Raw genomic sequence first — 72,089 nt, 5'->3', positions numbered from 1 at the left:
AAACCACTAGCAAAAATAAGGTATAGGCTTTAGGGCTTATGCCGTGTCGAAAAAACTATAGGAAATTCTTTACGTTTCGCAGAGAACTTTGCTTCTCGTCTTCAGAAAAATATCTTCGACATTCATGGGGAAGACTTTTCTAGTAATAAGGGTTTGAATTTAAGAATGCTTTACCGTTGGTCATAGTAAGTGGTACGCTCATTCGTCACCAGATGGCTCGCCTTATGCTGACACAGCGCCAGCATTCCAAGCGGGAGGTGACGACACGATTTAAGGTCCAATTAAGACGATCGCCTGATTACCTTCCTGTTACTTTGCACGCACATATGATGGAACGCGGAAAGTTTTTTTGCAAAACGTAAAAAGTTTCACCTTGTTTTCTTGGCACGGCATACGCCCAAAAACCTGTATCATGTCTATAAGTACGGACCTTGAAGGAATCAATGTTACCAGCAGAATACTTCCTTGTCTCAGTCCTGTCTCTATGCTAAACCAACCTGTTGTCCGGCTCCATGGCTAACTGGTTAGCGTGCTGGCCTTTGGTCACAGGGGCCCCGGGTTCGATTCCCGGCAGGGTCGGGAATTTTAATCATAATTGGTTAATTTCGCTGGCACGGGGGCTGGGTGTATGTGACGTCTTCATCATCATTTCATCCTCATCACGACGCGCATGTCGCCTACGGGAGTCAAATCAAAAGATCTGCATTTGGCGAGCCGAACTTGTCCTCGGACACTCCCGGCACTAAAAGCCATACGCCATTTCATTTACCAACCTGTTTTCCCATTATTCGTTTTCATACAACCGCACCATTAATTTGCTCAGTAACATCCTTGAAGTCTGGCCCCGCGGTGTATGGGGCAACACGTCCACCTGTCACCCGGCGGCTCCGGGTTCGATTCCCGGCTGGGTCATGAGTTTTTAATTGTAAATGATTAATATCTCCGGCCGGGGAACTGGGTGTTTGTGTCGTCCTTAACACTCATTTCCTCACAATCAGCACTCTGCACTTCAGCAATTATAATTACACTCAGGTTCATATCATATGGCGCAAGTAGGGGCGAAAGGTCTCTATAGGTCGACGCCCCCAACAAATAGCATTTAAAAGAAAACATCCTTGAAACTTTGACTTGAATAAGGAGGCATCCTGGCCAGTTTAGATGAGATATTATATTTTAAATATAAGTGCAGAACTATATCAATAAGAATAAATTCATATTAAATTTATAACTTTGCCTGCAGTTCCTTTCATCCCTGCCATTACAACAAATCATTTTCTATTCAGCTTAATTTTTAACTTTATAAAATTGGAACATCTACCATAAGTAGGAAGTTAATTTGTTCGTTAAACATAAATTATTTTATATCACGGCGGAATTTTATTTCTTTCATACTTAATTAAAATTCTCACTTATTTCCAACTTAGAGGAAGAAGATGAAAACGACTGGCGGCTTCTTAGCGAAATTAATTCTCCTTAACGTGCCTGAATTATTCAAGCAAATTATCGCGTTTAAAAACAAGAAAAAAGAATCTACTAAAATGTCCGGAACAATACTTTAAGCGCTAAACGAGAGTAAGCCTTCGCTGTATTGAATGTATGCACCCTCATGTTTACTAAGTGTTTCGTCGATCCATCGTCACGGCTCCGGGTGAGAGGCTTATTACAACCTGCGTTCTAACCAAATTAAACTCATTCGGGGATGAAATTCCTCCCTGGCTCTTTCCCACAGTTTCTACTACCCTCTCATTACAACACTGATTCTCATCCCACAAGCCAACACTTAGGTAGGAAGAACTTCACGCACTGTGCTTTGTAAACAATCCAGGAACTGATTAATGTTACTCCTATCATTAAAAATACTCCCATGTGTTTGTATAATACTATATTAAATACGCAGTAGATTTACGTTTAAAAGTAAACATTCCCGTTTTGAAATTACTGAATAGGAGATTTTATTTGCCAAGCTTTTAATGGGTTGGCGTCTCAAGCTTTTAAATGGTTCACGTCAGGCACAGGCTTTCCACTCGAGGAATCACTTCTTATTAGAGATTTTAATTTCTAAAGTGGTTTATTTCAAAAATACCAGGGAATGGTTCTAAATTTCATACCGTAACGAGTGGTTATTGTGATAAAATATTACGGAGAGTGGGAATAATAGTAATATTGATTATACGTCCCAGTAACTTCTTTTTACGATTTTAAGAGACGCCAAGGTGCCGGAATTTTGCCGTGCTGAGGTTCTTTTACGTTTCGGTAAGTCTATAGACGTGAGGCCGCTGTATTTGAGCATTTTCATATAGAGCCTACCATCTTATTCGAACCTGCCAACTTAGGCTCAGAAAGTCAGCGCCCTGCCTGCCTGAACCACTCAGCTCGGCTGGGGAGTTGGAATGCTGTATCTTACGTAGGACATCCAGAAATTATTTACTTAGGAAACCAAAATAGTGAGATGCCGAATTACAGAGTTCCACAGTGTAAATATATTTACAATAGAGTAGCACAATGCGAACTTGAAAAATAAATGAAAGAGTAACGAAGAAAAATCAACTAATGTCAAAAGTAGCGGCAGAAAATTAAAAATTAACAAGGTTACTTTAAGGAAACAACTATTAACAATAAAAATAATGACAAATGAACGAGGAAAATTAAAGATTGAAAGTTAAACCAAAAGAAGAACTCATATCTAGGAAGAGTAAGTTTCCCTATTTCCTTTCTTGCAAACTAAACGTATTAGGACTGGAAATATGAGCATGCGCGACAGATCTATGACGTAGCAATCATATACCTGGCGGACAAGTCCCGTCTGGTGTCAGTAGCGCAGCAGCAGTGGCTCGTTTCTTTCTCCCGCCGCCTGCGAAGTTAGGTCTGTTATAACGTTTCTACGGAAGTTGCGATGGGCCTTTCAAAACAAGATGCGTGGAATGCACAGTGAAGGTGTTGTGCCGATCCATAGCAATGCTCTCCCACATACAGCTCGGCGCTCAGCGACTGTTCTTCAGGAGTTCGCCTGGGAGGTGCTTGACCATCCACCGAAGAGTTCTGATCTTGCTTCGAGTGATTTTCATCTTTCCTTGTGTGTCAAGAAATTCCTGTCTTCTTCTAGGCAGTAGAGTTCTAAGACACCAGCATACAACAGTTGATAGCACGATATGACAAGTGCCTCAATTCTGGTGGTGATTATGTCGAAAAATGGCTCCAAATTTGCTGTACCGGGTGTCAATAAAAAATTTTCATAGTATGTTGTCCTTTTTTTTAATATAGAGCAAGGGAAATTAATTTCTGAATGTCCCTCATACTAAATGAAAATCGCCAAACGTATGTCCATGTATATTTAATAAGTTCACTAAGAAGTTCTGATGGGTGTCTGATATAGGTCGCTTTAGTTCCCACCCATGGGTGATCTGCAAGTCTATGAGGATGGGACCCTACCGAAGATGAGGTTTAATATTGAAGAATATACACAAACACCCGGTCCCCGAACAAGGGGAAAAATCTAATGAAGATTAAAATCCCCGGCCCGGCTCCAGTCGAACCTGAGACCTCTTGGAACCAAAGGTAGCACGCTAACTCTTTACCCACGGAGTCGGATGGTGAGACCACGGATGCAGAATGTTCTAATTTTAGACATTTGAATAATACTATTTAAGTTTAATTAAATCAATTTTTGACAGGAAAAATATCTAAAAGTGTATAGTTATCTTGCGGGCTCTGATTTCAGCGGAAGTTCCTTCCATACGAGAGTACACTGGCTGCTGCCGTTTAGACAGTAAAAGGCCAGACGGAATGACACTTGTGCCATGGAAAAAGGGTAAATCTCTCGTGAGGGTTTCTACCTGTGCCGTCAGGTTCGCCCAGTCCAATCTTCCCCTTTCGTCACTGAGCACTGGAGGTGCAGCCGCGAACAGGGAAGAAAATACAGAGATTTTTTTGGACAAGTTCTTCTTCATGCCAGTAGCCATTAAATCGAGTGGTAGCTGGGGGTAATAAATGCCTCTATTTTATCAAAGTGTTTGGCCAACGGATTGCCCGGATTTCCGGCGATAAGCGATCAACTTCTTATCTTATTAAGAGCAACAGCATAGCTCTAATGCGTGGTAATGTCAAATCCATTCTCGGGACGCTACCACTTTGTAAAAAGCTGGATGTATTTTCTCATCTTTAATGCATGATTTTGTACATTATGGATATTGAGGATATATTAGATATTTAGTTTAATATTTCTTTGCACATTGTGCGCAGTAAATAAACTAACATTTTTTAATTGATGCTTTCACGGCCCGTAATTATAGACGTGATACTGTATAGGCTTTTGGGCTTATGCCGTGTCAAGAAAATAAGGTGAAATTCTTTACGTTTCGCAGAGAACTGTGCTCTACGTCATGAGAAGAAAATCTCGACTGTCGACGAGAATGGCTTCTTAAACAATGACTTTTTGAAATTAGTCGTTATAATAGAAGTGGAAATTGTACGTTCATTCGTCACCAGATGGCTCCCCAGACGTGGTACAGCGCTAGCGCTCGAAGCGGAAGCTGATCGAACCACCTCAATTAGTCTAAGCGGGTCCCATAACATGTGTGCGTAACATATGTACGTAGCACAGCATAAACGTAACATGTTTAGGCAGTGAGAAAATATTTGAGAAGATTTTAATTCAGTAGCCTCTTCTGGTTTATTTAAGGAAAGGATTTTAGGCACGAATTGGTTACAATGCAAACGTATTTGAACCAGATGCAAGTGTCTTCCAGCCGCCCTACAGTTATGTAGGTGGGTTGCATAAGTGTTAGGGGTTCTAAGAGCTAGATCGCTGATGTTTGTGCAAATCTAACTACAGAACCGTCATGTGGGTAGAAGACTCTTGCGCCTTGATTACATCGTTTGCATTCTCGCCTATTCGTGCCGAAAATTCCTTTCAATAGTTATATTGAAGACTTGATGAAAATATCTATGAACTCCATTCTGTAGTTTGAGAGATGTCCGTGCATCAACTGCAACCGTAAAAGAAATATCCATCGCAGGAGATGACTTTCTTTCAAAATCCTCTTGTTTGAGACAGGATGAATTGTGCAGGTGGTAGGATTCCAATAATCGCCCTCCAGCCATCGGCTATCCTCATGTTACCAATATCCTCGCGTTTCCAGAATGTATACATTTAAATATTTCTTTGACGGCCAGTTTTAATGTGGTTGAGTGTACATGTTGTATTAAATGTAGCATCAAAGTAATGAATAGTGTATTCTCATAGGGTACAATGTGAAAATAAATTACAAACCACGCACACACTATAGGCATGATTGCTACCGACGTAAACAATGAAGCTGCTTCTACAAGTTTGGTACTTGGCTTTGAAAATAAAGAAGTTTCAGGATGATTATCTGAAATGTAGTCTAATTTTAACCATAACATAATAAATATCAAATGTTCTTTTCTGGATGTCACTTCGTAATAAAAGATACACTGATCAGCCAGAATATTATGACCACCTACCTAATAGCCGGTATTTCCACCTTTGGCACGGATAACAGCGGCGACGCGTCTTGGCATGGAAGCAGCGAGGCCTTGGTAGGTCACTGGAGGGAGTTGGCACTACGTCTGCACACACAAGTCCCCTAATTCCCGTAAATTTCGGTGAGGGAGGCGATGAGCTCTGAAGCACGTTCAATCCCATTCCAGATGTTGTGTTCGATCGGGTTAGTATCTGGCGAGTTGGGGGCCAGCACATCAATTGCAACTCGTCACTCTGTTCCTCGAACCACACCATTACACTGCTGGCCTTGTGACACGGTGCATTAACTTGTTGAAAAATCCCACTGCCGTTAGGAAACATGATCGTCATGAAAGGATGTACGTGGTCTGCAACCAGTGTACGGTACTTCTCGGCCGTCATGGTGCCTTGCACGAGCTCCACTGGACCCATGGTTGCCCACGTGAATGTTCTCCACAGCATAATTGAGCCACTGCCAGCTTGTCTCCGTCCCGCAGTACAGGTGTCAAGGAGCTGTTTCCCTGGAAGACGACGACGGATTCGCACCCTCCCATCGGCACAATGAAGAAGGTATCGGGATTCATCAGAGCATGCAACACTCTGCCACTGCACCAACGTCCAGTGACGATGGTCACGTGCTCATTTCAGTCGTAGTTGCCGATGTCGTGGTGTTAACATTGGCACAAGAATGGGTCGTCTGCTGCGGAGGTTCATCCTTAGGAGTGTTCGGTGCACTGTGTGTTCAGACACACTTGTACTCTGCCCAGAATTAATGTCTGACGTTAGTTCCGCCACAGTTCGCCGCCTGTCCTGTTTTACCAGTCTGCCCAGCCTACGACGTCCGACATCTGTAATGAGAGGTGGCCGCCCAATCCCTCGACGTTTGGACGTGGTTTCACTTCGGTTTCGCCACTTGATGAAGACACTCACCACAGCATTCGTCGAACACCTGACATGTCGTGGAGTTACCGAAATGCTTATACCGAGCCTCCGGGCCATCACAATCTGCCCTGACTCAGTCTCAGATAGATCGCGCACCTTCCCCATTCTACACACAGATAGCACGCTCACTGATACTATATGCGCCGTGCGTGTGTCTGACAAGCAGTCATTCTCCGTCAGGTGAAGCTGCTGTCGCCTGGACGGGTTTATTTCGATAGTATGGCTGATCAGTGTACACCAATTTAAATGTATTTACCGAATCGACCTCTTGACAAATTTCTTTCCCATCTCTGAGTGTCGTGTCCCCAAATGTCTTGCTGGTAACATCTCTGGTGTAGCTTCGCCTTCCTGAACAATCTTCAGTTCCCTTCAGTGAACATTGGTAAGAAAAACCCGGCGATAGTCTTCATTTGTCCTGTCCATCTGGTCGTAGACCTTCCTCGTGATCTACAACTATCCCTTCTATGATTAACGTCTCTAGATTTTCGCCAGGCTGTCTCTCAATGAGTCCAAGAAACTGAAGTATTATTTTCATTGATACGAGAAGAAAGGCGTTTTAAAATCCTGAAGGATGGACAGATTAGTTCTTCTTGCAGTCCAAGCCACACGTAGCATTCTACGCCACCACCACATTTCAAAGATATCGATGCGTTTTTTTCCCAAAGGCTTTACGTTCCGGGTCTCACAACCATATGAGAAAACAGATAATAAAAGGATTCCAACGAGATGGATTTACGCAATAAGAAAGCAGAGCTCGATAGCTGCAGTCACTTAAGTGCCGCGAATATCCAGTAATCCGGAGATAGTGGGTTCTAACTCTACAGTCAGCAGCCCTGACGATGGTTTTCCGTGGTTTCCCATTTTCACACCAGGCAAATGCTGGGCGTCAGCCTTCATTAAGGACACGGCCGCTTCCTTCCCACTCCTAGACCTTTCCTATCCCATCGTCGCCATAGGACCTGTCTGCGTCGGTGCAACGTAAAGCAACCTTAAAAAAGAGGAATAACAAATCTTAAAATGTGAAATGTTTCGATTTTTAGAGTAAAGTAAAATTTTCTTAGCTGTGCATTCATTTTAATCATGAATTCAAAATTTGAAGCCCTGACATTTCTCATTGCATGTGGTGCTGTTCCTATCAAAGGGTATTGTTTTTCAGTGGGGATTTGTTTTAGGCATTCTTTGTAATCATGCATGCCTTCCCCGCGTATAGGGGTAGCGTGCATGCCTCTTACCCGGAGGCTCCTGTTTCGATTTCCGGCCAGGTCAGAGAGTTTTACCTGTTTCTGAGGGCTGGATCGAGGTCCACTTAGCCTACGAGATTACAATTGAGAAGCTCTCTGATGTTTAAATGGCAGCTTTGATCTAGGAAGTCAAGAATAATGGCCGAAAGATTCGTCGGGCTGACCAGACGACACCTCGCCATCTGGAGGACTTCGGGCTGAGCAGCGTTCGCTTGGTAGGCCAAGGCCCTTCGGGGCTCTTGCACCATCCGGTTTGGTTTGAATGGTAACTGTGAGTACCACTCACTTGCTGTGCATAAACGAAGTAACTTCAAACAATTGTGTTGTGGTTTGAGTCATCAGTCCGTAGACTGGTTTGATGCAGCTCTCCATGCCAGCCGATCCTGCTCTAACCTATTCATTTGTACTTAACTACTGCATCCTACATCTGTTCTAATCTTCTTGTCATATTCATACTTTGGTGTGGTCCTACCGTTCTTACTGTCTACACTACACTTCTCAAATTAATCTTTGAAAATAACTATTTATTTTTTAACCTGTTCCCCGTTGTGGACAACAAATCGACATCAAGTACAAAATGCCCGCCACATATTATGGACGTAGATTTATCGGAAATTATTCTGATCAAATTTGCCCTGTATTTTACTGAATGTTTTGAAAAAAATACTCGTCTTGAAATACTAATAAAATGTATTTGTATCTTACCTATACTTGTTCAGTTCCGTGCGAAGCCTCGAAACAGGGGTTGAAGCACAAAGCCACATTTCCGTAGGCAGCGCACTTGGTTCTTTTACCTTGCCTACCAGGTATTTTCACACACGACACACATCACTAGTTAGCACATTTTTTCTTGTCTGTGGACGGAATCTTGGAGATGAATGTCCCTCTTTTCACTTAAAGAGCAAACGCTTGGTTTTTTTTTTTCCTTTTACACCCTGTGTGAGCCTGGCACATGGTGTCAGACCGCGCGCTACCACGAGACAGAAATCGAGTAGTGTCAACTATATCTGTTGTTCCTTTAGTCACCAGTCCATAGACTGTTTTAATGCAGCCGCCATGCCACCCTATTCTGTGCTAACCTTTTCATTTCTACGTAACTACTGCATTTAACAATTATATGCCACAAAATTCTAATGATTGTGATCAGAAATATTTCTATTATTTATCCTAATCATTTTAAGACCGTTACTATTCTTCTTCTTCTCCTTCTTCTTCTTATTCTACCGCTTTTTCCACAATTTGCAGTGTCGTGGGTGTGAACAGTGTCGCACATGTAGATTTGGCCCTGTTTTATGGCCGGATGCCCCTCCTGACGCCAACCCTATGTGGAGGGATGTAGCCTATCAACTATTGCGTGTTTCCGTGAATATGTAGAGGAGAGTGTTGGGACAAACTCAAACAACCATTCTTCAAGCCAGAAGAAATTGGAGGCGATTAAAATTCCTTACTCGACCGGTAGTCGAACCCGGGACCCTCTGAATCGAAGGCGTCAACGCTGACCATTCAGCCAAAGATCCGGACATTTTAAGACTGTTACTGTTCCTCCCAAAGTACTGCGAAGGAATCCAATACAGGGGTAAGCAGACAGGAAGTCTCCTTTAAAATCAAAAGCGCTTGCGACATTGATCCAGCCTCCCTTGTTTTCGAGAAGTAATGAAGCGACCAGATCATTCTCGATTCAGCTGTTTGAGAACTGTGATAGACAAAAAGAGGTCACATTTTCTCGCATCAGATATGAGCTCGTTGGAGTGTACACTCGCCTTCATTAAGAAGCTGGAGAATCCAGCGAAGTAAAAAAGTATCTAGGCTGATATTTCTCATGATTTCCTTGATTCTCCGGTTCAGTTTTATTGGATCATAGACCTTCAAGGCGGAATGAATTTCATTATGTTCGTTATGTTTATAACAGTGTTACAGGCAGGACGATCGATATAGAAATGTGATCATGCACCGTGGGGACTTGGAGAGAGCTCAAGCGGAGGAAATTTAAAGCGCTCATGAAAGGATGGAGTTCACTTGTGAATTTTGGGGTAATCTAATTTTGATACGATTATTAGATTAGTGATACTAGCAGTCATTATGACTGGGGTCTACTCCAGCACGGGTTCTAATGCACAAGATGGTGGCCGAGATGGTGCCGCAGTGCTGCCAACCTGACAACAAATATATCTCACAGCCAACCTGATGGGACGAAAATTCTTCCGCATGGGAATGAAATTTTCTTACCAAGATGGCGACGGTCCTGGTGCCATCTTGGCCGCCATCTTGTGCAGTAGAACCCGCGCTGGAGTAGTCCCCAGTCATAATGACAACTGACACTTACTTCGCAGGTTTGATTGTTTTATATTAAATCGTCCTGTGCTAATTTCCAGTCTACTTTATAATTGTAAGTCTTTCGTATTTTACAGATTAGTCTAGTTGATATTTAACCCTGACAGTAACACGTCTTTAGATATCGCTTTAGTTACACCGCACGTCTCGAAGATGTGCCACTCAAAGACTATTATTTAAAGTTATGTTTCGGTAGGCGTTATGCTCTAGAAATAGTTCGCACCAATTGAAAGTTTTATTGAATTCGATCATTTTAATTTACAGGGAAATGGAACGACTGAAAAATTAAAAGAATTGTTTCAGCTAGCGTATCTATATTACCATTTGATATTGAACAATTTAAAAACTTTCCTTATAAGAAGTGACTACAATAAAAAGTCTGAATTTGATGTAGGCAAACGAGATAAAAAGCGCTAGATGGCGTTCATTCGCAAGACACGTCAGAAAGTCGTATGGTGTAAATGTCAAGGTTAACTTAGATCCGTTTGTGTTGAGGTAAGAACTCTCTACAGTGCTTCGTGTTGTTTGATATGACGCCTGCATAGCCGAGGCGTTCAAAGCTTTCTCGGTTCACTGATTATAACTTTTTTTTGGTTTCCTGTCAGGAAGTAGAGACCTTTAGATACGAGTCGTCCCCTGACATGACGACACGTAGCCACGAAATTTTACATCGTCTACAAAATAAAAGAGTATTAGTTGTATTTGTATGGCTAAACTCTGAGCTTTTGTGAGGAGAGCAACTAAGCACTTCATATTTTGCCTTTTTGGTATTCGAGAGATAGTGGGTTCGAACCCTGCTGTCAGCAGCTGTGAAGATGGTTTCCTGTGGTTTCCCATTTTCTCACCAGAAAATGTTGGGGTGTACCTTAATTAAGGCCACGCCCGCTTCCTTCCCACACTTCCTCTTTCCTATCCCATCGTAGCCATAAGAACTAGTAATAATAATATTTTGGTTTACGTCCAACTAACTAGTTTTACGGTTTTTGGAGAAGCCGTGGTGTCGGAATTTAGCCCCGCAGGAGTTACTTTACGTACCGGTAAATCTACGTACACGAGGCTGACGTGTTTGAGCACCATCAAAGAACATCGGAATGAGCCAGGATCGAGCCTGCCAATTTGGGGTCAGAAAGCCAGCCCCTCAACCATCTGAGCCACTCAGCCTGGTATAAGACCTATCTATGTCGGGGCGACGTAAAAAACTTTTGGCGTTCCTCTCAGATAATACATTCGTAAATATCAATGTGAAATGAATCACATCAAACAAAACACTTGTGTGGATTTTTCATATTTGTCGCTCCTAAGCCGTATGGGTGAAGCGGAAAACAAGGTTGCTGACAGGGCAGCCTAACAGGCGGTCGCATTGCCCCCCTCCCTCCCCACTCACCGTGTCCGACAAATTTCAATCCGGTGATATTTGTTCTCAGCTAACATATTTTGTTGTTTCCTTTTGGGAAATTGAGAGGCAGGCTACTCCTCATTGAAATAACCTGAGAACGATTAAAGATACTGCGAACGAATGGAAGATTTCCCTTGGAGTTTCTCCCAGAGAATCAGTGGTGTTATGTCGTCTTCGGAACGGTCACGGTATAATTACGCACTCCTACTTACTGAAGTGAAAAGACCCCCCCGTGTGTACTTATAGCAGTCATCTTACCGAAGTGCACATCTTTACGGAGTGCGTGGACCTGGGCGATCTGCGCCGTAGTTTAAAGCTTCCCAGTAACATTTCACTCATTCTACGAGATGGCTAGCAGACAGCAGATTTTGTCAGCAGTCCTATTTTATCGTGCTTAAACGTGAAGTTTATCTTAATTTTTAATATTTTTGACCATGTTTTATGGTTTTAACACTGTTTTTATCTATCTTTGTGTATTTTTAATATGCTTCTTATACTTTCAAGGGGCTGCCTGGCCAAGACGGTAAAGGCGTGCTCGGTCCGCCTGGAAGGACGTGGGTTCGAATCCCCGTCAGGAAGTCGTAAAATTTAAAAAAAGAGATTCCCACTTCCGGAGGTGGATATGGCCCTGAGGTTCACTCAGCCTACACCAAAACTGAGTACCAGGTTAATTCCTGGAGGAAACGGCGGTCGGGCGTAGAGCTAACCACTCTACCCCATCACGTGCCGAGGTTAAGAATGGTGGAAGCCTTTACTTTCCACTCCTCCAAGGGCCTTCATGGCCTGTACGGAGGTGATTTTGCTTTGCATTGCCTTATATTTTCAATTTGAATGAAATGTATTTCGCCTTAAAGGCAATAACACAAACCTAACCTCATGCCACTATAGCCCTGAAAGTCCTTGGCCTACCAAACGACCGCTGCTCAGCCCGAAGGCCTGCAGATTAGGAGATGTCTTGTGTTCAGCACGACGAATCCTCGTGGCCGTTATTCGTGGCTCTTTCTAGACCGGGACGCTATCTTACCGTCAATAGCAACTCAATTATCATCACGTAGGCTGAGTAGACCTCGAATCAGTCCTCGTATCCAGGGAAAAAGAACCCTGACTTGGTCGAGATTAGAACCTGAGGCCCCCGGATAACAGACAGGCACGCTACCCCTACACAATGGGACCGGCTCTTTAAAGGCAATGCCTTATTTAATTTTATTACATTTAATGCAATTTGAAACCCTTCTATAAGAAAATAAGGCAGTGCAATTCAGGTCCACTGATTATTTTAAATACGTAGTCATTTTTCACAGTCAATCTTTAAAGATTTTAGTCAGTGGGTAACTTTAAATTTGAAATTACCGGGCGAGTTGACCGTGCGCGTAGAGGCGCTCGGATGTGAGCTTGCATCCGGGAGATAGTAGGTTCGAATCCCATTATCGGCAGCCCTGAAGATGGTTTTCCGTGGTTTCCCATTTTCACACCAGGCAAATGCTGGGGCTGTACCTTAATTAAGGCCACGGCCGCTACCTTCCAACTCCTAGGCCTTTCCTATCCCATCGTCGCCATAAGACCTATCTGTGTCGGTGCGACGTAAAGCCCCTAGCAAAAAAAAATTGAAATTATTATTCCATGTTGTCTGATCTCGTACAATCAGGAGCGAATTAACTAGATGTTAGGCTCCTTTAAACAACAATGATCCTCCTCCTCTTCGTCCTCCTCCTCGTCCCCATCATCATCATCATCATCATCATCGATTTTCTATCGTTCATTCTTCAGTTACTGCATAACAATCCTTCGTTATGTGATGCTCCTTTCTTAGTCATGTTGGTCCGTGTGGGGGCGTTCTCTAAGGACAGGAATTAAATTTTTACACTTTGACAGCAAAGCATTTTTAGGGGTTACTTTTAAGCTGTTTTGTCGGGTCCTCTAGAGTCGTAAAATACCTAGTTGTGGCTGAAAGAAAAAAGAGGTAATGAATTCCTTAGCCGTTGGCTTTCTCACTTAATTACATAGTAGGCCTACTGCTACACATCAGTGCCCCAAAGGGGTCTGAAGTTAGGAGGATGGAGCTATAAACACAGTACCACAATGCAAGCCGGTGTTGCCTTCAATTACATGCCCCAGGCTCCTTGTTATTTCTGTCTGGTCTCCCTTGATTAACCCCTGTTCTTTTCCAAACCTAACACTACTAGATTTATGAGGCGTAGAGAGCTTCTCAAATTCACGCATTTTCCCGATGACCTCAATATTTAGAGCATTCGTTCATGTGGCATTTTCGTTACATCACTTTTTTAAACAATTTTCTCTACGTCGCACCGACACAGATAGGCCTTATGGCGACGATGGGATAGGAAAGGGATAGTAGTGGGAAGGAAGCAACCGTGACCTTAATTTTTAGGGATATCGACAGTGGGTTTCGAACCCCCTATCTCCCAAACCGCACAGCCACTTGCTTAGTTAATCATATTCTATTTCTTATTAAGATACCATTATTACTTAAATATCCGTCTTCCAAATCCACTGAAACGAACGCATAACTAACAAAATAAGTATAAATCTTCGATCCAATGTTTTATTTACTTTTTATACAGAAAATGACTATATTAGGAATTATATTACCAGTGTCCTTGATAACTCTACCACATTTAAATTGTGAAGGCTATACATCAGGCCGAGAGAAATCGCTTAAAGTTACGGACTTGTGGTCCTATACTAGAATACTCTGGTCAAAATATTTAATGGGAATCACTTTCAGTACATAAGTGTTAATGTGATGAAAGATCTCCGTTGAGGTAATCATGTAAACGGGATTGTAAATGAGGTTTGCAGATCTCTCATATAGTTTTGAGAGGGTTTAGGGGTTTTAGTAAGGATGTAAAGACGGCCCCGTGGTGTAGGGGTAACGTGCCTAGCTCTTAACCCGACACTCCGTGTTCTATTCCCGACCAAGTCAGGAACATTTTACCTGGTTCTGAGGACTGGTTCGAGGTCTACTCAATTTACGTGATTACAGTTGGGGAGCTTTCTGACATTGAGATGGCGGCCCCGGTCTAGAAAAATCAAGAATATGGGCCGAGAGGATCCGTCGTGCTGATCGCGTGAAACCTCATAATCTGCAGGCCTTCGGACTGAGCAGCGGTCGCTTGGTAGGCCATGGCCCTTCGGGGCTGTTGCTCCACTTGGAAAAAGAAGTAAGGATATAAAATAGATGGCATATAAGCCACTGGTAACACCCGAGTTAGAGTACGATTTCAATGTAATTTATTTATTATTGACTTGTTTTATATGGCGTGGCTCAGGCTATGAAGCCTGCTGTTATGCCAAACCATCTCATATGTACTACATTGTACACACTACAGAGTATTAAGATTTCTAATTACATATAATTAATTATAAAATTAAAAATAATAGTTATAAACAAAAGGTAAATTTCTTAGAGCCACTTAAATAACATTAAATACTAATCCATTTATAACATATTTTTTAAAATACATTTCTACTATGTATGTCTCTAATTACAGCCGGAAGGCAATTCCAAGAGTGTATGCTTGCAGGTATGAATGAGTTGCCGTACCCGGTCGTGCGGTAAATTGGGAAGCTCAGCAGGGAAGAGGTTTCTGACCTTGTAGGTATACTGTTTGCAGATGTCAAGTATTTAAAATCCATTTTCAGATAACTTGGTGTGTCTGTACGGAGAATGTTGTGAACAAGCTAAAGAGAGTGAAGATTTCTTCTCTCCTCCAAATATAATCACGACAGCTGTTCAAGACAAGGTGATATATGACGATACCTGGGCATATTTAATACAAAACGGATGCATGTATTAGAAGCCCGCTGAAGTTTAGCGTTTAGGTTGTTGTATATTACGTCACCATAATCGAAGATGGGTAGAATTAAGCTTTGAACAAGTAACTTTCTCGTATTTAGAGGAAGGAGATCCCGTCCACGTATAAGAGAGTGCAAAGAAAAGAATACTCGTTGGCATATTTTCGTCGTGTGCTCCGTCCAGTTTAAGTACTTATCAAAAATGAGGCCAAGGTTTTTACAGTTTCGTTTATTTGTATTGGTGTTGTGTGGAGTAGGATTGGGGGAATTTGAACACTTTTCAGTCTGGTATGATTACTTTTGGATCCAATTATGATTGCTTGCGATTTGAATGGATTGACTTTAAGAGAGTTATTTTTAGTCCAGTCTTTTATATTTTCCAGGTCAGGGAACCTCACCAGCGTTACTTGATACGATAAGTAGGAAAGATCTAGAGGAACGAAACACAACTTGTTCTGGATAATTTCCGTCAGATGAGTAGTAAACGTTGGGCTGGGTAGACTTGGGAGTAAGGAGGCTAGCTGCCCGATTAAGCAATATGTTCCGAGCTGTCAGTGGCGAGATGGCGTAGAATGACATTAGTAGACGTACGGTATCAGCTTTAGTGGTGTTTCTAAAGTAGCAAAGATCAAATATTCATTTCTAGGGAGAGAAATTAAGGCATGGAATAATTTATAAAGGGAGAGTTTTGATAAATTAAGTTCTTTGACATTGTTTAAGAAATGAGTGAGAGACATAAAGTTGAAAATTACACGGCAGTAAATTTTACATGTTCTATCTGATTATTTTAGACATATTTGCAAAATTAATTACCGGATCGATAGAACGCAATTCGGGTTTAGGAAAGGTTATTCTACTGGAGCTCAACCTGTAGGATTCCAGCAAGAGATAGCGGATATCTCGGATTAAAGAGATCAAATGGACTGTATCGCGATTGACCTATCTAATGCATTTGATAGGATAGATGATGGGTCACTACTGGCAAAAATGAGGGCTATAGGACTAGACAAAGGAGTGAATGAATGAGTGACTATATTTCTACTAAACAGACCTCAGAGAATTAGTGTAGGCAAAGTTTAATCTGACCACGTAATCATTAATAAGGGCATTCCTCAAGGACAAGTTCGGCTCGCCAGGTGCAGGTCTCTTGATTTGACACCCGTAGGCAACCTGCGCGACGAGATGAGGATGAAATGATGATGGAGACAACACATACTCCCAGCCCCCATGCCAGAGAAATTAACCAATGATGGTTAATATTTCCGACCCTGCCGGGATTCGAACCCGGACCCCTGTGACAAAGACCAGCACGCTAACCATTTAGCCATGGAGCCGGACAACTCAAGGCAGTATAATTGGACCTTTATGTTTTCTGAAATATATATATAAATTAAATGACTAAAGAACTGGAATCAGAGATACGGCTTTTTGCGGATTATGTTATTCTGTATAGAGTAATAAGTTACATGATTGTGAGCATCTGAAGAAAAAGACCTTAACACTTTTGTGAGATGGACAAGTAGGATACAGTTTTATGACAAACGGGGTTAAAAGTCAGGTTGTGAGTTTCACTAACAGGAAAAGTCCTCTCAGTTTTAATTAATTACTACGTTGATGGGGTGAAATTTCCTTATAGGTATCACTGTTACTATCTCTGTGTTAATATAAGGAAAGATCGTCGTTCGGGTAATCACATAAATGGGATTGTAAAAGAAGGGTACAGATCACTCCACGTGATTGTATAGTATTTAGGGGTTGTAGTAAGGATGTAAAGGAGAAGACATAAAAGTCTCTGGTAATAACCAAACTAGAGTATGGTTCCAGTGTAGGGGATCCTCACCAGGTTTTTCTTGATTCGAAAACTGGAAGGAATCCAAAGAAAAGCAGCTAAATTTTTTTCTGGGTGATTTCGGACAAAATAGTAGCGTTACTAAAATTGTGCAAAGTTGGGGCTGGGAAGACTTCGGAGAAAGGAGACTGTGGCTACTCCGACCACTACTCTTATACTTACATCTCCTTCACACAATATACATAACATTTGTTTGAGCGCCAGTTGCTTTTTTAAGAAAAACAACAAAATTCGGTAGAGCATACCTCTTATATCAATTATCTCAAGGCGTGAGGTGATAAACTCACATAGCTGGCAATATACAGGGATATGGATCAGGACAATATTAAATTACTGTTGCATTTCCACAATTGAGGATTGTACATGGAACTGGAATCACTTATTATAATTAAAAATAAAACTGAGTTTATGACTATAATTTACGTCACAATGAACAATCATTTACGTCTTTTAATTTAACAAAAGAAATATATCGTGAGATTTGCGGTACAAAGAACAGGAAAATTTAATCTAAACAAAAAAAAACTATTGGCATGAACTTGAAGTGAGATGTGATATCGCCGCTGATTACACTCTTCTTCATGTTATGAATGCATAACATGTCTGATGCTTTAATTACCTGTTGTCTGCATACACCGCTGTTGAACTTGAAATTCTTGGGAAAACCTGTGAGCTGAAGTCGGGAGCCGTCTGTTGTAATCTTCTTATATAACAAGGAGTTGGCCTACATACCATGTACGCGTGTAGGGAGCTCCAATGTAATTACGTCCACTCAATATATTTTAAATAATTGGAAAATATTATTGAAACATCTTGTGAAGTCCATCCTCACAAGAAGATGATGTTTCTTTATCAGCATAGTACCCGTCTCTGCTCGGATACAACCACCACTTGTAGACCTCCTCGATTATAACTTCTTCAAACAACTCTTAGCTCAGACCATCACACTAAGACCACTTCTTCCATTTGATACATCGGACTGTTACATATGATCTGCACGATATGAACTGCTTATGAACTGAGTAAGAACAGAAGAACTATCAACTGAGTAGATATGATCTGAAGAACTGAGTAAGAACAGAATACCTCTCCCCACCGTCGCCTTGACTTTATATCACCTCGCGATGACGACTCCTCTCCCTACTCCTGTTCATCCCTTCCACTTCCACATACAGTAACTGGCGAATACTGACACTTGGTCGCAATCACGTGTCCACGCACTGATGTCATCAGTCATGTGTCGTCTAAGCGTACCCAAGCGGTCCGAGAATGACTATACCGAATGCGTCACCGGGAAATCTCCTTGTACACAACATTCCCAGTTAAACATAGCCTCGATTGCAAAATACTATGCCAGCTCATCTAGCCAAAGTTACAAAACACAGCTTGACAATATGAAACCAACAAATCTCACTTACTACAATACAGAATAATTACAAACATATTCACTTAACCTATGATGAAATACAATAATATACGTGATACCTAATTATTACAGTCTAAATGATGAGAAACAGAATATATAAAATCTAATGAATCAGGTTAATAATAATAATAATAATAATAATAATAATAATAATAATAATAATAATAAATACTGAATGGAATCTGTAACCCTGTTGTACGGTTACAGAACGCCTCCCTCATGAAATAATCGATGAAATGAATCGATTGATTCATGAAATATATACACAATCACCTGAAATCGAGTACACCATAGATACATGTATAAAAATGCCCTTTACAAATTGGGTACATAGTATCATCCATCTGGATGTTCGTTGTTACACATATAAAACCTTGATCAATTATCATTTTCACTTTGATTATACAGTATTATTTACATACAGATTACATTTCTTTCTCACTTCTGTCGTTTCAAACGTTCATTGAGTGTTCAAAAGTAATTCTCGAAGACATTTCATTATATACACTGTCTCCAAGCACTGGATTTTATTGCACTGCCATGCTTCACTTAATATCACAACACACGCTAATTTCACTGAAGTCCTGTTCGCAATGCCAGCTTCATAAAACATGGTGAATTAACATAATAATGAAAATTAATCAACAAACTCACATGATATATTTCTTAAGATTTCTTATATTATATGTGCCTACGATATTTCCTTCCTTGTCTTCTAATGAATAAGCACATTTCCCAATCCGTTTCACTACGGTGAAGTATCCCTGATATAACAAGAAAAACTTAGAAAATTGACCAGCTTCTGCTGATGACGGGAGTGGCACTCTGAGTAAAACCTTGTCACCAAGCTCAAATTCATCCAATGTAGTCTTTTTCTGCTGGCGAATACGTTTATCTCCTGCTTTCTTTAAATTCTCCCTAGCCAGATGGATATAAAAATCCTTAGTTTTCTCCTCTCCCAAGTCCAAACCTAACATACTCGCAATTTCATCAGTAGGCTTCCTGCCGTGATGAATTTCATAGGGCGTAAATCCAGTGGACTCGTGCAACGTGATGTTACACCAACGTTCGACATTACCCAACTGTGAAAACCACGAGTTGTGTTTGTCATGCACATATGCCCTAAATATACGTCCTATTTCACGCATCGTTCTTTCAACCATATTGCTTTGCGGGCAACGTACCGATGAAAATATAGTTTTGATCCCCAGTTCATTTAGTTTGGTATTCCAGATCTTCGAAATAAACTGGCTGCCATGATCAGATAATATTCTGAGGGGACATCCGAACTCAGGAATATATCTGTCCACGACCTGTTTGAGACAACCCCTCCCTGTAGCTTTCCTCAATGGGTACATCTTGACATATTTGCTGAAGGCATCAATCAAGACAAAAACAAATTGGTAACCATATCTGGATTTAACTAACGGTCCAAACAGATCAACACTAATAAGCTTCCCGGGTCTGTCAACAATAACAGCTTGCCTGGGCCCCTCTAGAAGTCTAGTCGGGTGCTTAGAGCGTTGGCAGAGATCACACGTAGCGAGTACTTTCCTCACGTGCCTTCCCATATTCCTCCACACAAAGTTACCCTGAATAGCATATAAGACCTTATTTGCTCCAAAATGACCCAGCTCCTTATGATAAAACCAAATCATATCCTCTTGCAGGGCTTTTGGTACACATACATTGAACTTCCCAGAATAACATTTCCGAGTGAGAAAACCATTACATAACTTATACGTAAATTTACCGTTCACTAGAACACTACCTGGTTCCTTATCTCTAAGCGAGGTCAACAGTCCCGCCAACTCTTCTTCTCTTTCCTGCTCGGACAACAGATAACGAAGTCTATCTCTTTCTGCAGTATTATCAGTCATCGAGCCAACACAAATCAAAATACCTTCTTTCACCTCTAAAGAGACAGTATTTTCCTCCTTAGGGAGATACCTGCTGAGAAAGTCAGCCATAACATTATCTTTCCCTTTAATATGACGTATCTTAAAATCATATTCACTTATGGCTAAAATCCAACGAGTCATACGATTACTAGTTAATTTATAAGTATTTAAGAATACCAAAGCCTGATGGTCAGTCCATATCTCGAATTTATTACCTAAAACATACATTCTAAACTTACTTAATGAATACATGATTGCAAGAAATTCAATCTCAGTGATCGTATATCTCTTTTCTGCCATACTGAGCCCACGACTTGCCAAGGAAACTATGCCTAAATTGCCGTTATCATCTCTCTGACATAAACATCCAGCAACTCCCTTCTCTGAACCATCAGTCATGAGAATAAATTCACGATCTGACATAGGATATCTCAACATAACAGCTTCATTAAATCCATCCTTCAACTTCTGGAAAGCCTCATCATGTTCTTTCCTCCACTTCCACTTCGCACCTCCTTTCAATAGCTCACGAAACGGCTCTAACAGCGCAGAATATTTACCCACAAAACGTCGAAAGTAATTACACATTCCCAGAAAAGATTTCAATTGCTTAACATTACGTGGAGTAGGAGTGTTGTTTATCTTGTCTAATCTCGTCTGTTCCGGTTTTACCCCCTGTTCAGATACAGTGTGTCCCAAAAATGTGATCTGTTGTGAACACAATGTCGATTTACTCAGTTTTAATGTAAATCCCCCTTCCCTGATTTTATGTAGAACAATTTGTAAGTGTTTCATGTGTTCCTCAAACGTGTGGGATGCTATAACAATGTCGTCGATGTACATGGTCACAAAACTATCCGTATCTCTCCCTAATACTTTATTCATGGCTCTAACTAATGCTGCAGAAGAAGTACGGGTCCCGAAGGGCACCCTGGCGAACTGATACAAGCAATTCTTGTATGCAAAGGCCGTAAGTGGACGGTCACTTTCTCTAAGTGGAATCTGCCAGAAAGATGACGACAAATCAAAAGTAGAAAACCATTTTCTACCTTCAAAACGTTGAATAAGTTCCTCTACCGTCTCCGCCCTTTGCTGATCGGCTGCTATCCTCATATTCATTAATCTGCCATCAATGCACAGTCTTACCGTGTTATCCTTCTTAGGTATAATAACAAGTGGATTTAAATTAGGACTACATGATGGTTCAATTATATTATAATCTAGCATAATGTCAATCTGCTCTTCAACAGCGCTAGCGTATTTTAACGGAATGGGATATTTCGGTCCTACAAAAGTTGAGTTATCAATAACATTAAATTTGTGTTCGTAAAGATGTGTTCTACCAGGCCGATCGCTAAAAACATCACTATGTGATATCAATAATTCACACAATTCGTCCTTCTGACTTTCCGCTAAATTACATTTCTCCACTGTCTCATACAATTCATCTCTAGAATCTCTCTGTATGGACACATGGCAGACATCAATATTTTTCCTAATATTAGGAATTTCACAAGATCCTTCCGTACTAGAACACACTTTATTCGCACTAATTTCTGACAAAACATCATATGGTAAACTGACTTCCCTGCTACTCTTTCCCCAAATAAGATTGACATTATACAGATCAAAATTTAATTTAGCCTTGTGACACGTTAACCAGTCGGTACCTAAAATAACGGCATAAACTAAATTAGGCACAACTAAGCATGGTTGGAAAATACATTCTCCACTTATGCTAATGGGGACAGCTATTTGTTTATTCACTCTTTGAGACTTGTTTCCAACAGCTGTTACGATGAACGTATTCCTCACTGGAATTTCCGCTACCTCATACTTCTCTCTCAAAACTTCCTCATACAGCTTGGAATTTACACATGACTTCTCACTACCAGATTCCAACAAAATTTTAACTTTTCTGCCCCATATCAGCAGTTCAATCGTCGGTGTAACAGTAACACTACTTAAATTATCCTCATTACATAATATAAGATCACTTAACAAATCTTGCCTTATATCTAAATTTAAATTACACTTATAAAATTTATTGTCTACGATTAAGTCGTCACTTAAAACATTTGAATTATTGCTACTTAGGTCACAATCATGTTCACTTACAATTATAGGCTGGTCGATATTAACATACTTATATACCTTATACGTGAACTCACCATTTACGGACTGTCTCAGTGACCTGTTTATACAGTCCGTTGCGCGTTTAAAGCACTTGGTTCGGTTACGACTTGTTGGTTACACACCTCAGTCGGCCTCCCCTGTTGCCTATTTCCTCTAGCGTCATTATTATTATTATTATTATTATTATTATTATTATTATGGCCTGTATTCTCCCGCCTCCCAGCTTCTGGTTGATTACCATAATCACGCCTCCCAGTCCTGAAATTTTCCGAACTATTTTGATAATTTCTCTCCCTGTGGAAATTATTATTAGGTCTCTCCTGATATTCTCTTCTGTAGTTACGATTATTCATAGGCCTGTCCTGATTATTAGATTGGTTACCCCTTCCTTCTACATTCCTATTTAGTGTCCTATTATTATTCAAGCTACTACCTAAAGCATCAAAACTTTCCAACAAAATCTCCATTTCCTTAATAGTCTCCACTCTTTGCATACAAACAGCTTCTCTTATTCTATCGGGATAGTGCTTAGCCATAAGTCTAACTATATCAGCCTCAGGTCCAATACATTCTAAATTTCTCCACACCAAAACATGAGCCAAAAAGTATTCAGTCATTCTAACACCCTCGTTAGAATTATACCTGCCAAACATTACTCTCTCTCTCTCTCTACTCTGAACACCTTCACTCCAAAATTTAGCCATGAATTTCTCCTTAAATTCAGTTAGACTAGACATCGAGCTTTTATATACTTGAAACCAAGACTTAGTCTCTCCTACGAAAGCATTAGATAAGATCTCCAATACAGTTTCCCAGCTAATAATATTGTCTCTTAATTGAACAGCAAATTTCTTCTCTACTACTCTCATAAATTCCATCGGGTTAAATTCTTTCCCAGAAAACTTAGGTAAGTCATGATCTCTAGTGATTAAACCATTATTTACAATTATTTCACGTACATTTCTACTATCACGCACTTCTTGCTGGAGTACTCTCTGGCAACTCAGAAATTTTTCTTCCACTGTTTCCTCAGTCTTTTCTTGAATTTTTCTTAATTCCTCCAACTTTTTTTCCGATTCTCTCACCTTCTGTGATAATGATTTCTGCTCACTCCCTAGATCACCTACTTCTCCAAGTTTTCTTTCCACCTGTTCTACCCTACTAATACATTTCCTAGTTTCTTGCCCCACTGTATTGGTTATCTTTTCAAACCTTTCTTCTACTAACTCATTGATTTCTCCTTTATTGGACTCGATCTTGGCGCCTAATTCATCAATCTGTTTGATGCATGTCTCACTAATTTGCTCTATTTCCGTATGGAGATTGCTCCGACCCAATTCCATCTCAGCTCTGATATCACTACACTCCTTATTTACTTTACTTTCTAAATTATTAATTTGCTTACTTATTTCTAACACCTTATGATCTATCTTATTACTAACATCATCAATCTTCTTATTAATACTATTTATGGCATTACTCTGAGCTTCAATTTTTTTACTAATAATATTATTCTGAGATTCAATTTTCTCACTCATAATATTATTCTGAGATTCAATTTTCTCACTCATAATATTATTCTGAGATACAATTTTCTCACTAATAACCGTTTCAATTTTCTCACTCATAATATTATTCTGAGATTCAATTTTCTCACTAATGATATTATTCTGCTCAGTCATTTTGGACATCAGCAAATTAAATAAACCCAGGTCAATCACCCCTTTACTTTGATCTTGCGTGACAGCGTTTTCCTCACTTTCTACTATTTTCTGACTTTCAGCAGGTCCCAACTTAGTCACCAACTTCCTATTTATGTTACCACCTTGGATTTCCTTGGACACAATAACCTCAGCCTCATCACCTGACTGCATATTGCTATCCTTGTCCATCTTCGGTTTCCTACTAATTTTTCGCGATCTCAAAGCTATTTCCCCTTGCACTTCCTCTGACATTACCCCTTAAATACAAACTTCAACAAAATGACCTTCCTAACATTACTCGGTGAATTTAACATGTGCGTACTCATTAAAAGAACTGATCCATGTATATTGCCATTCAGAAACACTTTTTCTGAACCTTTCGAGTCCCACGTTGCTGGCGACACTTTGTGGCTACTCCGACCACTACTCTTATACTTACATCTCCTTCACACAATATACATAACATTTGTTTGAGCGCCAGTTGCTTTTTTAAGAAAAACAACAAAATTCGGTAGAGCATACCTCTTATATCAATTATCTCAAGGCGTGAGGTGATAAACTCACATAGCTGGCAATATACAGGGATATGGATCAGGACAATATTAAATTACTGTTGCATTTCCACAATTGAGGATTGTACATGGAACTGGAATCACTTATTATAATTAAAAATAAAACTGAGTTTATGACTATAATTTACGTCACAATGAACAATCATTTACGTCTTTTAATTTAACAAAAGAAATATATCGTGAGATTTGCGGTACAAAGAACAGGAAAATTTAATCTAAACAAAAAAAACTATTGGCATGAACTTGAAGTGAGATGTGATATCGCCGCTGATTACACTCTTCTTCATGTTATGAATGCATAACATGTCTGATGCTTTAATTACCTGTTGTCTGCATACACCGCTGTTGAACTTGAAATTCTTGGGAAAACCTGTGAGCTGAAGTCGGGAGCCGTCTGTTGTAATCTTCTTATATAACAAGGAGTTGGCCTACATACCATGTACGCGTGTAGGGAGCTCCAATGTAATTACGTCCACTCAATATATTTTAAATAATTGGAAAATATTATTGAAACATCTTGTGAAGTCCATCCTCACAAGAAGATGATGTTTCTTTATCAGCATAGTACCCGTCTCTGCTCGGATACAACCACCACTTGTAGACCTCCTCGATTATAACTTCTTCAAACAACTCTTAGCTCAGACCATCACACTAAGACCACTTCTTCCATTTGATACATCGGACTGTTACATATGATCTGCACGATATGAACTGCTTATGAACTGAGTAAGAACAGAAGAACTATCAACTGAGTAGATATGATCTGAAGAACTGAGTAAGAACAGAATACCTCTCCCCACCGTCGCCTTGACTTTATATCACCTCGCGATGACGACTCCTCTCCCTACTCCTGTTCATCCCTTCCACTTCCACATACAGTAGCTGGCGAATACTGACACTTGGTCGCAATCACGTGTCCACGCACTGATGTCATCAGTCATGTGTCGTCTAAGCGTACCCAAGCGGTCCGAGAATGACTATACCGAATGCGTCACCGGGAAATCTCCTTGTACACAACATTCCCAGTTAAACATAGCCTCGATTGCAAAATACTATGCCAGCTCATCTAGCCAAAGTTACAAAACACAGCTTGACAATATGAAACCAACAAATCTCACTTACTACAATACAGAATAATTACAAACATATTCACTTAACCTATGATGAAATACAATAATATACGTGATACCTAATTATTACAGTCTAAATGATGAGAAACAGAATATATAAAATCTAATGAATCAGGTTAATAATAATAATAATAATAATAATAATAATAATAATAATAATAATAATAATAATAATAATAATAAATACTGAATGGAATCTGTAACCCTGTTGTACGGTTACAAGACGAGGTACTCTTCTAAGTGGTATGTTCAGTGCTGTCAGTGGAGAGATGGTGTGGAATGACAGTAGTAGACGGATAAGTTTGAGTTGTGTCTTTAAAAGTAGGAAATATCACAATATGAAAATAAAGATTTTTTTTTTTGCTATGGGCTTTACGTCGCACCGACACAGATAGGTCTTATGGCGACGATGGGATAGGAAAGGCCTAGGAGTTGGAAGGAACCGACCGTGGCCTTAATTAAGGTACAGCCCCAGCATTTGCCTGGTGTGAAAATGGGAAACCACGGAAAACCAAGATTTAATTAAAGAGAATCAATTGGGGAAAGTATTCGTTTATAGGAAGGGGAGTTAGGAATTGGGATATTCTGCCAACGTAGATGTTCAATAAATTTCCAAATTCTCTGCAATCTTTTAAGCGAAAACTTTTTTCTAGTTGCTTTACGTCGCATCGACACAGATAGGTCCTATAGCGACGATGGGACAAGAAAGGGCTAGGAGTGGGAAGGAAGAGGCCGTGGCCTTAATTAAGGTACATCCCCAGCATTTGCCTGGGATGAAAATGGGAAATCACGGTAAACCATCTTCAGGGCTGCCGACAGTGGGATTCGAACCCACTCTCTCCCGAATACTGGATACTGGCCGCACTTAAGCGACTGCAGCTATCGAGCTCGGTAAGCGAAAACTATGTGAAACAACAGATGGGGAATCTGCCACCTGAGTGACAATCCTAAATTAATATTAAAAATGACTGGACGGACTGTTAACAAATAGCAATACTGTATTTTCTAACGCTGAAAAGCTCTACAACTGCCAGTTACATTGATCGTCTCCTGTGGCTACAGCACTTAAAGTGCAGTACTTCAAACACTAACCTCGATTATGTTGCCATATGAAGCGGTGCGATTTGCAGCCAGCAAAATCAATAGAAATGAAATTTCATGGATTTTCCCCAGCTGTACTATTTAGCTCTCAATAAAAAGAATTTGCCTGTAAATTATTAGTCGTTCAATTTTGATTTCAGATCCTCTGTGGCCGAAAGTACTGATGCAGTTCATTGTTCATTTCCCTGGACAAACGCCGTTTTCCATTAAAGAGTTTGATTACCCTACAGATACATTAGTGTTTATGATGCAGGCTAGCATCAATATGACCATTAAAGGGCACAGAACGCCAGCCACGAAACTAACGAAATGAACAGATCACGGAAGAGCACTTGAAAACAGTATGCTAGTCGTCCAACAGCATGTGTCAGGGAAACAAAATTTCTGTCAAAGCAAAGTTTCCATTAATAACGAAGATATTCAATTACATTTGTCAGTTTTTAAAAATCAATTAATAAATTCGAAAGGGCTTCAAGAGGCTCCTTCGGAAGCCGTACGTCATAGTAGGGTATTTTGAGTCATATTCTCTACGAGTGTAATAGAAGTGAAATTATGTATGTCCATCTCTATTTCTTTCTTCTCCAAACCCCCGGAGAGAATTTTACAACAGTTTGCACGAACATTTTCCTAGGAAGCTTTCACATCACTACGTTCAATTTCAAATTATTGAACTGAAAACATGTTTTCGAAATTAATTTAAAAAATTACGTAACTTGTTGAAACGATAAAGTGAATGTTTCATTCTCGATTATTTACGAGAAAGTGGCAGGAACAATTTAATTTCAGTTTGGTGTGGATATTTGTTACAAACATATTCCGTTCTGACTGTTAAGAATGACAGCCATTTTTATATAGGTATACCCCCTTCCATAAACAAAATAATGGACAAAAAAGGCCAGCGTGTTCATTCAAAGTCAAGTATTCTTCAGGATATATTACAATTTGAAACTGTGCAGCCTAGACTTCCGAAGATAAAATGATGCCGTGATATTACTAAATACAGTAGAGACAATACACTTATAGATTTCGCCTTGCTAAAATGGGAGACAATTCGACAGTGGCGCTCCTAGTGACTTGACCTGAAAAAATCGCGCTAAATTCAAATATCAAAGGAAATGTATATACGGAAATGGATAAATAAATTACGTCTAGAAAGAAAGTGGTATTGAGAAATTAACTTCAAAGTTCCTAAAGCAAATCTGGATAAATGAATGAAGAATTATTTAAAATGTTGTTATTCAAAGACTGAAATTAGACACACAAACAAGATGAAATGGGCTGCGGTGAAATGGCTTTATCTTTCATTTATGCATTACTTTTTTAGCTTTAGCATTCCTGCCTGAACTTTTACGGTTGGATTTGTCTTTTTTCTCATTTAAAAACATTGTATGATCACATTAAGACACTTGTCAATAAAAATATCGGCACATTCCTTAACACATGATGCAATGAATTAACATTTAAAAGCTGGACAATTTTCCTCTTAACATGAAGCCTACTAACAGAAAGAAAATCTATAAAATTCCGGCTTTAATCTGAGAAGAGGGATTAAAGAAAGAAAAGTATGGAAATGTTGTCGATAGTGATGCTTTGAGGAATATTTACGTACAATTAGAGTAAAAATGTAACATACCCTTGGCTGTATAGTCGAGGATTTTTAAAGTCGCTGGCCTGGAAATTATCTGAACAGATCTTATAATTCTATATAAGCGTAACGTCCTTTCTTTCTTGTACACCTTATCCAAATCACTTCTGTGACATTTCATAACCCACAGATCACACCTACAACAACACATCGGTATTGAAGGTTAACTGCTGCACTATAGAATAAAATATGCGTATTACATTTTATGCCAGTTAAAATATGGGTCGAGCAGGTCAGAAGATTATGAAATACTATAAAAATCTGTTACTGGAAGAATATATATGCAAACACAATATTACTTGCATGTTTTTGTCACGAGGGAACCTGAAGAACGACCGCGCATTTTCCTCTACTTCGTAATTACTGCAGCCAAACACAGCACATACCTTTCCTCTCATGTTGAGAGGAGATATCAAGGAATGACACACGCTACTATTTAATTATGTCAACTCAATGAAAACGCATAAATAACACCAAAAACGTCACACAAAAATACACGTGCTCTTATGAGAGAATCAGTACTGTTCAGGTCTATCCGCTAGAGTGAGCTCCAATAGCTGTCCCTCGATATCTCGCTCAGTGTCGCGTATTGTCTCTACTGTATTTGATATTACTGTACAATATTATAAATGGGGAGTTGACAACTTTGAAACTGACACTCTTAAAGTGCCATGTTTCTAGGGCGAGAAGTAGAAAACATGTAACTCAAGAAGTAAGAATAACTGCTTATCAAAATTCTCTTCTTCACTGCCTAAAATAGTGCAGTTCACTGAGCTGGATAGCTGCAGTCGCTCAAGTGCGGCCAGTATCCAGTATTCGCAATATGAAGATAAAGTTGGAATTCAAGAGGACAAAGTGGGGCAAATATTCATTTATAGGAAGGGGAGTTAGGGATTGGAATAACTTACCAAGGGAGATGTTCAATAAATTTCCAATTTTTTTGAAATCATTTAGGAAAAGGCTAGGAAAGCAACAGATAGGGAATCTGCCACCTGGGCGACTGCCCTAAATGCAGATCAGTATTGATTCATTGATTGATTGATTGATTGATTGATTGATTGATTGATTGATTGATTGATTGATTGATTGATTCGGGAGGTAGTGGGTTCGAACCCCAGTGTCAGCAGCCCTGAAGAAGGTTTTCCATTTTCACACCAAGAAAATGCTGGGGCTGTACCTTAATTAAGGCCACGGTCGCTTCCTTCCCACTCCTAGCCCTTTCCTTTCCCATCTGTGTCGGTGCGACGTAAAGCAACTTGCAAAAAAAAAATAAAAAATTGTGCAGTCCGTAAAAACGACTTACTGCACTGCAGCTGACTGTTCAATGCCTCGATATTATACTTCACAACTTCTAAAGTTCAAAAACTCACATAAACTGACAAATTTCTAAATGACTATACATTCCTCTACATTTATGTAATATCGTATATAAAACTTAATTCATTATTTTATATGTATTTTTATAAGTCCGTAGCACTGCAGAAATTTTATGTTACCGAAAATATTAGAGTGCGTCTTAGTATACTAGGATTTTTCTAAGTCCTTAGCACTGCAGAAATTTTATAAGTACGACGACTAACTTCGCATAACGCGACAAAGTTTCAGGTTCGACGCCCTGTGACGAAGCGCTCTCCCTCTCACACCTAGCTTAAACGTTCACCTCGCGCGCTGTTTTCAACTGCTAGCGCCTTCATGTCGCAAATAAATTGCGAATTAAAAATACAATGTTCCAGGCCATAGGCATTCCTGGGACAATATATATTGCCATCTATTTTAAATTATTTATTTTAAATGTATTATATTTCTGTTAAATTGTTGATAATAAAAGATATGGAAAGAAGAAACATAAAAAGATACAAGACTAAGACTTATTATACTATTTTCGATTGCATTGATCCACTTTACCTCCATTACTTCGTCCAGCACTAACACTCTGCCGCTTCTTATTCCCCACCTAACAACATTACAGACAATGTAAACTAATAATGAAACATTATATTAATAATAATATCTTTAATATACTAAATTGGTAAAACAAAGAATTAAACTAGCAATGGGTATGCATTACAGTTCAACATAAAAAAATAAATAATGAAATTATAATAAAACATTAATTTACGTTTCAAACCGTTATTACATAAATATGGAGGAATCTATAGTCATTTACAAAGATTCAAAGTAACAATTTAAGTTCAAAAGGAAACAAGGTCGACCTTGGTACTTTCAGGTACAAATCGGGAACAGTGTCATAGTTCGTTAATTTTTCAACGGGGTAAAATGGGAGAACATGACTCAAAATTCAAATGGGAAGGGGACACCCGAAAACAAAAAAGAGCAAATACTGCAATACGAAATTGGTCATGTCGAAGATAATATCGAATCGAAGCGAGATGAAATTTTTAGAAATGTCCAGAATCACAATGAGATTAGACACTTAGAAACATTACTCACAAACCCGAATTAGAGTATGGTTCCATGTATATCTCAAATCAGTGTTTATAAATCGAAGGTATACGTGTCCTTGATGGCTCGTCAAAGGAATGAAGAGGTTTTGCCTATTCATTACCTTCTTAGCGTATGTCCCGCAATGGAGCTGTTTTCGAAGCCAATCTCCAGTTGGTTCTATTAGCGCATCATTTGAAACGAGACGAACATAGCGCATGTCTTCTTGAAGGCGATCAAGCCATCGTTCCTTGTGGTCTACCACGTGGGCTATTTCCAGATGGTGTGATGAGACCTGCCGTCTGTACAATAGATGCACCTTTCCTACGCATTACGTGGTTATACCACCGAAGTCGTGTCTCACGGATCTTGTCTACGATCGGGGCAACTCCCATGACTTTCCGGATTTCTAGGTTGGTGATATGATCTATCCCTGTCATCCCAAGTGACCAGCGAAGCATGCGCATCTCCATGACATGAAGTGCTCGCTCGTACTTGACTATTACTGGCGAGCATTCAGAGACATACAGAGCGACTGGGCCAACAACAGTCTTGTAAACCTTGGACTTCAGGCGGATTGGTGTCCGACGATCGCAGAGAACAGTAGTTGGCTGCCACTTCATCCAGACCGCATTTACTTATGCACGAGCGTCCGATATAGTGTCATACTCAGCGTTGACCAAAGAACCAAGGTACTTATACTGTTCTACTTTACTGAGATCTTGGCCATCTATCTGAATGGTTCCATTTGTCTGTGGATCCCACCCCATGTACTTAGTTTTCTTGGTATTGAATCGAAGTCCATGTGCTCTTAGCTTTTCGTTCGACTCCTTAACCTGCTCTTGAATCTATTGACGCTCCTGAGCAGCCTGTAGTACATCAACTGCATACAGGAGTGATGATGGGGGTGATGACTGGATATCGGAGGTGACTGTCCAAATTAAATAGCCTAGATACTATTATAAGTATATACGAGTTGATACTGAAGAAAATTCACCGAAAGTATGGTAACTCAACAGAGTATTACTTTTTACTTTAGTAAACATACATACATAATTATGGACCTTTATGCCTTTCAGCGTTCAGTCCGCAAGCCTCTGTGAATTTAATAAAGTCGCCACAATAATCTATTTGCAACTAGTGCTGTGGCCACATTTAGTTTTATACCTCTTATCTTTAAATCGTTAGAAACTGAGTCTAACCATCGTCGTCTTGGTCTCCCTGTACTTCTCTTACCCTCCATAACAGAGTCCATTATTCCCCTAGGTAACCTATCCTCCTCCATTCGTCTCACATGACCCACCACCGAAACTGGTTTATGAGTACATCTTTATCCATCGAGTTCATTCCTAACTTAGCCCTTATATCTTCATTCCGATTCCCCTCCTGCCATTGCTCCAACCTGTTTGAACCAGCAACCATTCTCGCTACTTCATGTCTGTTACTTCTAACTTATGAATAAGATATCCTGAGTCCACACAGCTTTCGTAAAATAATAGTCAAATAATTTAATATAAATTTTAAATTCGTGCTGGAAACGACTTTAGTGAGTTTACTTTAAGATTTGTTATTTCCATTTGAAGAATGTTCTTGTGTTCGGGCGTCCACACGCTGAGCAGGTAAACTTTGTGAAGATTGATGCTGTTAAGAAGTTTGTACGGCTAACTCGAGGTCTTTCACTTACCCTGTTTAGGTGAAGCGTCTTCCCTTTGATTCTGCATAATATTTGTAAGAGTAACGTTTTTTTATATCAAACCGAAATGGATAGTAAGGACTGAAACCAATTTAACCGAGAAATTGTAGCTGTTAGTATAGTTACCTCAAAACTGATGAATTTGTCCGACTCGTTGGCTAAACGGTCAGCGTACTGGCCTTCGGTTCTGGTGGTCCCGGGTTCGATTCCCTGCCGGGTCGGGGATTTTATCCTTAATTGGTTAATTCCAATGGCACGGGGGCTGGGTGTATGTGTTGTCTTCATCATCATTTCATACTCATCACGACGCGCAGGTCGCCTACGGGAGTCAAGTAGAAAGACCTGCACCTGGCGAGCCGAACCCGTCCTGGTATATCCCGGCACTAAAAGCCATACGACATTTCATTTCATTACTGATGAATTCAGATAATTGAAAACAGGTTCAGATTGAAAATGAAATCAAATATTCATTAACACCCCTTTTTTAGTAATTATTGCTCTGTATTTTTTATGTACGTTTAAGTTGCAATAATAATTATTATTATTAACAGACACATCGCAATTGGGAAATATCCCGGTGTAAATGGTCACTTAAATTAGTATGATAATGACGTAAACTTACAACTAGTTTAACATTCCAACACCGTCATATACAAATTCACACACACCATTAGTATTTCAACATTTTTACACTTCAGATATCTTGATAATACCGTTTACAAATTGAGTGTTACATAAACTATGACACCATTACATAGAAGTGTTCTATAGAGCAAGAAGTTTTATATATTTTCGAATTAATAAAAAATCTTCGTCAGTTTCTCATTGTACTCATTGTTTTCATCTCCGGATGACTACATACAATAACACACAATAACACAAATATGTTAATTATTGTTTAATAGTAACTTTAATTACCATTGCTGCGTCATAAAGATAGCCTGTTATAGTAATTATATTTACTCTCGGGATATTTCACAAAATAATGCCTCAGTGGATATTTTTACTGAAAATGTTGAGGAACACTGCCTTAAAGGTTATGATGGGTTGCGGTTTATTCACAATAAAGAAACTTTACAGTGCATTGGTAGCCCACTCAAACATGTTGGGGTAAGTTTGAATTATCTACTTTAACACATAAATTGTGGTAGAAGATTCATGAATGTGTATGTTATCTCTATAATAAGCAATTAGGTAAATGTCAGTTTGAGCCCGGATTAGACTGCGGCAAAGAACAGAAGAGCACAAGGTACCAGTAAGGCTGGTAATTATGTTAATAATACTAAAATCATTCACAAACGTTAATCTTCTTTCATATAGATAGGATTATTGGAAACTTCACATTATGTTCAACTCATTGAAAAGATCCTTTATTGAAATTGGCAGTGCAAGAGCTTTGTACGATAGAACATAGGCGTCAGTCATGATTGTCTGCGATTGACTGATGATGGGTAGCGAAGCTAATAGCGATGAGTAATCTCTTACCATTGGCTTCAACAGGGGTATTGTTCGCCTGTATTACCCCCCATAATTAACACCGGCCAGTCAATACCAGGGATCACTCCTGCCACCCCGCACCTTTCATGAGAATGAGTCTTTGTCTGCTGGAGGACAGCAAGGAAACAAGGGGAGGGATTGAACACATCCCGAAAGTTTGCCATCCCCTCACCGGAAACCACTCACCTCTAATTACACGGAATGTGAGGGTGACATTTCAATGGCACATTTCTTAACTCACTACTCCCTTCCCCCCCACTCCCTCCTCATTCTACTCATCAAATACGGGAGATCAGGCCGGATCACGTTTTGACACGGTTGCAGGTTTCAATCGTAGTAATCTGAGATTGAAATGAAGCAGCTTGCTTCTCACGATATGCTAGGACACGACACGATATTGCATGATTCGACACAATTGTAGGGCGACGCAGTAAAGAAGACAAAACAATGTAATGCTACACAATACGAATTAACTGAACACAACGATGTATTGCAAGGAACACAACACAAAGCATTGTATTGCAACGTAGCATAGAGAGCACACTATATGCACTTAAATTACAGCATTATGAACCGAAAAATGCCCTAATGCATCACAACACACCAACACAATAAACGCAATATAACACAGCGTTACACAAATAAGTGCAAAGCAACATAATGCAAAACACATTTCAAAATGTATAACCTTCAGTGTGTCGAAACTAATTTATTGATGAACAAATTTGTAAAGTCTTTGAAAAAGAAAATATATAAATACAAAAAGGAAACATATGATGATTGAATCATACCTGAAGAAAAAAATATTAAATTGAATTATACCCAAAGAAGAAAATTTATGATAGTTGAATGATATCAGAAAAAGGAAACTTGATAATTGAATTGTACCTAAAAATGAAAATGTATGATGATTGAATTATACCACAAAAACAGGTTATAACTCAGTTATATCGGAAAAAGGAAACGTGTGCTAATTGAATTATACCTAAAAATTAAAACGTATGATTATTGAATTATACTTCAAGAAAAAAGATGATAATTGAATTATACATGATAAAGAAACAATTCAATTAAAAATAGAATGACATCTTTCGTTCTTAAAGGACATCATCCGATTCCATCAAATCACACTCGAAAATATTTTAGTAAATGTACAAACTTTCATTTTTGAATTCTGTTTAAATAATTAATGCTTAAAATTTGAAAGATATCTCAAGGAAGTGTCCGTCTCTGTGATGTAGTGTTTATTGTGATTATCTGCCAGCCCAGGAGGCCCGAGTTCGAATCCTGGCTCTGATACGAAATTTGAAAAGTGGTATGAGGATTGGAACGGGGTCCACTCAGTCTTGAGAGGTCAAATGAGGAGTGAGGGTGTTCAATTCCCACCTCAGCCATCCTCGAAGTGGTTTCCAACTCCTTCTCCAGGCGAATGCTGGGATGATACTTAACTGATGGCCAAGGCCACTTCCTTCCCTTTTCCTTGCATATCCCTTCCAGTTGTCCTATCCCCCACAATACTCCTGTTCAGTATAGCAGGCGAGGCCACCTGGGAGAGGTACTGAACCCCCTCCCCAGTTGTATCGATCGATGAAATGTCTCACGTTTCAGTACACTGCCCTTGAGCCGGTAGAAGAGAGAAACCAATCTTGGACGGTAAACTAATCTATTAATAATAATAATAATAATAATAATAATAATAGTAATAATAATAATAATAATAATAATAATACAATCCTCACTCCTGTTTAAATTTCAAGTACTTAATCAGAATTTGAACATAAATGTTTATACATCTTAAAATATTTTTGAGTGTAATTTGAATAAATCTGACGATGTTCTTACAAAAACGAAACCTACCATTCTATTTTTAATTAAGTTGTTTCTTTTTCAGGTATAATTCTACTATCATATGCTTAGAAAAAATTGTTTATTCATAAAGTAATTTCAACAGATGTTAGAACCTAACTGTTATAAATGAAGCGAGTCGAAACTGAAGAAAAGTGGCTTCGAATATCACCACCAAAAAGTCCAAATGCCACATACGTAACACATAAGGGACAACACAATACTCTATGATGTAACACAGGGCCTCTCAGGGTGCATGTGCCTGGTGCATGCACTGTGCACGGTGCAAAAGACGACTTCGCTTGCTTGGCCAGAGTGCAAAACCGCACTCCTCGATCTGGAGCAATAGCGGTGAAAATTTCTTTCTCCGCGCCTGTCTCGCTCGCTCCCCCTGTCTTCCTCTTCCTCACTTGCTCCGTAGCGCTCCAAATCCGAGCCGAGTTGAGCGGAGCTTAGCCGAGTGGCCCAGAGACGAAGCGTTCGTCCGAGCCGAGCCGAGTGGAACCGATGCACAGTGTACGGAGCTCTTGCGCCTCGATTTGCACGCGTGAGATTTTGGGCGTTTGAGCGGCCCTGATGTAACGCAACACAATGCAAGGCAAAATAATGGAACCTATTGCAATTTACCAGAAAGGAGCGCATCACAGCACAATGCAACACACCGAAATAGCTACAAAGTAAACCATAATAAAATAAAGCGCTACACATCATGATAAGCCGTAATACATCACAAACACACAACACAAAACCCAGCTGTATGTAAATAACGTACTCCGCACATGGGATAATTAGTACAAAGGAATGTAACAGTATATATTTTAAAATGCCACACAATCATAAATCGCTCTAACGTAACGTAACAAAACACATCAGAATACGAAGTAAACCAACATATTGCAGTGCAATACGAACTAACACACTAAAACACAACAAATAAAAAGAAAATCGCCGGGCCGAGAGACTCAGTCAATTGAGACCCTGGCCTTTTGACCCCAACTTGGCAGGTTTGATTCTGGTTCAGTCCAGTGGTATGTCAGCCTCGTGTCGGCATATTTACTGGGACGCAAACAAATTCCTGCGGGACTAACTTACGGCACCTCGACGTCACCTAAGTCCATGAAAGTAGTTAGTTGGAAGTATTATTATTATTATTATTATTATTATTATTATTATTATTATTATTATTATTATTATTATTATTATTATTATTATTATTATTATTATTAAAACGAAGGCAAAATATTGTAACACAACCAAACTTAGTTTAATATGAAATATCACACGTCCACATAACGCTACACAAGCTCATAACGAAATGCAGCACACCACTAAAAAAGAAGCAACATAAAGCAGTGAAGTAGCAAAAAATGATAAACAACACAACACTCTGTCAAGGAGAAAGAACACCGTAAGGAAAAGAAACATAACTCGAGGACATCGTAAATATAATTTGAACTGGAATGAGTAAGTGTCTCAGGCTCCAGGATAACACCCTTGAGAGTGTAGAGGTGGGATCCCTTGCTAGGTCCGCGGGAGGAACACCAACACTGGACGGTAAACAGATCCAAAATCTCAAAACGATCATCAGATATTGTACACTAAAATCCAAGCAGTATGTGTCTGTCTTTGTGGACTTCAAGAAAGCGTACGTCTCCATTGACCGAGAAGTCCTCCTGAACATCTTAAATGAATTTGGAGTTGATTTTAAACTGTTGGCATTAATTGGAGCCACCCTGACATATACAAAATCCAAGGGGAAGTTCCAGGGATGCCTCTCGCATTCCTTTGACATCAAAACAGGAGTCCGACAAAGTGATGGGCTATCCCCGATACTCTTCAACTGCGTTCTTGAAAAGATAATCAGAGCCCGGCGGGTGAAATTACAGGAAACCAACTACAGTCCACTAAGAATAAGAACCAAATCCAAGGGGTTCACAACAGACTGTTTAGCATTTGCCGATGAAATTTCTGTTCCCTCAAACGATAGGCTATAGAAACCGCTAGAGCTCAAGTTGAAATGTTGAAGGAAATTGCCGAACAAACTGGTCTGCAGATATCGTTTGAGAAAACAGAAGTAATGACCACCATCAAAGAGGCCCCACCAAATTTCTATGCAAAATATGGGGACATCACACGAGTAGACAAATTCAAACACCTCGATGAGATCATAATGAAAATGGACTTGACAAAGAAGCACTTCAGGAGCGAGTAAGCAATCTGCAAATAGCCTACCAAACATCCCGCACGATCTACAACAAAAAGTTCCCTTTCCAAAACACCAATATACGTCACTATGAAACAGTTTTGAATCCAGTAGTTCCATATGCAGCCGAAAACCTGTCTCTAAATGCCAATCAATCAATCAATCAATCAATCAATCAATCAATCAATCAATCAATCAATCAATCAATCAATCAATCAATCAATCAATCAATCAATCAATCAATCAATCAATCAATCAATCAATCAATCAATCAATCAATCAATCAATCAATCAATCAATCAATCAATCAATCAATCAATCAATCAATCAATCAATCAATCAATCAATCAATCAATCAATCAATCAATCAATCAATCAATCGATCCTGATCTGCATTTAGGGCAGTCGCCAAGGTGGCAGATACCCTATCTGTTGTTTTCCTAGCATTTTCTTAAATGATTTCAATGTCTTTGGACATTTATTGAACATATCCCTTGGTAAGTTATTCCAGTCCCCAACTCCTCTTCTTATAAATGAATATTTGCCCCAATTTGTCCTCTTGTATTCCAACTTTATCTTCATATTTTGAGCTTTCCTACTTTTAAAGGCACCACTCAAACTTATTTGTCTACTAATGTCATTCCACGCCATTTTTCCGCTGACAGCTCGGAACATACCACTCAGACGTGCAGCCCATCTCCTTTCTCCCAGTTCTTCCCAACCCAAACTTTGCAACATTTTTGTAACGCTACTCTTTTGTCGGAAATCACCCAGAACAAATCGAGCTGCGTTTCTTTGGATTTTTTCCAGTTCTTGAATCAAGGGTAATCCTGGTTAGGGTCCCATACACGGGAACCATAATCTAGTTGGGGTCTTACCAGAAACTTACAAGCCCTCTCCCTTACATCCTTACTACAACCTCGAAACACCCTCATAACCATGTGCAGAGATCTGTATCCTTTATTTACAATAAGTCATAGAGGAATCTGACCTCTTCAAAACGCGTCCCCAAGTGGCGGATAGGGGGTTCCTAGCAGTTCTGCTGGGATGATCTTAGGAACCGCGGACGAACAGGTAGCGCATTTCTTGGGGACTTTAAAATACTGAAACACTCTCCCTCCAGGGGTTATAAATATGGAGGGCGCTAATATCAACGGTAGTGGAGGCGGAGGGAATGGATCTAGATACGGCAGAACTAGCGGAAGAGACAGCTAAAGAAACGAAATCCATTTTGCGTCTGACGCGTAACAAGCGTCCAAACGGCCAGCGTCTGTTCACCAGAGATACGGCTGAAAATATTTCCTGGGAGCTAACAACTTCGATTGGAACTTTTAAGGGACTTATTCGCTTAACCCATCAAACAATCAACTATGGATATGTGTTTTGTAAGAGATTATCCCAGGGAGTAACCAATCTCCCATTTCCTAGGAAATGAAAAGTGGGCATTCGGATTTTGGGGGCCCACAACATTGTGCAAAGGATAAGTCGGAGCATCCTGATACCTGCCTTAAGCAATAATCATCCAAAATTAGACGCAGAAATATACATAATTTCGCTACTTCGCTTCTTTTAATGTGAACTCACTTTTAAAGACAAGAAAACTTAAACGATTGACAGATTTTCTAGGAGTTAAAATCGTATTAATAACAGCACTTCAAGCGACAATATATACTGATTAAAATCATTTTGACTCAGAGGGATTCAGGATATTTAAGGGGAAATCAGGAAAAAGAGTTATGAAGAATGTACCTCAATTTGAAACAGGTTTTATTGTAAACAAGAATATATTAGATTCTATAATAAATTAAATTTCCGAATGAAAGACTTTCCACGCTAACTTTCAACGGATGAAGTCTACACTATTGTAAATGTACATGCACCTACAAATGAAAAAGAAATAAAACCCAGAAAGAACAAACAGAAATATTTTGGCAAGAAGTTTCAAACACCGTCGAACAAATTACATCCAAAAACACAATAATATTGCCTGGAGATTTTAATGCTCAAATCGACAAAGAACGTTGTCATCGATCTATAGTAGGTTAATTCCCTGATCATTGAAGAACAAATGTTAATGGAGAAAGACTCATTAGTCTATGAAGAGAACATAATATACCCTAAAATTTACATTCTTTAAAAATGTTCCTAGAAAACAGACTACGTGGGTCTCCCCAAATCCAATCTGTGGGGAGAAACCTCTTGATCATGTTGCCATATGTAGACAGTCTGCACCAGATATACTTAATGTAAAGGTTGCTAAGAGTGCCAGTTTGGATTCAGGCGACTATATGTCAATCATTAAACTTAAAATTAAACCAATAAGTAGAGAAAGGAATCAATATCAACCTAAAATGTTTGACTTACAAAAATTAGACAAAGGAAATATTTTCAAATTACTCTTGGAAAAAAGGATACCTAAAACATGGGTACAATTTCAAAATGACGTCTTGCAGTCAGAAGAAGAAACTATTCTTAATAAGAAAGGAAAACATGCTTGGTTGAATGATGAGTGTGATCAATTGATTCTAAAATACGAGCTTCGAGCATACGGAATGCAAACAAAAATGATAAAAATTGAAGCAACCTTATAGAAGCCAAGAAGCTTGCATCAAAAGGCCTCAAAAAGATCAAAATACAACATATGAAAGACCAACTAATAGCAATGGAATTGGACTTCAAACATTACAACTCAAGAGACTTCTACAAAGCATTTCAAACAACGTAAAGAAATACAGCCTACCGGGTTTACATTTCAGAGATCCAAAAACAAAGAAAATTGGTTATGTTAAAACAGAAAATTGTAGGATACTTGCAGAATACTTCGAAGAACTATATAAGAGCGATCCCCCAGAAGTGAAATGTAATTTCGATAATACAACAACAATACAACCAGACTCAAAATCATCAACAAAATAGGAAATCAAAAAATCAAAAAGGAACTTAAAAATAATAAAGCCCCTGGGGAAGATAATATAGCTCCTGAATTGTGGAAATACTCTAGTGACAATATGATACAATGTTTAACAGAAATCATCGAAGAAATGTGGACAACAGGCACTTTACCAGCAGGATGCTCATCAACATTAATACATCCGCTACACAAAAAGGGGGTAAATCAGAACATATTAACTATACGGGAATTTCCCTTTTACTAATTACATATAAGATTTTGTCCAAGGCACTCTTAAACGTGCTGAAGAAATACTAGACCCACAATTAGGAGAGTATCAAGCAGGATTTAGAAAGGGAAGGTCGTGTTCAGAACAAACTTGAAATCTAAAGAACATAATGGCTATGAGGAAGATCAGAAACTCTAAATTTGTAATAACTTTTTAAACTTTAAAAGCTGTATGATGCAATTGATAGAAATAGTCTATTCGGTATTCTAAATGAATTTTGACTTGATAATAAAACAACTGAAATAATTAAAGCAACATTAACAAACACAACATCCAGATTAAAATCTTTGGGTGAAGTCTCAAAACCATTTGAAATAAGATCAGGTGTACGACAAGGAGATGGTTTGTGATCTCTACTCTTCAATTATGCATTAGAGAATGTAGTTCTAGAATGGAGGAAAGCCATCAATACTAAAGGTATTCAACTAGGAAGAAATCCAAATATAAGCATTATAGAATGGCTTTCGCAGATGACATGACGCTAATTACAGATTCATTAGATAATGCTCAAGAACAAATAAAATAATTACAGAAAGAAAGGCCAAAATAGGACTGCAAATATCATTTGAAAAAACAAAGTTCATGACAAACATCATTAATTCCCCTCACAATATCACAATTAACAATAACGTAATATCTCGGACAGATTGCTTTAAATACTTGGGAGAATGGATAGCAAACAACATAAAAGAAAATGTAACTATAGATATAAGAGTAAACAAAATGGAAAGGATGTTTCAGATGACAAATATTTATACAATAAGACATCTCTATCGTGGAACATGAAACTAAGACATTATCAAACAGTGCCCTGGCCAGAAATTTTATATGCAGCAGTAACTCTTAAACTTACAAGAATTGGGGATCTTGAAAAATTAGAAAAAGTGGAAAGAAGAATTTTGAGAAAAATACTGGGACCTATAAGAAAATACAATGCAGAATTTAGACTACGATCAAACAGAGAGGTATATTTAAAAGTTAAAAAACTGACAATTGCAATGGGGAAAGAAGACTCCAGATTTTTGAACACATTTTTAGAATGAATATCAGTAGACTAACTAAACAAATCTTCAACTTATTGAACAGTTACAAATCCAAGACCACCTGGTTCACTGAAATTTAAAAGGATATGGAAAACTCTGAAATTAAAATACACATGACAGAAAGCATAACACGTTTCAGAGAAGTAACACGAAAGGTAGGTTCTCAGGAGAGAAAGAAATTAACAACTGGAAAGTAATGGACACAAGAGGAAAAGGAACAACATTCTCAGAAAATGAAGGAATTCTGGAAACGAAGGAAGTTAAATGCAAAGAAAAGTAAACAAAGTTGATTTATCGTACCCTGAAAATGGTTATTCGTAATAATAATAATAATAATAACAATAATAATAATAATACAACATAAGGCAGCATTATGCATTGCAACGAAATACAGCGCAGGGAACAAATTACAAGACTAGAAATAACAACAAACACAACATAAAGAGAGGACAAAGCAACTTAAGATGACATGGCAAACACAATGTAAAGTATATCACAACATATTCAACAGAAATCAACAAGACACATTACAAGAAAGACAACTCTATACACGGCAAAAAACAAAGTTTAAGACATTTCGTCTCTAGACTATTGATGTGTTGGTCGTTATTCTTTTATTTACACGTAATAACATTCATTTCAAATATTTCTGAAACTGTATTTTTAAGCTGAATTGATGTATATATTCACGACTTACGTTAATGTTTAACAAAAAATGCGAGATCTTGATTACTGTTTCGTTAGTTAATCTTTAACTTACATATATTGAAATTAATTTCAAATATTTCTAAGATTTGTTTTAAGCTGAATAATTATTTGGTCTATGATTTAACGACCTGGCGTAATGGAGGGACATCCTTTGGATTTCAAGCCCTGTGAATAGTGGTAGACTGTGTAAACGTCTTGGCAATTTACTGTGACGTGTTTATAAATTCATGTAGTAACCTAAGCTTCCCAGGCTTGCTTCGGGCAAGGATTTTCTTTAGACTATCTGTACCGGGCGGTACACCTCCACGCCGCTAATTCAAACATTGCGCCAGTTGAAACTCCTCTACTGGAGGAAGCCTGAACTTTAACAACCACATTAATTCTAAGATTTCTCAGAAGATGTCCCTACTGTAAATTTTGAAGTGTTCTGAACTATGTCAGTTTCGATTCGTTTTTGTTTTCTCTGTAGTAAGAAGTGTGAACATTCTCTTCTAGATGGCACTACTTAAGAACTACAATTGTGCACCCTAGTGCGAAGTGAAGGAACTTTTTTGAAGAAATTTTGTAGTCATAAGTTGTTCTTTGTTAAATTTCTTTCAGTTATTTTTTGGGTTGGCAGTATAACCCTTCTCTTTCCGCTTGTTTTCAATTTAGCCAATCCCGAATTTCTCTAATTAATTTTTGACCAATAACGTATGTCTTCTCCGATATGGAGATGTTGCTTTATGCTACCCAATAAAATTGAGGGGGTGTGGGTTCTCATTCTTGAAAGGTCTCGAATGTTCCACGAGGGTATTTAAACTGCTGATTTTCTGGTCTCCGGGCCACTTTAGTAACATCTCTCCTAGTGTGATTATGTAGCAGGGGGCGGGAAGCGCCTCTTCCTTCGGACAGCACTTCTTCCATCAGGTATTGGCCATTTTATAACCCCATTTCTTGCTAGCTCAGCAGTTTAACCCTCGTGGCAGGTTCGAAACTTTTATAATGTAACTTTCCTGTAAATGTAAAAGACACTTGGTCTAAATCCCGTCTCTTTAACTACAAATTTGGATAGAGAGTGCCTAACCCTCTCGAGCTCCCACTCACTTTGTTTTGAGGTGACTACGTTTTCATAACCGTTTTCCTTCTCTTCGTAATGTAATAAAGTTTTCCTATCGTGTCACCTCCGTAGTATGGGATTAGCCCTTGCATAAGCGGCCTAGTGCCAAATAAGTTTTAAAAAGTGTATTAGGATTGCAAGTTACGCCTCCACTCAAGTTGGTATTTTGGGGCCATGTAATTGTCCTGTTTCTTTACTGAATAGGCCTCAGTAGGTTGGGTATTTTTACCCCTGTTCTTGTGTGCCTGGAGGGCAGCTTGAAGGTGGAGTTTGGTGTGGCCTTTGAATAGGCTTGAACTTTGAGAGCGGGTTGCTCTTTCTTAAATTTGGTTTCTGTGTGCCTCGAGCAGGCTTAACTGGGTAATTGGGAGCTAGTGCTCCTTGGCATGATTGGGGTTTTCTGCCCTTTTGTTGAACTTTGTACATAGGTAAAGTTGGGCTCATTGCTCAAGGATTGCGTGTCTGGGGGCTCGAAGCCCAAATCCATTAACAAATTCCAATTGTACATTCTTAATTTGTTGATATGCTACTGAGTACCTGTTATACTTGTTATTTCTTGATCTTGAAAAGAAAATATAACCTTTGTTAAATTTTAAATTAACTTTAATTTCGTAAGTTGAGATCTATTCATCCCAGCACCTTCTTTCACCTCTGCCGGTCCACAAAACATCGTAACACTATCCAAACGTAAAATAAATTTAATTGTGCTAAGCCCGTATCGTCATAAATTTCACTTATGTTTCATCGCTAGTGGGACATCATCAGTCGACACATAAATAACAGGCCTTATAAAAAAATGTCAAATGGATATTGGTACATATACACAGTGAATATTGTATTTTAATGGTGGAATATCTGATAAGGATTGCTATGTAGCCCACCTTTACAATACAATTTGAGTCTCTATTAATAGATTACATTAAAAATAGATGCATGTTTCATCGCTAGCGGGTCATCATCAGTCGACACATGAATAACAGGCATTAAAATTGTCACATAGATACTGGTACATATACACAGTGAATATTGTATTTTAATAGTGGAATATCTGATAAGGATTGTTAATATGATATCCAAACGTTGTTGTATTTGATCCCTCTATGGACTACATTAGTTTCTGAAACCTTTGGAATCTCCCTGAGTATGTCTCAGTTTAGCGACCTACAATATAGGCTAATCTCCCTACCCTGAGTAATTACATCCAGAAGCGTAATGACAATTTATGACAAAATGAAAAGGGGGTTACAGTTTAATACGTTTCCGAGTATGGATAAAAATTCCAATTTCAAAGCCTAGGTCTTTTTCCATGTAACCCACAAATGATTACTCGCTGTAATTCGTGTCGGACAAAAGAGAAATTCAATAATAAATGTATATTTGACTATTGAAATGTTTATTTCGCTCTCACAGTACACAGGGAATATAAGCGTAGTATTCATAAAATACTTTGTTTAATTTTTATTAATAGACGGATGAGTCTGTTTCCGCATCGGTGGCTTTCAGCATCAAAACAAAAACCAAGAAAGCATAAACAGAATGGTAGAATGGCCGCAATGAAAGACTGTACTACCATAACGTGTTTGAATAAAAATAAAGCTAGAATGTTTTTAAGCTCGTGCGGAACTCTAAACTTTTGTTTACTTTCAGAAAAGCAGGATGTGTATCAGCGAGAATCCTCACGTTCCATTTCCTTTGTTTATGTATTTGACTTGATTTTATGAAATGAAGATACTGAGGAGGACTAGCGCTTGCTAATATTTAAGTCATGTTTGTTTAACCCTTACCGAACGAGTTGGCGGTGCGGTTAAGGCCACCACACACAGAAAGCTACGCTTTGCTACACAACCCAAAGAAAAAATTGCTCCAGTGAAGTTCCATGGAATGGCACAAACAGACTGCTATACTAAGCTACGTTATGTTACGCAAGCCAGCGGAAAAAATCGTTCCAAGGAATAGCACACACAGACTGCCATGCTAAGCTACGCTATGCTATAAGACCCAGCGGAAAAATTCGTTCCAAGGAATAGCACACACAGACTGCCATGCTAAGCTACGCTATGCTATAAGACCCAGCGGAGAAATTCGTTCCAAGGAACAGCACACACAGACTGCCATGCTAAGCTACGCTATGCTATAAGACCCAGCGGAAAAATTCGTTCCAAGGAATAGCACACACAGACTGCCATGCTAAGCTACGCTATGCTATAAGACCCAGCGGAAAAATTCGTTCCAAGGAATAGCACACACAGACTGCCATGCTAAGCTACGCTATGCTACGCAAGCCAACGAAATATTTCGTCCCAATGAAGTTACATGGAATGGCACACACAGACTGCCATGCTAAGCTACACTATGCTACAAAACCCAGCGAAAAAATTCACTCCAATGAAGTTACACGGAATAGCACACAGAGACTGTTATGCTAAGCTACGCTAACCTAAGCTATTGAAAGCTAAATTGTTACAAATCGCCAAGGAGGCGATCTTCATAGCTGCAGCTGGCTTCGCGCATGCGCGCGATCACCTTTTGGTCCAATATCTAGCAAACAGTCTTTTCATGTGTGTGACTTTCTTGAATTACCTCAATGTAACAGCTATTATTGCTTGGTTATTTTTGTGTTTGTTAATTATCATGGAAGACAGACGAAAGGAAGAAAGACCGATTGAAGAACTACAAAAATACACTTGCCTGTCAAATTGTAACCATGAAAGACAACTCTTGGCAAGAAATGTGAAACTCTGGAAATCGATTTTACCTATCAATTATTGCTTTTACAAACATTTCTACCCTACATTCTATAATTTGGGTACTTCATATTCATGTTGCCTTAATATCATCCTCAGTAATAGAGGGAAGATCACGAAACTATTCCTGATTTGGATTAAAATAATTTGTAACTCTTCATCACTTCCATGCAATGCTTGAATCAAATGATGGGATTAACCATGAATAATTCTCCTTCCAATTTTACGTATACAGAATCTTCCCTTTATTCATATTTCTACGACTTCGGCCAATAAAAATGGCTCCTATCAATTAATCCGCCATCTTTAAACGGCTGCCTAGCATCGTTTAGCTTAGCTGTTTACTCGTGTCATAGAACAACATAGCTTGGCTTTACTCAGCATAGCGTACCTTAGCTTAGCGGATCTTAGCTTTCTGTATGTGGTGGCTTTTAATGTAGAGCAGCTGTGAACTTGCATTCGAGAGAAAGCATGTTTGAACCCCGCTGTCGGAAACTCTGAAGATGGTTTTCCGTGGTTTCCCATTCTCAGATCAGGCAAATACTGGGACTGTACCTTAAGGCGACACTCCGGAGATAAAAATTGATATGTTGGTCATTTTGGTGAAATTTTTAATGACTGAAATTGAAAGGGCTGAGTTTCTCTTTTCTTGTCACGAAGGTATTCCGCTGAATTCAAACAATTTATCACTTTGATAATGCTTTGTTTGCCAATTCTAACTTTAACTTTAAATCCCATTTTCTCCCATAATATCCCGCCAAATGTAACAAAATTAGTATAGTTTATGTATCATAACTATATTTAAAAACCTGCGTATGGAATTTTTGATTGCAGAATTGTTCCATGTAGTAAGGATTTTTAAGTCCAAGATTTTAAAACGTAAAAATGACACAAAATTTAGTACGATATATCTCCTTATAAAAAATATGTACAGAAATATCGATACGTAGTGATCTTAAAAGAAGTATTATCTACCTAATTACGAATTTACATTGAAATGTTAATTAAATTTCTTAATAAAACTACAACAGGAAAAAAATTAATTTGGAAAACTATTAATTGTATATGAAAGAACTGTTCGTGATATCTCTACTTTTTTGTAGGTGACATTCCCACAATGTTTCGTGAAAAAAAAAATTATCTTCGGAGTGTCGCCTTAATTAAGGCCCCGGCCGCTTCCTTCTCACTGCTATCCCTTTCCTATACGAAAATCGTCGCTATAAGAACTATCTGTATCGGTGCGACGTAAATCAAAATTGTGAAGAAAAAAGTGTGTAATCCTTTGTCTCTTAATGAGTACGTGTTGCATAGTGTGACACTGTATTCCTTTTATCTATCTATCTATCTATCTATCTATCTATCTATCTATCTATCTATCTATCTATCTATTTATCCACAGTTCTAGCCCTTCAGGCAAGCAACTCAGTGTTGAAAATTTCCTAGGGATATGAGTGACGATTTTTAGGTAAATAAAATGTAATAAAGTATGAGAATATATTATTCGTGTATTCTTAAAAATTACAATCGTTTTCTTAATCATGGGACGGAAGGAGGTAGGAGTGGTATATGGTAGGGTAGGATCGATGCTAGGTGAAGATTATGGATCTGCAATTCACCATCAGAAAAAAGTGCATATAACTCAAGGTAGAGTGACTGGTCTCATTCGTGGAGAAGTAACTAAAGAATAGGTGGTAATTGGTATCCCAATGACAATAATTGCAATGCTAAAAACATTTCTTAGCAGAAAAGATGGGGGTCCTCATACTACAAAAAACGTAAAATTAAGCATTTCCTCAATTGTTCCCATAAGTTGAGGGGCTAAAGGTCCCAAAAATGTTTCAAATTGTGAGTCTTGGCTAGCTATGAAACTTAAAAAAGTTCGAAAATCACTTCCGGCCTAAGTACAGTTCCGAGAAAACAGCCTACAGTGGCTTGATTCTTGACTAGTTTTCTATTATATTCAAACCCTAGCCAAATTAACTTATAAACGTAATTATTTCTGTTATGTAGGTCTATTCCTTGGTTCATTACCCTCAGGCGCTTTTTGTTTTTGAAAAATGTTAATACTAATGTTATTGGCTTTACGCCCCACTAACTACTTTTACGGTTTTCGGACACGCCGAGGTGCCGGTATTTAGTCCCGCAGGAATTATTTTACGTGTCAATAAATCTACCGACACGAGGCTGAAGTGTTTGAGCACCTTCAATTACCACCGGACTGAGCCAGGATCGAACCTGCCTTGTTGGAGCTGGAAGGCCAGCGTCTCAACCGTCTGAACCACTCAGCCCGGCTTAGAAAAATGTCCACGCCGAATGTAGTTATAAGGGCTTAAGTGAAAATCTGCAGTGACTCACATTAGCGCTCGGAGTGGTAGAAAAAGACAAACTGCTAATCTTATCGACCGGATAACGATGATTAAAAATTTTAGGAATAAATAAAGAATATATTCTCGTACTTTATTATATTTTATTTACCTAAAATTCGTAGCTCATATCCCTAGGATATTTTCAACATTAAGTTGCTTGGTTGAAGGAATTTTGTGGAAGACAAGTCATGTGAAAAAGCGGTGTGGACCTCCAAGGAATACGTGGTTATCTGCAACTGTATCAGCTGATCGTGAACAGAACCGAAACTGATTACTGGGATTTTGTGCAGGTGCTGAGGGAAACAATCATAACAGTGCGTTGATGCAATTCCTGAAGAATTGCGTATCAATGCTAGCGGAGTAGAAACGGCTGAAAAATAACGTAGCAGTTACTTTGTGACAGCTACGTGTCTGTCACTGTTACAAATGTAACGAGGACAAAAAATAACAGGTTACCGAGTAACGACAACAGAATAACGTAGTTGTGTAAACAGTAACTGGGAAGTGGGAACCGTTATTAGTGTCTCACATATTCAACGGCTCACGGGTAATCGTTGACTCAGGCATCGCGCAGGGCTACCTACATTATAATATTATAAGTTTCAGCGGTATAATTTTTCTTGTGCCATAAATAAATTTGTATGCTAAATTTCCATATTGATATTATAGATAACATAACATTACTTCATTTTACTTAATCGATCCTCTTGTTTGTGTCGAGGTTTGGCACACAGATCATCATGTTTTCTTGTCTTCTATCCTTGATCGGGGCATTGTCAAACTCACTCCTCGAGATTTCAGAAAAAAACGCTATGTGATCTTTTCATTTAATCCGTTGTCTGCCTCTCGTTAACTTTATAGCAAATAGGAATGCGTGTTTTGCTGCATGGACTTTCAACAGTGTAGTGATGTGTGCACGCATGTGCGAGTGAATGAATGGGACTTGGCAACACAGCTCTAAGGGGACAAGCTTGAAGCCGTGACCAGGCTGTTGCCTATAAAAGGTAACTTTGGACGTTATTTTTAACTGTTACTTTCCACAATTACTTTATTGTAGCAGTGACAGATGTAGCAGTTAAACAATAATAACCGTTTGCGCACCTCTGTAACGGAGGCATTTTGAGCATTTCCTGTAAGAAAGAGTTTCACGTGAAATTATGATACGTTCTGTTCCTGTTATTTTCCCATGATTAATGTACTGTGTAGAGTTGTAGTAGGAAATTAGTTCTAACAAGAAAATAAAGCGTTTCCTGCCCCATGTCCATGTAACATATTATCTCCTTCTACATGCGAGGAATATATCCTGAATGTTCAGTCGTAACATTTTGTTACACCCTGTCTATGTTATGAATGGAGTGTACTGGACTTGCCACTCAGGGATTGCCCATGGTTCAGGAACTAGCTCGTGACTACAGTAACTCACACCACGAATGGAATATACCAGACAAATTCAACAACTCTAATTAACTATGAATTTCATACACTTTTGATAGTGAATATACTGTGAGGTACCGAAAGGGTGAACCGATAGCTGTAACTTTTGTTTAATTATTTTTAAATTAAGATAGTGAGATATTTCGAAAATATCTACAAAATTCTCAAATATATCGCATTTTTCACGGAACTAGTAAATAGTTCTCACAAATATCTACTGTATAGCTCTCACGCAGACAAAACTAATGACATCTGGTGGATGTGACCTGGCCAGAGGGGAATTAAAACTTTTCATGATGATGATGGTATGTTCTATCTGGTTCTGATCCCGAGTTGAACTAATTTTACCCTGCGTTTCAAGTTCAGATTTTACCGCACAATGGTGGATGTAGTGGCCAGTCTCTGTTGACCATCTGTCCTTAAAATCTATTCCGGAAACAGCTTAAGACCTCCCTATTTTCAAACTAGTTTTCACATTTTTGCTAGCTGTTAGACTATAGTTTATAAACTATGCACACCCCCTGTGGTTGGGGGAGTGCGCATGACGAAGGACACACACACGGCATCTCCTGGCTGTCTTAAGAGGCGACTAGAAGGGGCGTCCAAGAGATGGTGAAATTACAACCGTGAGAATACTTGTGATTAGTACCATAATGTGCGGAACACCATGGGTCGATGCTACTTGCGACTAGTACCGCCTTACGAGGAAAACCATGTGTCTACGTGACAAAGGAACTGTACCATTATGCCAGAAACACTACGGGTCTGGGAGTTGTTTGAGATAATCGTCATCGTGTCGTTTACAGTATGTTGAGAATACGTCTGCGCTACCTACGAGTAGTGCCATTTTATGAGAAACACCATGGGTCAACTTTGCCTGTGATTAATGCCATTAAGTGAGAAACACCATGGGTTTGGATGCTGTCCGTGATTATTACCACTCTGTGAGTAAAACCATGGGTCTGCGTTGCCAGAGAGTAGTAGTGCAATCATATGAGGTACACCATGGGTTTGTGTTGCCTGTGGGCGTTGCCATAATGTGTGATACACCGTGTTGTATATTACCTATGTTTATTACCACTATATGACCCACACCATGAGTATACGTGGCCTGTGATTAGTTCCACTAAGTGAGGAACACAACGGGAATACCGGCACCTGTGATTTGTTCCACTATGTGAGGAACACAACGGGAATACCGGAGCCTGTGATTAGTTCCACTATGTGAGGAACACAACGGGAATACCGGAGCCTGTGATTAGTTCCACTGTGTGAGGAACACAACGGGAATACCGGAGCCTGTGATTAGTTCCACTATGTGAGCAACACAACGGGAATACCGGCGCCTGTGATTAGTTCCACTATGTGAGGAACACAACGGGAATACCGGAGCCTGTGATTAGTTCCACTAAGTGAGGAACACAACGGGAATACCGGAGCCTGTGATTAGTTCCACTAAGTGAGGAACACAACGGGAATACCGGCGCCTATGATTAGTTCCACTATGTGAGGAAAACCACGGGCCTGCGTTGCTTGTGAGTAGTATCCTTATGTGCGAAACACCATAGGATTTGTGTCACCTGTGAGTGGTGCCATTATGTGTGACATACTATGGATTTACATTAGCTGTGATTAGTAACGCCATGCGAGAAACACCATGAGTCTACGTTACCTGTGATTAGTACCACTATAGGAGGAACACCATGGTTCCGTTTTACCAGTGATTAGTACCATTATGAAAGGCCGGTGACCTGGATATTTGACTTGTTTATATAATAAGTATCATCTCAGTCATGAAGGCATTGTGAATTGGATCCACTCATTGTTTTGTTTCACGATCATTTTCCATCATCTTTCGTTTTAGATTCTGATCAGTGGATATATTTTGAAGTTTTAATTAGGGGCTGATGACCTACCTGTTAGGCTCCTTTAAACAGCAAATATCATAATAAAAACTGAGCACTTTTTTGGAACACGCAGATTTTTACCCAGAAAAAATCCACGTATTTCACGTAGAAAAATAATGTACTTAGTAAATGATAAATAAAATAGTATTTCTCGTATAATTTGTGTGATGAGACTTTGCATTAATTTGTAAAAATGTGCTTGTATATTTCAATTTAATCACCGCCTTTACATGGACTCTAGTGTGCTTTTAGTAGAGGGACGTACCTTAGTAATTGCAGAGAATGATACTCTCATAATTGAGTGAACTCAAGTGCTGTATAATGAAAATAGTTCTCACTTTGAATAACACGTCCACGACAAGGTGGTTTGTTCAGCAATAACGGGCTCTAATTGAGATAACATATCAAGCATGGAAACTCTCGAACATATTATCCCACTTCCATTTCAATGAGGGACATACTACCTGGGACTTAGTTAACATATTCAACTCACAAGTTAACTTCACTGGACAAACGGTGTGTTGCCGACCGTTCCATTCCCACCCGTTTTATCATTCTCTACCTTTGACTCCTTCGGTACTCTCTTTCCTTTTTACTTTCAAATTGGTAGTTAGAAGGACAAGAAATGGACGAGCTCTGCATGTACAGTCATAGGCTTTGAACGAGTTAATTGCTTGTTATCTCATGTAACTAAGATTTTTAAAGTTCTACACTCAGAAACAAAATTGCTCATAGTCGCTAGTCTCTGGTGAATCGTCAGGTTAATCAGAGGACAATTTGAAGTATGGTAATTTAATATACGATGCCGAGTTTTATTCACCTATTTTTATATGTGTAAATGTTTCGAACTATGTAACTAATGTATGCCACTAATCACGTTCCAAAAATTATGTTGTCATTAATAACGTTTCAAAAATAAGTTATACCGCCTTGTGTGGCTAATTTTGGAATCTGTTTGTAAATGACGGTTTATCGTGAGCGTATGATAACACAAAAGTTTATGACGGTAAAGTAAAGACTAGCTTTGAATGAAATAAAAGAGAAACATAACGACATGCTACCGTAATTTTTCGAAAAGTATAAAAGTCAGAGGAAGATATTTTACAGTTTCATAAAGAACTGAAATGAGAAACTTTCAAAGTCACGTATTTTCCTAGGAGCTACAAACTCCCGTACGGTAGTTTTAAACCTGGGGGATTAAATATTGGTTCACTTATTTCCAATTCAGGTATCTGTGCCCTCAAAATCACGGGAACTCTATGACAAAAATTAGCTAAATTTATCTCATTTTTAAGAGGATTGTTCTATCTCATTATCACTGAAGATTAAAGCCCAGACATTCAGACAATAATAGGTTGGAGTGAAAACCGCAGGGTTTCCCATATAAACCCAGACCGAACGCACGGTGTTTGTACTCTGGGCTACGACAGCTGCAGTATGGGAGGCGCACGCATAGTTCTTGACCTTGCAAGCATCAGTTGCCAGTCTGAATTTTAGCTGTTAACATGGTGAGGCAGTTATCATTGCAGCACCGTATTTTCGTATTTCTTCCAATCATCAGAGTGGAAATGCTTCGGTGGAGTTGAGACTTCTTCTTCATGAAACCTGCCTAAATTTGTGTTTGAATGGTGCTTGGAACGAATATCTGTTTCTGTGATTCCATATTTACCTATATCAAGAAAGGTGAAATCGTTTTGAGACTTCTGAAGTAGGATAACAAACATTTAGGGGAAGTCCTTGTAATTTGGACCACTTAAATTTAAACGTCCATAACTCTATTGACCGTAACGAAAATTTCTCAAATTTTATACACGATAATTAGTACAATGTGGCCTCAGTGGCTCATGCGGCAGCTCGTCGGCCTCTCACCGCTGGGTTCCATGGTTCAAATCCCGGTCACTCCATGGGAGATTTGTGCTGGACAAAGCGGAGAGAGACAGGTTTTACCCAGAGGGTACTCCAGTTTTTCCTGTCATCTTTCATTCTAGCAACACTCTACAATATAATTTCATTTCATTCTGTCAGTCATTAATCATTGCCCCAAAGGAGTGCGACAGGCCTCGGCAGCCGACACAATTCCTATCCTCGCCGAAAGATGGGGGCTTCATTCATTCCATCCCTGACACGGGCAAATGACTTCAGAACAGACTGTAGATGATCATTCAATTAGTACAATTTATCAAATGATTTTGTGAAAATATATATTAATATTACTTTTAGGATTTGTTTAAAAATAATATTTAATCTAAAATTTGTTGTCGTGTAATTTGGACCAGGTGATTGTGTAATGTGGACTGGTAAATATAAGCACTTACAATTTATTTAATGTATTTGTTATGAAATACTAAGCAATAAAATATAGCACTATGAAGTTTTTGGTCGTTATTTTCTGTCATATAGGAATTGGGCGTAGATTTCATGAGCCTAATTTTTAGAAATGTTGCACTGAATACAATCGTCATCGTAAAACCGGTTACTTACAATGCAAACTGTTTCTAATATTTTTGCGTCTGTAGTGAACAGTTTCTCGACCGCTGCACATCCCCAAGGCCTACAGATATGAGGTGTCGTGTGCTCTGGGCCATTATTATTGGGTTTCTAGACTGCAGCCGCCACTTCACCGTCAGATAGCTCCTCAGGTCTAATCACGTAGGCTGACTGTATCTCGGGCCAGCCCTCAGATCAGATAAAAATCTCTAACCTGGCCGAGAATCGAACCCGGTGCTTATGGGTAAGAGAGAGGTATGCTACCTTCTAAACCGCAGGGCCGGCATCAAATTATAAAACAAGTTCCTTTAGAATCACCAGTAAAACATTCAGCTCCATGGATAAATGGTTAGAGTGTTGGCCTTTGGTCACAAGGGTCGAGGGTTTGATTTTTGGCAGGGTCTGGAATTTTAACCATAATTGGTTAATTCCCCTGGCACGGGAACTGGGTGTATGTGTCGTCTTCATCATCATTTCATCTTCATCACGACGCGCAGGTCGCCTACGGGAGTCAAGTCAAAAGACATGCACCAGGGCTCTCCGGATGCCACACGCCATTATTATTATTATTATTATTATTATTATTATTATTATTATTATTATTATTATTATTATTATTACCAGTAAAACTACGAAGAAACTTAATTATTACACTTGTTTCAACGATCCAAATTACACCACATGCAAATAATAAAAAGGAAACAATAAAATAAATAATGTGCAAACTACATAAACTTTATGATTGAAACTATGTTAAAACTTACCTAGAGATGTAACCAGTACTTGTAAAACATAAACGCCCTCTTGGTTGAATTTTTTTTTTTTTTTGCTATTTGCTTTAAGTCGCACCAACATAGATAGGTCTTATGGCGACGATGGGATAGGAAAGGGCTCGGAATGGGAAGGAAACGGCCATGGCCTTAATTAAAGTACAGCCCCAGCATTTGCCTGGCGTGAAAATGGGAAACCACGGAAAACCATCTTACGGGCTGCTGACAGTGGGGTTCGAACCCACTCTCTCCCGATTACTGAATACTGGCCGCACTTAAGCGACTGCAGCTATCGAGCTCGGTTTGGTTGAAATAACTACTTCATAGTGCTCTTACTTGTCACCGTATAAGCTTACAAGGGATGTGAGTATAAAGACAGATTTCCTCTTCCCCTTTCTAACTTATGTCCACTACCAAACCAGTTTCCAGAAAGAAAGCTACCCTCAGCTGTCTTGCTGACCTCATCTCAGACAGAGGGTGACCAAACTTGCAAATAAAAACAGTATTATTGGTCCAAATTACACGCAGGTCCAAATTACGCGGACTTCCCCTAGAGACTATTTCACCTGGCAATCTGAAAAGGCGAGCGTAAAAGGTTTTACTTCTTTTTCGGATTATGGTAGATATCTTTTCGATGTGGGCGTATATTCCTAAGTTGTTCTGAAGTTTCTATAAACACAATCTTTGAGATTGGGACCAAGAATTTTGCGAATAATTCTCTTTTCCTTAATTGCCTGTTTTCTAAACAGGCTATGTGTTCGAAACTTTAAAAATTTTGCCGCATATAATGCTTCAGGTCTAATTACAGTTTGATAATGTGTAATTCTTGCATTTTGAGATACAGACGTTTTGTTATATAAGTTGGAAGGCTGTTTCAAACTTGTAGACACTTAATGCGGCGAATTATTCAGAATTGTTGGATTCAGCCCATTCACCATGATATATGAATCCTTCAACTTTCAAGCTTCTATCGTGGGTAGTTAGAATATCTGTTTGAGTATGTGTGATATTAGAAATGAAGTGGGTTTTGATTCAGGAGATTTTGTGCCCAATCTTAATTGCGCATTCATGCAGGTAATTGATTTGTTGAGTAGCTAGTTCAGGAGAGGACGTAAGGAGAGCGAGGTTATCTGAAAATTCAAGGCAATCAATATTGATACCATTACAAGTTCGCCCTGTTTGAACTCCATTAGGAATTCCCTTAGATTGGAGAACAAGTCTCTATTCCCGTATGACGCTCTCGAGAGCACACTTGAAATGCAGTGGTTGTAGTCCATCTCCTTGCCGAGCTCCTGTTTGAATTTGATAGGCTTTAGAAATCTCTGATATGAATTTCACATTCGAAGATGTACCTGTGAGTGTACTTTGGATCACCTGCCGGTTCTTGTTGTCCAGGCCAAATTCTTGGAGAACTTGGAAAAGGGTTGTGGGGTCAGTCGAGTCATACGCTTCCGTTTCAGATAAGCGATAGTCCTTTTTAGATCCTGGATCTGTTCTGCATAGGATCTGGATTTTAGGAAGTCGGCTTGATATTCAATTATTTGTGAGTCTAGTTGTTCTACGGCTTTAGGGAGTGAGGCCTTGGAGAAGGTTTTAAAGGCAACAAGAGGAAGATGGATGCCACGGTAATTATTGCCATCCGATTTATCACCTGTGATCCATTTGCCATTTGGAGGGTATCTGAGTTGCCTTCCAAATCTGTAGGACAGTTTGGAGGAGGTGTTGTAACGTATTGTCATCCAGTAATTTCCAGTATTCTGCGTTCACTGAGTTTTAACCAGGAGTTTTATTATTTTTGAGACAAGTGGTGAACTCTCGAAGTTCAGAAATGTCTGGAGGGGGAAGTATCAGCGTTGGTTGAAACTTGATTCGGGTTATTATGATTATTATTATTTTTATCATTACTATGTCAACCCTTGGTGTGGGAATAGCATGTCTTCTTCTTAATAGAGGGAGCTGGTTTCATTTCCCAGCTGATTCAAAATTGTAGGCTGGAATGGAATTCTCCAAGCTGCGTGAGAAAATCGGAGCAACTAGCTGATACGAAAGCCAGCGCACCCGGTCAGGGAAAACAAATTAAAATGGTTGAGGCCGTTTAATTCTTCTTTCTGTTATTATTAACATTAATGTTCTTATCACTGTAAATATTACTGTATTATATGCTTTATTATTATATTTATATAGGGCAACTTAATGGTTTTATTTGTTAGACAAAATATTATTAGTGGCTCTAGAGATACGGAAGAGGGTCTTTTACAATATTCCTATGCCATCTGGATCCGCTGTACTACAATCCTTGTGCTTCCTTTCGAGATATGCTCACCTTCCACGCCAGTTCGCCTTGAAACCACAGCACGGCAAGCTGAATCTCATTACTAACATCTGTGTCTGATGGAAACCCAACAGCAAATGTCACTTCTAGAGAGTCGGCTGCATCCTGCTTGCGGGGGCGGAAGACAATGGTGTTCAAATGAGACGAACAGAACAGCGCCATGTATCAACACTCGACATGAAAAGCACATTGTGCAATGCTTGCGTCCACAACTAGGCAGACGCTTCCGACATAGATATAATATGTCGAGAGAATGTTGGCGTCATATCCGCGTTTTAAATCCTTAATATTTCTAGTAGCAGATTTAGATAGCATATTAGGGGGTAATATCTGACAGTGTTTCTATGAATAGAACGGAGAGAAACTTCATTTCCTTACAGTTATCTCAGAAAGACATTTGATATTCGGCAGAAATTCTGATAAAGTACTCCTACGGTTTATCACCCCACTGAACGGATGGATGAGTAATTAATTTCAAATGTCGCAAATCAGTTCGAGTGCTTGCTGGATTGTGAAATAGCACCACTAAAGCTTATGAATTTGTGGGGAAACCGCAATAACCGCAATGAGCTGTTCAATGCGAGGTGAGGAGTGAGAGAGTACGCTTTCCTGTCCTCACTGACAAGAAGAGGCCAGACCCTGAGTCCAACCGATTTCAACGACCTTCAGCGTACCTTTCGGGGGACACTCAACAGTAACTCGTATACGCTTGCGTTTCCGAAAATATTGATGTCAAATGTCATGACGCAGGACTTGCTTCTGGCCAACTGGAGGTGACAGAATACTAAATGTCGAACAAATTTTACCTAAGCATGTCAGGTCCGCAACGTAATAATACAAAAAAAAAAAAATTACTGAGTCCCTGATTCAAATGCAACGCACCTATAGCCCTACTTGGAGAGTTACATCGAAGTCAAGCTGGGCAATGGGCGATTGGTCACCGTACCTGTCTGTGAGCTTCGACAACGTGACTTCGAATCTCGTCGAAGTTACAGTTTTTTTGCTTTTTCTTCTACTTCTATTTCTACCACGTTTCCCACACCTGTGAAGTAGCGGGTTGGAACTGCGTCGCACATGTGGATTTGGCCCTGTTTTATGGCCGGATGACCTTCCCGACGCCAACCCTATCTGGAGGGATGTAATCACTATTGCGTATTTCTGTTGTGGTTGGTAGTGTAGTGTGTTGTCTGAATATGAAGAGGAAAGTGTTGGGATAAACATAAACACCCAGTCCCCGGACCAGAAGAAATAATCAGATGCGATTAAATACCTGAACCGGCCGGAAATCGAACCAGGAACCCTTTGAACCGAAGGCCTCAACGCTGACCATCCAGCCAATGAGTCAGTTTTTGTACTATATATATATATATATATATATATATGCATTACTGCACAAGATGATGATGAAGGGGTCTAACAACTAAAGTCATCGACCCCTCACAAGTTGTTTAACGTCGCACCGACACAGGTACGTCTTATGGTCTTGTGAGAAAGTTTGGCCTAAATTAATTCCAGGTAGAAAATAAATTGTATTGAAGTCTGTGTAGTATTTTTGTTCCATTTTTATCGTTACATTCCCTCAAATAATTTATTTTACCGAGCGAGATGGCCGTGCGGTTAGGGGCGCATAGCTGTGAACTTTCATTCATGAGACGATGGGTTCGAGTCGCACTGTCGGTGGCCCCGAGTATGGATTTCCGTGTTTTCACTGCATTAAATGCAAAAGGGCGTCTTCTTCCCACTCTAGGACATTCCTATCCCTTTGTCGCCATAACACATATCTGTGTTGGTGCGATGTATAGCGAAGTATACAATTCCGAACCCTGGAGGAATTAGAACATATAATTCCGGGTGCCCAAAAATTCAGAAAAAGTGTTGATAAAGAATTGTATCTACACCAAAAGTAGGATCAAAAAATTATGTATTTAAGTTTCGGCCAGTAAGTAGTATAGCTAATACAGGTAGAGGGAGAAGAAGAAGAAGAGCTGTGATTGCAACAGCCCATGCAAATAAAGGTGTTTGACCTAATGATATTCATGGAGCCCGTATATTAGTAGTTGTTGCAATGTACAAAAAATATAGTAGCAACAAGACTTCAGCTCAAGTCGTCGAGGTTCGTAGACAAGTACGGTGACCACTCGGCCTCCAGTTCGGTTGAGTGAGTTGTACCTCTCCAAGTATTATATACGTGTTGCATTGGAATCGGGAATTTATCAGTTTATTCCCGAAATTATTAAGTTGCGGACCTGACATTTTAAAACACAATTTCTTCACCTTTTATCGTTCTATCACCTCCACTTAATCCAAAGGGGATCCTGCATCAGACATTTGACCTCTTTTATTTCATTTCGAAAACGGAAGCGTATTGACCTAAACTCTTCTACACGAGTTACTGTTGAGTGTCCCTCCCAGAGTATACCGAAACTCATTGAAAACGGTTGGACGAAGTGTCTGGCCAATCCTCGTTAGCCAGAAAGTGCTATTGCAGCGTGAATGAGACTTCGAGAAATGCATCCTTTCGAAATACCTCACCGAACATCAATACTCAATAGCTTCCACATAGTTACACAGCCATAAATGATTCTGGGGCTTCCGTGTGAACTTCATTTCGCTCTAGCCTGTGCAGAGAAACAGATGCAAAATTACTGCATCAAGCAAGAAATGTAAACAGACGGAAAAGGATTTTTACGTATGAGAGAGTATCTTATCTTGTGATCATAGAAACCACAGGTATAGATTATGTGAATTCCACTGATGTATAGGAAAAGAAAAGGTTTAGAAAATGTATGTATGTATGTATGTTAAGTGCTCAGGCCGGGGGCTGGTTATATCGTCAATAGTTCCACCATGAGCTCTGTCAAAGGTGGCCTACGTGTCAATGAAGATGCATACTAGGGAAATGAGGAGTGAGGTAGTTTCCCGTTGCTTATTTTAGAAAATATACTACCGGGCGAGTGGGCCTTGCGGTTAGGGGCGGGCAGCTGTGAGCTCGCATCCGGGTGATAGTAGCTTCGAATCCCACTGTCGGCAGCCCTGAAGATGGTTTTCCGTGGTTTCTCATGTTCACACCAGGCAATTGCTGGGGCTGTATCCTAATTCAGGCCACGGCCGCTTTCTTCCCATTCCTAGACCTTTCCTGTCCCATCGTCGCCATAAGATATATCTGTGTTGTTGCGGCGTAAAGCAATATAGCAAAAAAAGAAAATGTACTTCTTTTTTTTCCGACGCTTCGATTTCGATTCCCGAGGATGTTCCTTCCTTTAGAATGACCGTGCAGAAAAAAATAACAAAATTAACGCGCACTCTCCTTTAAATCCAATTATGAATTTCAAAACTTTTCTGTTATATCCTTGCGATATTAACATAAATATAATGTATGTCGTCCAAGTGCAGTCGTGCTAGGAGGTATTCTGTAGACAGTGCATGATTTTTTTAGTGTAGCATCAAAATAAGTAACATGATGTACGTAGTTGGGTCATAACTCCATAAACTTTTTTTTTTGCTAGGGGCTTTACGTCGCACCGACACAGATAGGTCTTATGGCGACGATGGGATAGGAAAGGCCTAGGACTTGGAAGGAAGCGGCCGTGGCCTTAATTAAGGTACAGCCCCAGCATTTGCCTGGTGTGAAAATGGGAAACCACGGAAAACCATTTTCAGGGCTGCCGATAGTGGGATTCGAACCTACTATCTCCCGGAAACTCCATAAACTTGTCTGATCCAGCCCTTCATGCCACCCTGTCGTGTGTTAAACTTTTCATTTCTACATAACTGCTGAACCTTATATCTACTGTAACACGTGTGTCAAATTCATACCTTGGTCTATACCTACAGTGTTTACCGCCTCCACTTTCCTCAAGGACTAACTGAACAGGCCCTGGGTGTCTTAAGATGTGTCGTGTCGTTCTGTCTCCTATTTCTTTCTTTCTTTCTTTCTTTCTTTCTTTCTTTCTTTCTCTCTCTTTCTTTCTTTCTTTCTTTCTTTATCCGTTTACCCTCTTCGTTTTTCCCTCGGACTCAGCGAGGGATCCCACCTCTACCGCCTCAAGGGCAGTGTCCTGTAACGTGAGATTTAGGGTCGACGAGATACAAATGGGAAGGATGACCAGTACCTCACCCAGGCGTCCTTACATTCTATGTTGAACAGGGGCCTTGCGGACGGTGGGGGGATATCGGAAGGGATATACAGGAAAGAGGGAAGGAATGGGCCGTGGCCTTAGGTACTATCCCGACATTTGCCTGGATGAGACGTGAAAAACCACGGAAAACCACTTCGAGGATAGATGAGGTGGGAATTGAACCCCCTTCTACTCAGTTGATTCCCAGAGGCTGTGTGGATCGCGTTCCAGCATAGGTACCACTTTTAAAATTTCGTGGTAGACCTGCAAATCGAATCCGGGCCTTCGGGGGTGGCACCTAATCACACTAACCACTATACCAGACAGGTCGTCTTCTATCTCCTCTTCTAGTTAAATTTCGCCAAATCGTTTCCCCCACACACATTAGATTCAGTATCTCTTCATTTGTGATTCAGCTACCCTCAGCACCTTCAGCATTCTTCTGTAACACCACATTTAAAAAGCAATTTTCCCTTTCTTTTTGGTTAGTTGTTGTCCATGCTTCACTCCCATAAAACGCCATGCTACAGACGAAAGTGTTTGAAAACAATTTCATAATTTGTATATCAATGAGCAAATTTATTTTCTTAAGAAAGGCCTTCATTGCTTATACTGGTTTCATTTTATGTCCTCCTTAGTTTTCCTGTGTTAGTTACTACTCAAGTAAAAACATATATCCAATGCCTGTAAGACTTCATTTATTAATCCAATATATCTTGCATCAACTGACTTCGTTCGACTGCATCCCATTAATTTTGTATTGGATTTATGAATTTTCATCCTGTTATCCTTCTCCAAGTCTCAAACTATACCATTCAGAGGTTTATCGCGATTTTCTGTAGGATCAGAGAAAGGAAAGAATATAAGAAATGCACGAAGAAAAGGAATTGAATAATTTACTTGAGTACGAAGAATTTTCAATTGAAGGAATTACTCGATTACGAACAAATACTTGGAAAATTAAAAATTATTAACAAGTGATATGATATAATAATTACAAAAAACCTTATGTGAATTTGCAGCAAATTTGGAGAACATAACTTTAAATAAACCGTTAAGTAATCTATTGGAAATCAGACACAGTGGAACTTACTCAAGATTTGTCGAATGTTACAAAATATTTTCCACTAAATATACACAATTACACGTCATTTAAACTCAATAAAACGTAAAATATGTTGCGTACTTTATGGTTGTTTGTGTGCTACAATGAATTATTGCTAGCTTTGCATTACATTTACGACACTATCATATAAAACTTTACACACACTGTTCATGGTACTGGAGTAATTTCTTAGTACATCCTTCATTTAAGTTACCAGTTCCCCAATATCTAAACCTATGTTTATCATAGTCCGTTCTCTTCAGTCACCTCTCTACTTTACGACAAGTTTTCCTAGAACTGAATGCATTCAAAGCAGCTGTTCGTGCTTTCTTGTGTAAATGAATTTCTAAATTACTAACCGGACTTCTCTTTTATATCCCCCTAATGTAACTCATTGACTCTTGTCAACTTCATGTATAATCATGATTCATGTAGGTGTGATTTATTTTCGTTATACTTTTAATTAAATAAGTTTTAAACAATTCAGTTATTACTTAATTGCTTAGTATTTATCATCATTCCTATTTTACACTCGTATATTTATAATTGTATAATTGTTAAATTCATACCTAATCATAATTCAAATGTCCGACTCGTTGCCTGAATGGTTAGCGTACTGGCCTTCGGTTCAGAGGGTCGCGGGTTCGATTCCCAGCCAGGTCGGAGATTTTAACCTTAATTGGTTAATTCCATTGGCCCGGGGGCTGGGTGTTTGTGCTGTGCCCAACATCCCTGCAACTCACACAATACATATAACACTATCCTCCACTACAATTACACGCAGTTACCTACACATGGCAGATGCCGCCCACCCTCATCGGAGGTCTGCCTTACAAGGGCTGCAGTTGGCTAGAAATAGCCACACGAAATTATTATTATAATTCAAATAATTTTATTTTTTGTGCCTCAGACGGTTAAGGCGCTGTCTTTCTGAGCGCAAGTTGGTGGATTCGATTCTGGCTCAGTCCGGTGATATTTGAAGGTGCTCAAATACGTCAGCCCCAGGTAGGTAGATTCATTGGCACATTAAACCACTCTTATGAGACAAAATTCTGGCACGTAGACGTCTCCGAAAACCGTATGAGCAGTTAGTGGAGCGTAAACAGCAGTAACATTAAAACATTTACTAATGTAACTTTATGGTTTAGTTACGTATAAATAATTTAGTTAGAAAGTACTTACTCAGAAACTACATTTTTATATTATTAATGAATTTTCAAATTTAAAATTACTAGTAGATAAGACACAATATTCATGTCTATGTATAGGCTACATAGATTTTATTTTAATTATATAATTCAATAATGTAATTTTACTGTAGGTATGTACATGTATAGTCAAGAACAACTTTGTTAATAGTGCATATAACTGGTTAGATGTAAGCGAAGGCCACCTGACCTTAATCTTGCCAAGATAATCAATCAATCAATCAATCAAACAATAGTGAAACGCAATTACAGAGCAAAACTTCAAGAATAGGTTCCTCGTATGTAGGGAAGAAAAATAAGCTATATCAATATGGACCCAGAACCGCTTAATTTCCCAACTATAAGAGTATATTGTGTGATCTTACGTACGCTATACTTCAGTGACTAGATATGAATAAAAGACACGAATATATTATAATGTGTATCTGTATAGGCTGAGGTGAACGATACTATATCCGGAGTGAACTGGGAAGCCTGCCTGGATATATGAACTTTGTGAGGAATGTCATATAATATTAGAAACTGAATAAGGTGATCAATTAAGATCTGAATTCAGATATATGGTCAATATTTTGAACATTACACGTGAAAGAACGCAAACAAAGTGAAGCATGGATGTATGACCAACCCATGTTCCGTTTCTCTACTGGGTCGTGTGTGAAGTGAGTTGAATTTTCGTAGCGCGTTTCTACGACCGAATATCCTTTCTAACCTCAACCTCATCAGAGGAGTTAATAAGATGAAATGAACCACGTGATACATTATTATTATTATTATTATTATTATTATTATTATTATTATTATTATTATTATTATTATTATTATTATTATTATTATTATCGTATCAAAATAATATCATTCACACAGTTCAATGATGGATATTAAACTACATAACAAACTATAACAGATAAAAGTCAAAGCATTTCACACCAATCTCACCCAGAACCTAGCAACATGAAGTGCATCCCATGTTGGATGGAAAACATCATCTTCGTTGCAGGAAGAACATTGGAGTATATGCTGCAAAGTTTGTTCTTCGCCACAGTCACGTTTGATGTTGCTAGCATCGATGCAGCCCCATCTGGCTAGGTTAAGTTTGGATCTGTCCACTCCTGTCCTTAGTCTGTTAAAGGACTTCCAGAGAGACCCGTCTTCATGACATCCAGGAGGCAAACGTTCTGCAAAGGTCATCGGTCCTGGGATGACGGAACCTTAGCTTACCAAAGCTGTGCTCCTGCAGAGTCAGGTGATCTAGTTATTTCCTCAGACTTTCATCGGAAACTTTTTCTTCACTTAAGTCCCTTGACTGGAGATGTATGGCCACGCAGTACTTAGTTACTCCCGTCTAACCATCTCCTTGTCTGCAGCTACATTGCTTCGAATACATCGTGGAGAAATTTCTGCAAGACAATATAGTTTGTCAACTGGCGTAGATTTTAAGCAGCCATTCACTATCCTCTATGTCTCGTTGAGGATCACATCCACCTGTCTGGCATGGAATGGTGAATATAAAACTGGACATGCATATTCTCGACGAAATAACAAACTGCCATTGTAGATGTACGGAGGGTTTACGATTGACTACCCCAGTATGAACCAGCCAATTTACGAAATAGATCATTCCTTGCCGACACTTTCAGTTTGCAGTTCATGCAGTGCTTCTTGAATGTGAGAGTTCTATTGAGGATTACGCCCAGATATTTTGGAGTGTCCCAGTTCTGTAATTTGATACCACACCACATTATTTCGAGTCCACGATGAGCTTCCTTGTGCTTCAGATGGAAAACACACACTTGAGATTTTGTAGGGTTAGGTTTAAACTAGTTTTCTATTTAATAGCTTAACACGCATTCATGGGCATTATACAGATTTGTTCCTACATGATAGAAGGAATGGAGGGGGTGAAATTCGGTGCCGGCACATAGCCTGCTCCTGTAGAATACAACCAAGCGGGTACGCTCAAGCGTTAACGTCCCCATCCGACGGACGAATCACCGTCAACAGCGTCATATGACCTCACTCCATATGAACACTGCGGAGAGGTTTGGAAGTGAATCCAGGCTTTTGACATTCACTCTAGGGATTTGAAGTTGTGTACCGCCACAGTTAACATTCCGGTGGTGATTTTTTTCACGGTGACAGACCATATAGAGTAGACGCTTTAATGATCACGGACACCAGGCGAGTAACAAAGTGAACCATACTTCTAGAAAATAAGTGCAGTTGTATGAATTTGAGGTCATATTGAAAAGCCAGATAATTCAGACACTAACCTTTTACACACTACAGTTTAAAATAATAACGTATAGTTATTGTCGACGTATAAAGAATCCATTGTTAATATGTTTCCTTCACTATTTGTTACACACTGCATATAATACGAGTCTCGCGGACCGCCCGTCGGACCAGCAGGTCATATCACAGAGAACTCCAAAGCCACAGCAGAACTGAAGAAGTGTAATGGCAATGGATATAGCTTCTATGATGAGCTCCACAAGTGGGCAACAACAGGCAGTGGACCAAATGAGCTTGTAACCGAGAACAATGCTAATAAATTGATGAAGCTAGCCCAAACCAATTGCTTCCATACCGCTGAAAGGAAACTTCCACCCCTTAAAAGTTTCTGAAGAACCCGTAACATTTTTGCTGTCTCGTTAGTCAAAATCATAACTTGTATTTCCCAATGTATGAGCACGCGAATTTTTTTCCAAATATTTCCAGTAGATAATCAAATTGAACTACAGTAGAATTCTGTTATAACTATACCCAAGAGACCTGAAAAATTGTGTCTGTATAAGCGAATGTCGTAGTAACAGAGATTCGTAATATCAGTCTAGTGAGGTGGAAAATAAAAAATGCAATAACATAAACTTAGGCTTCATCCACGTCGCTCCGTTCAGGTTTTGGAAGACAATTTTCGAACCATTCTGTTGAAATGCAGCAAAAATATTATTCTTGCTCTTCCAAATCGTTTTCTCTGTGTAATTAACAAGACCACATTCACAACACATGCCAGCTATTTTAATTACATTCTCAATTTGGTGAATTACTTTAACTTTTCCTTCCTACGTTAAATTTTTTCTTTTAGTAGTCATACTGCGTTACAATGCGTGCACTTAGAAGAAACTTCCAATCGAAACTTACCACACGCAGGCACCATTAATAGCGCAAGAATTCGGGCGGGTTACAATGGGGTGGGGAATCTGCCTGCATTTACGAGGTCTATGACGAAAGGGGAGAGGAAAAAAATTGCCACGTTGCCTGTTTTCAACAACTTAACATATTTTGGTTCTTACAAAATCTTATTCCAAACTGAGGTTTAAAATGACGTTATTTGCGAGGTAGACGCATATACGTTTGTCGTATTAATGAAGGCTCAAAAACACATTTCTTATGGGTAATATGTCCGTAGCACAGAAAACTTGACGTTATAGATGAGTCGTCGCTAAACGGATGTCGTTATAACGAAGTTCAACTCTATATTGAAAATGCTTTCGAAGTATGTGTTCAGTTAAGAATATTTCTTGATTTGTCTGGGCTTAATTATTTCCGCTTAGTTTTAATTTTTTAAACATTTTAAACTCGGCAGTTCAAATCTCTCAGTAATGTTTATTGATCTAAGGAATTCTCAGAGAGATTAGTTTACAAACTCTAATTACAGCCCTACCTTGCTCTATATATAATAGTTTTACTACATATACGTACATTTAGTAAATTACATAGGACAATGTGCTAGTCACTGGGTAATTTCGCAGCGTGGCATCGTCCTCATATTTGCCGACAGAGACAACAGACGCAATCTTTGATTGTCTTGTGGAAATGATTCGTACGGCATATGTTATAATGTAATCCGTGCACCGCGTATCTTCTAACAGGAAGGCTATAGACGTGAATTTCGCAATAGTTCCCTTTTATAACACTGCCCAAGTGCGTAGACCAAAATATCTCGTTCGTCACACCCTTGGTATTTACATGAAGTCGTAAGCTGTCTTCTTCCAGGCATTTTTGTCAGTCGTAAAGATGGTTTTCCTTGCTATTTACATGAAGTCGTAAGTTGTCTTCTTCCAGGCATTGTTGTCCGCCCTAAAGCTAGTTGTCCTCGCTATTTACATGAAGTCGTATGTTGTCTTCATCCAGGCATTGTTGTCAGCCCTAAAGCTAGTTGTCCTTGATATTTACATGAAGTCGTATGTTGTCTTCATCCAGGCATTGTTGTCAGCCCTAAAGATTGTTTTCCTTGCTATTTACATGAAGTCATATGTTTTCTTTTTCCTGGCATTGTTGTCAGCCCTAAAGATGGTTTTGCTTGCTATTTACATGAAGTCATATGTTTTATTTTTCCTGGCGTTGGTGTCAGCCCTAAAGATGGTTTTCCTTGCTACTTACATGAAGTCATATGTTTTATTTTTCCTGGCATTGTTGTCAGCCCTAAAGATGGTATTTCTTTGTTTACAATTCACTCATCCCAGGGAATAACATAATAATTAAAAACAAAAAATTCCCAGGGGAAGCATTTTTGTTTTGTTTTTAAACAGTACAATATATTGTCAAACCATTCTCCACTGTATAAAACAGCTTTTTAAATAAGTGTTTCACTTGGATTTTGTTTCATTCCAAAAGTTAAGGAACTATCTTCTTTGGATCGTGAATGAAACTAACTTGTGCTATATTTACCAGGCATTGTTTTCTTATCTGAACCAGTAAAAACCAAAGCGTATATATCACATTTGTGTACTGTTAGCTAGTAAGATTTTATTTCTATTTAATAGAATCAGCTGTGAAAATTCACAGCCAACAACTCATTTAAAAGGTAATAATGCCTACGTTCGCAATAACCACATAATATGTATTACACATAAGAAAATAGTGACTTATCTGGTTGAAGGCACTTTTATTAACAATATTCAGAATATTAAGAAGATAAATCAACTTATCTGATTCTTACCGGGGACTGCTTTGTATTCTTGAATAATGTGGAAATAAAATGTCTTCTACATTATGACGAGATGACTTCTCTTGTTAGTGTCAAAGGATAGCGAGCATTGACCTTAATGGGTTACTTCAAAAATAAAAATAATAAAATGACATCAGATTTTTCTATATCTATATCTTAATTAAGGCCAAGGTTGCTTCCTTCCCACTCCAAGCCCTTTCACATTCCATTTTCACCTGTTTGTCTGTGCGACATAAAACATATAATATAAACATTAAGCCTTATTGCAGTCATTCCCAAAACGATAATCGAAGGGGTTCGCAACAATAATGTAAGTAGTAGGTACTTAAAGAGCGAAATTTTATTGTACTCACACAATTCCTAGATCATTATTCTAAATTTAGGAACATATGTCTTCACTGCTGTATACCTTAAATACAGCATATCGTCGCTACCGGAACAAAACCTCCTATGTGAATATTTTAGCTCAGAACTTTGGCCGGTAAAGTTCTGTCATCTAAGGTGTAATGTTGTGTGAATATTGCCAAGGCAATCTCACTCTTCATAATGTATGTGCTGCGGGTCAGTATATCTCCAAAAATATTGTCATATAGGAGGTTTTGTCCCGGCAACGACGATATGTGATTCTGGCCCGATAACTGGTACAAATTGGCAGCATCTTGCGAAGACTTTGTATCACAACTCCACGTGTCTGAGACGTTTGAATCCGAGACATACCCTATATCGTAAAATTTCTAGGAATGGAAGTGTTTAGTACTTATCGTGACAACATACTTTCACCTTTTCTATTTTCTCATATAAAAACGAACTACAGAAACGGAACTACTGTTGAGGCTGATCTTCGGTTCGGGTGACTACTCTTGTAAAACGCTTGGTCTTTCGGAAACAGCACCATCCGTCCATTGATCCAACGACTGTACCAAGAGAACTTTCTCAAGTAAGTTTCCAGATCCAGATTGTTATAATTATTAGCCAAGTGTGACAATTATTTATAATTTCTATGTATATATAGATTATCTTTATGTACTTCATTTGCAGAACTGCCTCCCAATGGAGGTATCCCCAGAAGACTCAGTACACCCACATGACAATAATAATTAACATTAAAATTATAATCACAATATTAAAATATATGATATCAATTTCACATGGTGATTCAGAATTAGACAATTTATATTAGGATTAGGGTGACCATCTCATCTCGTACGGAAGTAGTAATGTGATATTTTTTTTCAAAATTGCAAAAAAAACGAGATATAGCACCTCGTATAGACCTAGTACATCAACGCATTTGAGCTTACATCTGAAATAATTAACAGTAGGTTGAAAGAAGGGTAAATAATTATGCCATGCCTAGAGGAGTTAGAATATGCAATAATATGAACTTTTCTAGTAGACCCATCTGAGGAAGCGCATGGTATTTCTTACAGCAGTTGCCACCCTTTCTGTCGCATTAGCGTTTTTAGACCTCACCACGTGGCGGCGTGAATTAAATAGTAATATTCCTCTGTCACAGAATCCTAAGACATGTCCAAGTGATTCGTTGTCGGTGCAGTTCTTCACCGGGTATCGACTAAGAATCTGCCACGTTTGCGTTCATTTTAATCCAGGTGGTCTATTCAGGTGTGGATAATCCAGCTTTGATAGAAATCCACCTTTTAGATTCAGGTACATCTGGAAATACTTCAGCACTCCTACCCCTTCCAGATAATGTCTTCCAAGTTTCAAATTCGCGAGTTCCTAGATCTTTATGAAGCTTCTTAACTGTTGAAGAAGAATACGATGGTTACACGAAGCTTGGAGTTCTTCCTGAAGTGGGTGTAGGTCATTCACATATGGATTATTTGCTTTAATTAAGGAGATACATTTACATTTAAAGTTTCTAAATTATGCGAATACAATCAAATGTGTTAACATTACAAAACTGTTTTCTGTTTGCCGAATTCAGTATTATATTCTGCATATAGGGGATGCTTGGACATGAATTCTAAGTGGGTCTCAGACACAACAAGTTTGTGAGACCCTGCCGTAATTGATTAATAAGGAGAAACTCTCAACTTCTACCCTAACGCCTTTGAGAACCATGTTGTGCGGTCCATTTCGTGTGCACGGGAGAAATGGTGTATGACAATGAACAGAATTATTTCTGGCAAACTCTCAAACTTGAGAGAGACGATGGAGCCAAAATGCATTTCATGTTCCTTGTCAGTGCTGTCCGGTTCCGAGCCTAGCTGCGGTCTTTTGTCCTCACAGAAGACAGATAGACATACACAAAAAGACAAAA

Source organism: Anabrus simplex, chromosome 9 (assembly GCF_040414725.1).
Source record: "Anabrus simplex isolate iqAnaSimp1 chromosome 9, ASM4041472v1, whole genome shotgun sequence".
In the NCBI taxonomy this organism is placed as follows: Eukaryota; Metazoa; Arthropoda; class Insecta; order Orthoptera; family Tettigoniidae; genus Anabrus; species Anabrus simplex.
The sequence above is the reverse complement of the archived record's forward strand: the minus strand, read 5'-3'. Positions refer to the sequence as shown.